Source organism: Gossypium arboreum, chromosome 8 (genome assembly GCF_025698485.1).
Source record: "Gossypium arboreum isolate Shixiya-1 chromosome 8, ASM2569848v2, whole genome shotgun sequence".
Lineage (NCBI taxonomy): Eukaryota > Viridiplantae > Streptophyta > Magnoliopsida > Malvales > Malvaceae > Gossypium > Gossypium arboreum.
This window is the reverse complement of record NC_069077.1, coordinates 71,900,826-71,972,914: the sequence shown is the minus strand read 5'-3', so window position 1 is coordinate 71,972,914 and position 72,089 is coordinate 71,900,826. Positions and strand designations below refer to the sequence as shown.

Sequence of the window (72,089 nt, the reverse complement as noted above, 5' to 3'; positions counted from 1 at the left end):
TTTATAGACTATAGCATAGGACATTGATTTTGGATACTATTGCATGATTTGGTTTAAAAATAATTATAAACAAATGGTTTATCAAATCAATACGAAAAACTGGATTTTTCAACATAATTACAATTTCAACCCAATGATTTTATTTCAAACTCAATAATACATTTTTACGAAACTTAAATCTATTTATTCACTTATCTAATAATTTATGAAATGTAACAAACTACGATTTTTAATTAACAAATAAGAATTAATAAATTTTCCACTACGACATTTTCAAAGTAAAATGTTCAAAGTAAGTTCAAAGTAAAATGTTTTCTTCAAATGTTCAAAACATGGAGTTTTCAAAGTTATTTAGTTTCTGATAATTTCATTCCAAAGAAATTCAAAGACATTACTTTGGTTTTATCAAGCAAATCAACACGCTGATTTTAAATGAAAGATATAACGATTTTTGAAAAAAAATAGCTAAACGTTTTCTGGGCCATCATCATGGCTAATGTGATCTTCGAACGTTTAGGTCGAGTTTAAGGGTTGCATTTAGTGGTTTAGTGGTATGAAAGCCCGGTTCAAAACTTGGACTGTGGTTTATTTTCAAAGTTTGCATGTATAGAGGGGTATTTTGGGAAAAATTCATGACATAGCTAGAAATCTACTTTTTACAAAAGTTATGTTTTTGTCAAAAATCCGAGACTCCAAAGTTGGCCTAAGATAAATAGTTCTTATATACTGAAAATTTAGATTGTGAAACTATAGACTATGAAACTATAGATAGTGAAACTATGACTAAACTATTAAACTGAAACATTCAGGATTAATAACAAAAACTCGTTTCTAAATTTTTAGTTAATTTCATAAAAATTATATATTCGATAGCGAAATGAATACTCGACTACGGACCCGATGTATGCGAGCTTGAGGAGAGCAAGGTCAAGGGACCCAAGTCGATTCGTTTACATTGCAAATGCACACTTCTAATCCAATGGCCAAACATGTTGAACACGCACCTACTGTTGATGAGAACCAACATGAGCCTGTTAATGATGTTGTATCATAGGCCATGCTTAGAGTGTTACAATGAGTAGCTGAAGCCCATTATGGAATGAGAAGTCGAGGAACTATAACTGAGAGGCTTCATTTAACAGAGCTAAATTATTTAGAGACGTTGCTGGGACAACCCCTACCATACTTGAATACTAATTGGAGGCTACGGAGAGAATCTTGGATGATTTGGAGTTTACCCCCTAGCAAAAATTAAGGGGTACTGTATCACTACTTAGAGATGAGGCTTAATATTGGTGGCAGGGCATTATGAGAGGCTTTTTATATGCTTTCCAAAATAAGTATGTAGGTACTAGATATGTCGAAGCTCGGAGGTTAGAATTCAGTGAGCTTAAGCAAGGAGATAGGTCTGTGGCTGAATATGAGGTCAAATTCTTCATGCTGAGTTGTTACACCCAGATTTGACAATGGATTGAGGTATGAACTGATAGTGATGGTAGCCCCTCATCAAGAAAGGGTTTTTGAAACTTTAGTGGAGAAAACATTGATAGTCAAGAAGGTTAAGCGTATAGAATGCGAAAGGAAAGAGAAAGCTAAAAACTCTATTAAGAGAGATGCTAGTCCTACTGCTCAGGCTCCGCGATCCAATAAGCGGGCCAAAGATGATAGACCTTGACAAAATAACATAGCTATTAGTGATTAAGGAGGAACTCTAAACTGTACTACTTGTGGTAAGAGGCATTTAGGAGAGTGTTTGAGAAATTTGGGTGCATGTCTGAAATGTAGGTCTTTGGATCATAAGATCAAGGATTATCCATTTCGTAATAAGCAGATGCAAGCCTCAAAGCAGAATAGAGCTCAAAACCAAAGAGCTAGACAATAATCTCAAAGAAGTTAAGGTCAAAATAGAGGTGGTTATACTGGACAGAGACATAGAACATCAGGTTAGGGTGCTAATCGAGTTGATGCAAGACAACTTGCACTTGTCTATACAACTAGACGTAAGGAGGACCATGATGCAGCCGACCTCATAACATGTACTTTTACAATTAATTCTATTTAGTATTTTGCTTTGATTGATATTAGTTCAACCTACTTGTATGCTTCCCGTATTTGATTTAAATTCCACATGATACCCAGATACTGTAATAAATACATAAGGACAATCTTAACAAGCATGAGAACTAGCCTTTGTTGCCTTTCCTCATCGCAAACATACAACATCATTTACTAGCTTTCTAATATGCAAATTAGATCTAGTAGGTATATGATTATGTAAAACTCTCCAAGTTGTAATTTTCATTTTATATGACATATTTGTTTGCCATAATTTCTTGTAAAATATATGTTTTTTTGGACCTATGTCATTGTATAAATCATTTTCAGTTCCTAGAAAGCCTCGTAACAAGAGTCGATACCCATTGCACACCGTATACTCTCCAGATTTCTCGTAACACCATCTCAACCTGTCCAATAGCCCGTAATGCATTCTTCTAAATTCTTGTTCATTAAAAGTGGAACTAATTACACTCTTCTTCTATTTCCCACTCTGTTCGTCAATTAGTTCAGCCAAAAAATTTACCTTATTAACTCGTGATGAACTAATTATGTAGGGCTTGTCTCTAAGAAACTAGGCTACATCCCAAACTGGTATTGATTTTCCATCGCCAACTTACCAACTAGTCCCTTTCAACAAAAGCCCTTTTGCTGGTCAAATGCTCCTCCATATAGCCGAAGGTTGACTCCCTAACTCAGCTTTTAAAAATTCTCTACTTCTATAGTATTTTGCTTTCAATACATGTTCTACTAATGAGGTAGAATTACAAACTAATTGCCACCCTTGCTAGGCCAAAAGTGCAACATTAAACTTCATTAGTTTTTGGAAAGCCAATCCCCCTACCCTCCTTCAGATTGCACAACCTCTCTTATGAACACCAATGAATCCCAATATTTGACTGTGAATTCTGTCACAAGTAATGACATAATACTACATTTATTTCCTCACAAAAAGAATTTGGCAATAAAAAACAGGATATAAAATATGTGGGAATTACTTGTAAAACTGATTTGATAAAAATAGGCTTACCTCCTTGCGATAACAATAGATTACACCAACCATTTATTTTACCTCGAATTCTATCCATTATATTTTGAAAAGCTAATTTTTCTATTTCAACCCATACCATCAGCAACTCTAAATACTTCTTAGGATCTATAGAACTTCACACTCCTAACTCTTCTTCTTTTAAATTTCAATTTCCTTCACTAACATTCAAGCTAAATAACAAGGGATTTATTAAAATTAATCAGTTGCCTAGAACAACCATCATATTCTTTCAAGGCATTTTTCACATTTACTACTCCAATTAAAGATGCATCCCTAAAAATCAAACTATTATATACAAAAAAATAAGTGTGATACTATAGGTCCTGAGCGACTCGCTTTCACTCCCTTCACCAAACCTTCTTGACAAGATAATTGTAATAAAGCTAATAATCCCTCACTTCAGAAAAGAAATAAGAAAGGACTCAACAGGTCACCTTGTTGAAGTCCTCTAGAAGGGGAGATTTGCCCTCTTAGTACACCATTCAAAACCACTAAGTACTTGATAGACTTTACACATTGCATTACCAAATTGATCCACGCCTCAAAAAAACCCATCTTAAGCATTACCTCTTCAACCAAATGCCACTCCACTCTATCATATGCGTTGCTTATATCCAGCTTGAATGCAAATTATCCTTTTCGTCCGCCTTTTTTCTTCTTGAAAGAATGTGATAATTCGGAAGCCATTAACACATTATCCGTAATCAACCTCCTTGATACAAATGTACTTTGCACCTCGTGAATACAATGTGACATAATCATTTATAATCTATGAACAATTGCTTCGGAAATTATTTAAAACAAAACATTACAAAGGCTAGTCGATCTAAAATGCGTCATATTAACAGAATTAGATTGCTTCGGAATAAGCACTATATTAGTATATTGATCTCTACCAAAGATCTGCCATTATTCAATATATCAAGGTAATACTTATTGACATTTGTACTAATTATATGCCAAAATTTTCGGTAAAAAAAAGTTGGCATGCCATCTTTCATCGGTGACTTCGTAGGGTGCATACTACTTATGGCCGCCACTATCTCCTCCTCAGTAAATCTCGATCTCAAGAAATTGTTCACACCTTTAGTAATATGAATCGGAATACTTAAAAGGAGCTTCCTACTATCTTCTCTACATTGTGAGGTGAATAACTCTGAAAAATACTAACATGCAATTTGTTTGATCCCTTCATCTCCCACCATCATCCGACTATCCCCATCCTCAAGTCGGTTGATAGTTTTCACTTTTTTTGTGTTGTGAATAAAACCCATAAAAAAATTGTATTTCGGTCACCATATTTATTGATTATTTCGTCTATTCACATGTGAATATTTTTATTTATTTTTCTTATCCTATTAATATAAAATTTTCAATATATGATTATATATATTTAAAAATAAATGTAGTATTATAAAATTTTACTAACAAGTATGTTTGTTTCATGTGTGACTTTTTTTTAGTGGAAACGGTTGGGTTTTTATTAAATAAAAAATAACTTACAAAGCATATAGTAAATGAGGGCTGTAAATTACATAGAAAAAGAAAAAGTTAACTCATTAAAAAATAAATCCAGCTAAAACCGGGATAAATAACTTTCTTAAAGCATATGAAAAGAACAAAAACCTAGCTTCGACAAATTGTCTTTTGCCTCTTGAAGATGAAACGATTTCAGGGACTATCTTCCAAATCCGGCAAGCGTCACAGCTTAATTTGGTGGATCCATCCACCACCAATTGTTTTCTACCACCGCAACCAAAAAGGGAGAAAAATGTTAAAAACAGGCTATTTCAATTCTATTTATTCACAAGAAATTACATAAATATTTATACACATAGTGAGCCTAACTTAGGAAACTTTATACTAGGAAACAGACTAATTCTAGGGATGCTTTCCCTAAAAACAGCCTTAAAGTTAGGGATAAATTATTTATAGAATCCTATCTGATACACTCAAATATTCCTTAATTAGAAAACTGTAATATGACACTCCCCCTCAAGCTGGGAAGTGGATATCATCCATTCTCAGCTTGGTTACTAGTTTCTGAAACGATTTCCCAGACAATCCTTTGGTAAGTATGTCTGCTAGTTGACAATCAGTGGATACAAATGGAGTGAAAATTAAGCCACTATCCAGTTTTTCCTTTATAAAATGTCTGTCAACCTCAACGTGCTTCGTACGATCATGTTGAACTGGATTATGTGCAATATTGATAACAGACTTATTATCACAATACAATTTCATTGGACCTTCCTACTTGATCTTCAAATCTTCCAAAATAATTTTTAGCCATAATAACTAACAAACTCCAAGAGCCATAGCCCTAAATTCAGCTTCTGCACTAGATCTAGCCACAACATTTTGTTTTTTACTCCTCCAAGTCACAAGGTTACCTTCTAATAAAGTGCAATAGCCAGAGGTTGATCTTCTATCAACCATAGACCCTGCATAATTTGCATCAGTATAGGCTTCAAGGGTTAAATTCTCCCCCTTTTTAAATAGGATTCCTTTGCCTGGCGTGCCTTTTAAGTATTGTAGAATCTGATATACAGCTCTAAGATGTGATTCTTTGGGGTTGTGCATAAACTGATTTACAACATCGACTGTATAAGCAATATCTGGTCTGGTATGAGACAAGTAAATGAGCTTCCCCACAAGTCTTTAATATGAACTTTTATCAACTGTTGCATCTTCTAGTGCATCTCCAAGTCTGTGGTTCACCTCTATGGGTGTCTCTGCTGGTTTACATCCCAACTTACCCATCTCTATCAACAAATCAACTATGTATTTTTGCAGAGATATGAATATTCCTTTCCGAGAGTGTGCCACTTCAATACCAAGGAAATATTTTAACTTACCGAGCTCTTTGACTTCAAATTCTTTTACTAGGCATTTCTTTAAATTCTCAATTCCTTCCAGATCATCACCAGTCACTATAATGTCATCCACATAGACTAATAAAGCAGTCACTCCCCCTGAAGATGAGTGTTTTAAAAACAAAGTGTGATCTCCTTGACTCTGTTTATACCCCAACTTGAGCATTACTTTGGTAAATCTTCCAAACCAAGCCCTCAGAGACTGTTTTAGTCCGTACAAAGCCTTTTTTAGTCTGCAAACTACCTATCTTGTATTTGGACCGAATCCTGGTGGAACATGCATATAGACTTCCTCCTCAAGATCACCATGTAAAAAGGTGTTTTGATGTCAAATTGCTGTAATTTCCAGCCTCGGTTTGCAGCTAGTGACAACATCACTCTCATAGTTTTCATCTTTGCAACAGGGGAAAATGTCTCAAGGTAGTCTATTCCATACATTTAAGTGTACCCTTTAGCAACCAATCTTGCTTTGTACCTCTCCAAAAAACCATCTGACTTATATTTCACTGTATACACCAGCGACATTGTAACGACCCAAATTTCAATGATATCGGAATAGTGATTTGAAATCACTAAATCCGACATGTGAGTTTAGATATTAGTAAGTAAATGTTAAGTGTGGTTTTAGAAATAATTTTGAATTTGTGAAATTATGAATTAAAAGAAATGTGTAGATTAAATAAGATAAAAACGAGGTATCGAGACCTCGAATTCATAAACCGAGCCATAAATATTTTTAAAAATATTTATGGAGTGTTAGTAAGTTAGTATTAAAGTTTTGTCACGAAATTTTAAGGTTTCGGTAGTCAATTGGGTAAAAAGGACTAAATTGAAATTAAGTACAAAATTGTGAAATGTGATTAAATAGCTCTATTAATAATTAAAAGAGGACTAAATAGGCAATTAAACACCTATTATTGAGCTGGATGGCATGTGTGTGCAGGAAAAATAAAAATCAAGTGTGAACAAGGGGCAAAATTGGAAATAGGGTAAAAATTTAATTGTAAAATATGATATATTAGGTAAATCTAGAGTTTTCTTCATTTTTATTCATCCTCTCTAGTAAAAACACCATTGAAGGGTTCTTTTAAGCTGGTCTCTCATATTTTTACTACATGTAAGCTCAATTCTTGATTATTTCTTGTAAATTTTGTGTTTTTGAGACTTTTACAACTAGGTCGACTTGTTTAATTCATTAGTTTTTGATTTCATGGGTAATTTTGAAAGTTTCCATGAATAAGTGCTGAAAGTTTATGATGATTTATCATGGAATTAAGGTTTTAATTTCATTATATGATGATTTTATGAAGAGATTTTTATAGAAATTGATTTTTAGGATCAAATTGTGGAAGTTGTTGTAATTAAGGTTTTATGTTGAATCTTGGAATTTCAAAGGCTTTGAAGTAGTATATAATGTCTTAATAAAGTGTTATTTGAGAGGAATTAGCTCAATTGATGAATAAATTGAGCAGGGACTGAATTGTAAAAACTAAAAAGTTTGGGGTAATAGTTTAATTTTGAAAATTTAAGGGCATAAATTGTGAGATAGAATAGAATTGAAAAAGATGCTAATGAAGAAATGATTTTATAATTATAGATCAAAAAAACGAAGTGAATCATGGAAAGGAGAAAATTCAAGAATAGTCCCTGAATTTCTACAACTTTTGCAAATTAGCCTAGGTAAGTTCATATGGCAAATTTAATGTTTTGTTATGAAAATATTATGGTTTTTAAGTATATTATTGTAGATGAATACTATTAAATTGTAAAAAGTATGAAATAGTATTTAAGTAAAAGTACATATTATTTGGAACAATGGATTTGAGTGCTTTTATTCTGTGACCATAATAAAATGACGGAAAAGATGTGATATGTGCTTCCATATAAGACCATAGCTGGGCTATGGCATAGATACAATGTGATTCGTGTTCCCGTATAAGACCATAGCTGGGCTATGGTATCGGTGTAATGTGATAATGTGATTCCGTATAAGACCATATATGGGATATGGCATCGGTATGTTATGTGATCCGTGTAAGACCATGGCAGGGCTATGGTTTCGGTGTGTGATGTGTGACAATTTGATTTGTGACAATGTGAAAGTCCATAGTTTACTATGGAAATGTGTTAACGAAGCACTCAATTCCTTTATTGTTCCTTAATTTGACAATGGAAGTAAATGAGAAATGGGCCCAAGGGAGTTAAATTTGTGAATAGCAACCTGGAAATCATCCAAATGAGTTTATTAATGAAATTGTGATTTGTAGGATAAATTAGATTAGCTAATAGATATATGATTGTGTACAATATTTGGTAAGATTTGTGTAATTATGCCTATGAGCTTACTAAGCTTCTATAAGCTTACTTGTGTATGTTATTTGTTTTGTAGATTGACTTACATACATACGAAGGATCGGATCTACATCAAGGGTCACACTATCCAAATTTACTCCTGTAGATTTTGTTAAACAACTTTTTGATTTATATGGCATGTATAAGAGTTGATTTGATAATGTAATTGTGTGAATGATTAAATATGTAAAGTATATTGAATGTGATATTTTGTGTTTGAAAATGAAATATACATATTTTGGATTGAAATAATTGATTGGTTGGGTTCTATTAGTGTATAATTGTGATTAAGTACAGGAAATTGGATAAATGAATGTTATTTGATCAAGATTTATAAGCCAATGTTTTGAGCATGAACTAGGTGTGTTTGTTATGTGAAAATAGCTTTAAAATGGTGAAAAATGAGATTTTCACACGGCCAAGTCACATGGGCGTGTGCCCAGGCCGTGTGGCAAAGTCACTATCGCCCACAGGCTAGTTCCATGGTCGTGTGAGCAAGTCAGATCTGCCCACGGGCTGACCCCACGGCCATGGGAGCCCCACGGGCAGGCCACACGGGCATGTCCCAGGCCACACGGGCGTGTGCCCCTATTTTCAAGGAAAAGTTTCCAAAGTTCTTGGTTTAGCCCCAATTCACTTCCTAAGCATATTTTGGGCCTCGTAGGTCCATATTAGGGAATTAAATATGAAATTTGACAAGCTTTAAATTGAAATATAGATTTATGACTCGGTTTTGTTCGTTTATTATTGTTTAATTAGGGTAGCACCTTGAACCCTGTTCCGGCTTTGGATACGGGCGAGGGGTGTTACAGACATCCCACTAGTTTCTTTCCTCTCGGTAATTTCACCAAGTCCCATGTCTTATTTTTTTCAAGAGCTTCCATGTCAACCTTCATGGCATTTATCCAATTCTCATCTTCTAATGCCTCAGATACAGTTTTGGGAATAGAGATAGAATTTATGCTAGTAAGAAAGGATTTGTGGTTATGGGACAAATTTTTGTAAGACATGAATAAGTACAAGGGATGTTTTGTACATGCTCTAGTCCCTTTTCTAATAGCAATGGGAAAATCATCTAAATTCTCAGTAGTTTCAGTATTAGTATTCGAAGTAGGTTCAGCAATTATCTCAGGTTGTATAGGAGAAAAAGATGATTGAACCTGCACCGGTGCCTTTTTCCTTTAGTAAACCAGTAAAGGACGAGTAGTGTCCTGAATTCCTCTTTGTGATTTGGTGTATTAGGCTCTGTTTCAGGTTGCATAGGGGCCATAGTTTCGAGTCGAGCAGGTTGGTTAACAGGCAAGGATGAGTGGGAGTGTTTGGTTGCTAGAGAGGAGCTGGAATGTGAGTGTTTGGTTGTTGGACAGAAGCTGGAATGTGAGTGTTTGGTTGCTGGATAGGAGATGGAATGTAAGTGCTTAGTTGTTGGACAAGAGCTAGAATTTCAAGAAGAAAGAATTATTTGTCCTTATCTTCTGTGAATAAGATCTCCCCTTGAAGATATGGATGAGTAAAGAAATTCTCTTGTTCTGCAAAAGTAACATCCGTTGATTCATAAAATTTTTTTGTGTTGGATGATAGCATTTGTACCCCTTTTGAGTGGAAGAATAACTGAGAAAGACACACTTGACAGCTCGTGCATCAAATTTTCCTCTATTTTGAGAATGTACATGTACAAAGGCAACATAGCCAAATATTTTGGAAGTAAGGTTACTTGAAGTATTGATATCAGGAAAGAATTTTTCTAGAACTTGCATAGGAATTTGTGATTCAAGGACTTTTGTAGGCAATCTATTTATCATATGAGTAGCAGTTAAAACAACCTTCCCCCAATATTGTTTAGGGACATTTTTTTGGAACAAGAAGGCTCTTGTAATAGCTAAAATGTGACCATTCTTTCTTTCGACAATACCATTTTGTTGGGGTGTGCTAACACAAGATGACTTATGTATAATGCATCTTTCTTGGAAATATGGTGAGAGAAATTGATTGAAATAGTCCTTGGCATTGTCTGGCCTAAACCTTTTTATTTCAGCTCCAAATTATGTTTTGATCATGTTGTAAAAGGTTGGAAAGACAGACCTTACATCAAATTTTTGTTGTAAAAGTGTAACATCCCAAATTAAGGCCTAGTCAGAAAAGTGGTTTCGAGATCACAAATTTGAGATGGTAATAATTATTTTATGATTATTATAAGGTCTATGATATGTCTCTATGCTTGTGTGAAAATTTCATGAGGAAATTTTATGTGAAAAGTGCTTAATTAGACTTTAAGGACTAAATCGAATAATTTGGCGTTCTAGAAGAAATTTTCATGAAATTGAATTAGATTATTAATAGAGGTCCTTAAAGAGTAATTTGACCAAGTTCTAAAAATTTGGACAAAAATGGGCTTGGAAGGGTAAAATTTGAAAGATTGTTAAAAAGGGCATTTTGGTCATTTAGGGGTAAAAGCCAAATATGTTCATCTTCCTCCCATGGCTGTGTGCATCAAGAGGGGAGCCATGGCTAGGGTTTCCAAGCTTCCAAGCTCAATAATAAGCGATCTCGAGCCCTATTTTTAACATTCTATGCATTTTTGAAATCTCGGTAACATGCTCTACTCATTTCTACCGTTATTTTGAGCTAGGGTTTATGTTTAAAATTTTACCTATGCATGACATGCTATTATTTTGATTTCTAATGGTAGAATATGAAAGATTAGAGTGTATTTAACATCTTTTACTAACTGATTTTTCATGAAAAAGCCTAAAAAGGACTAAATTGAAAAAAGTGTAAAATAGGTAACTAAAAATCTGTTTTAATGAGAAATGTGGGCTGCCATAAGCTTGAATATGGTTCAGCTAGGTTTGGGTAATCAAGAAATTGAACACATTTCATTTTACGAGCCTAGGGACTAAATTGCAAATATGTGAAAGTTTAGGAGAAAAATTGTAAATTTTCTAAAATATAATTTTTGGGTCAATTTGAATAATGTGAGTCCTAAATAGGCTATATTTGAAATGATAGATAAAGGAAATTGAGATTCGGGCTTAAATCGGGAAAATACAAGTTTTGGACTAAAATGGTAATTTTGTCATTTCCGTATTCAAGGTAAGTTCGTGTCATTTAATAAGCCTATTATTCATGTTATTTATTGCTATACATGAAATATATCTTGCTATGATTGTATTGAATTTGATGTTAATGAAAATTTGATGGAAATTGACATTTTAAATGAAATGAATAAGTTTGTATGAAAACTAGGTGATATGTTATTTTTATTGTATGGATTAATGCTCAAATAAAAATTAAAATGTGTATTCATGCATGAATTATAATGTTGATAGACATTGTGAAATAATACATGGGAAAGGTTGTACTAATGAAAAGTTGATAAAGTGTCCCGATTGAATAAAAAGGGATATTTGATGGATATATCATTTCTTACATAATATGAGATCCTGAAATGTGTTGCAGTAAAGGATTTAGCTTGAACGGGTGATCTGACGATCTCAAAATAGAAAGGATCTAGCCTAGACAGGTGTTCCTTTAATAATCGGGCTTCCCAAAGAATATGTGTGCATTATGGATTTAGCCTGGATGGGTAATCAGAATGAGGACTGAATTTAGCCTGGACTGGCAATTTAGATCCGAGCTTATGAGAGCAATTGTCGTTGAAAGGGATTTAGCCTAGACTGGTAATCCCGACATTGCTCTATGAATTTATTCTACGGGGGATTTAGCCTGGACTGGTAATCCCATCGTTAGATATAAGGTTTGCGGGAGTGCGTATTGAGATGATCACTTGTATGAATTGACGGTAAATGGGCTATCCATTGAGATCCCCGAGAAATTCAATGGGATTAACATGAGAAATAGAAATGGAAATACTTGAAATGATAAACTCATCTATGCTTAGATGATACTAGTATGATGTATATGATTGTCATGTTTGGATGAGTGGTTGTGCTAAGAGATAGCACAGGTACGTACTCGAAACCCATGAACATGTGTTTGACACATGAAATGAAATGGACTTATGGTAAAGTGCAAATAGATGAATCATACATATGAGAATAATATTTTTATGGCAATCTTATGATGAACATCATTTTGTTGTTCTAAAACTGTTTGGACAACAACAATAGTCCGACTTTGAAAATCTACCAAAAATTGTAGAAGTTGAATTAAATGCTGAATTAAATATGAAATGAAATCTTATTGAGACTAGTTTCACATAGAAGAAATGGTATAAGCAAAATAATTTAATATTATGAGATATTCGAATTCTTGTAAGATAGAGTCAGAATGAGTTTGGAATCCCCTGTTCTAACTTTGTAAAATCACTATAAATTTTAAAAAAATAACTATGGGTTAGAATTCATATGACTAAGTCTTTAATGAGTCTATTTCAATAGAAATATATGGGAACATTATCCAAATCCCGTACTAAGAGATAATTAAGTTTTAGTGAAGAGAGGTCGGAACTATCGAATAGCGAAATAGGGGAGACTTTAAAGAATAAATTGTACTTATTGGCTAGACCAAAAATTCTGAAAATTTTATGATACAAATATATGTGACTCTAATTTCTAGGAAAATTAACGGATCTTAATTTGGAGTTCAGTAGCTCAAGCTATAAATGATTTAGTGACTGTGGCTCAAGAAAATAGCTTGATTGGATTTTAATAAATAGAGAGAAATTGAAATAGCATATTAATTCCTTACTTATTATTTTCATACGAGCTTACTAAGCGTAAAGCTTACTCCATCCTTTCTATTTCTTTTAGTGTTTTCAGGTCAGTTTAGGGTTGGATAACGTCGGAGGCAACATCACACTACCAAGCTATCACCTTGGGATATTGATATATAGGTTGAGAAGTTTCAAGTGAGTGGCATGTATAGGAATTAGTTTTTATGATATGTGTTCTATGATTTGGCCAAATATATTGGCTTATTTTGATTTATTTGTATATGGCCATAGGGTATGGCTCATATTGAGTATGGTTTGTAAATCTATCTATCCATGCTATGTTGTAATGTTTGTGATGAAATGCTGTGAGCATGATGGTTGGCCATGCATGATTGGTGTTGTGACATGCATGTGTGATGAATGCTTCATGACCATTCGAAGTGGTCATGACCTTGGTTAATGTATAATAGGGCAAGTAAGATAATAATGCCTTGAGCGTGAATGCTGGATGGATAAGTTGATAATCATGGTATAAGAGAATAACTGGTAAAGTATTTGACTTGGTCGAATAAATGAGATTTGGTATGCCTAGAATCGGTATAATGTGAGGATATGTAAAACGTGTATGATGCCTTGAAAAAGTCATTTTGTGTCTTAATAAATAGTGTTTTAATAATTAAAATGTTACTATGAATTGTGATTATGACATGTATATAGATGTAAGAGATTGTGGGTTACATGAAGGCTTGGAAAATAACTTAAGTGTTGGCTACATGGGCTGAGACACATCCGTGTGTCTCATCCATGTGAGGGACATGATCTGGTGACACGGGCGTGTGGCCTGGTCGTGCGGTTCAAACTATGTGTTGACATCATAAATAGAGAGTTACACGGCCTGAGGACAATTGTGCCCTTGTGTCCACACGAGCGTGTGGCCCTGTTTTATGAGAAAAATTTCTAAGTTTTCCCAGAACTTTCCAAAGTTCTCAGTTTAGTCCCGGACCATTTTAAATGCATGTTATGGTCCTCGTAAACACATAATAGGGACACTATGAATATATTCGATTGGTTTAATTTGGAATAAAATTTTATGGCTCGGATTTCATGATCGTTTGCATTTAAATCCGATAATGCCTCGTATCCTGTCCCGGTGTTGGACATCGGTAGGGGGTGTTACAAAATGAATTATCCAAGACACATGAGTACAATCATCAATAAAGGATTCAAACCACCGAGCCCCAGAAATATTTGAAATAGTGGATGGTCCCTAAACATCACTATGAATAAGAGTAAAAGGAGTAGATATTCTTTTATTACTTACCGGAAAAGAGGGACGTTTATGTTTTGCAAGTTCACAGACATTACAATGGAATTTTTCAACAGTTAATCTTTTGAACAATGAAGGAAACAAAATTTTAATGACTCTAAACGATGGATGACGAAGGCGAAGGTGATGGAGCCAAATTTGGTCTTTATTGGTTTTAATAGATTTAAATATGAAAGATAATGGTGAGGAATTCAGAGCACTAACTTCTCCATTGGATTCTTCAAGATAGTATAGGCCATTTACTTCCTTAGCATGTCCAATCATCCTCCTCGTATTCTGTTCCTGAAAAAAACATCGATTGTGATAGAAAACCACACTATAGTTAGAGTCTTTGGTAATTCTTTGGATGGATAAAAGACTAGTAAATAGTTTTGGAACATGAAGGACATTTTTAAACGTAAGGGTTTTGTTTATAATAATATCACCTTGACCAGCCACTGCGATCACAGAACCATCGGCTACTATTACCTTTCTACTACTAGGGCAAGGTGTATATGAAACAATTTTTTGTGAGGAGTGGGTTATGTGGTCTGTAGCTCCTGAGTCAATGACCCAAGAACTTTTGGTGAGTATATCCGAGACTTTAGAATTTTGAGAAGAGGATATACCTGAAAAAAAACAAACTACAAGTACTTGTTGAAGAAGATTTTTCTAATGATCCTAGCAAATTTTTTAACTTCTCAATTTCTTATTTATTAAATTCAACAGGTGATTCTTGAGAATTATTTTTTCCATCCAGCTATCTTCCTGTATTTGCTTGCCCTTGTCCCTTTGGTTGTCCACCTTTTTTCTGAATTTTTTTTTATTGTCTGTGGCTTCCTATGGAGTTTCCAGCATCTTTCTTTAGTGTGACGGGGTTTTTTACAGTAGGTACACCATACGAAATTCCTGTTAATAGGCTTTGTACGTTCTGTCTATCTACTATCACCAAATCTCCTCTCATTTACAGCTTTTGTAACCAAGGTTGAACTATCCACTTGACTATTCTCAACCATAACTCCTCTTCTTCCTTTCTCAGCATGAACAATCACAATTGTCCCATTTAGTGATGGTAGTTCCTATTTTCCAAGTATTTGAACTCTTACTACATCAAACTTAACATTTAGTACAGCAAGAAAATCATAAATTTGATCATTTTCAACGAACCTTTTCAAGAGTGCTGCATCCTCACTGCACTTCATTTGAATACACTGGTAATGATCCATCTTTTGCCATAAACTTTGCAACAGATTGGAATACTTCGTGATTGATCAACTTTTTTGCTTGGTAGATGAAATCTTAGTTTTGATTTCATATATTTAAGCAGCCTTTTAAACTTTAGAATAAGTCTGCTTCACAGCTTCTCATATTTCTTTGGATGTGTTAAGAAACATGCATGTATCACTGATTTTTGGCATCATAGAGTTCCATAACCAAGACATTACCATAGAGTTTTGTTCATCCCAAGAATCAAACTTAGGATCTCCTTCTTTAGGTCCACTTCTGAGTAAGTGACTCAACTTTCTTCTTCCCTTCAAGAACATGCGAACCAGTTGAGACCACTTTAGGTAATTCTTCCCATTTAACCTGTAGGCTACTTGGATGTTTTGAAACTCACTTGTTGGGTTTGAGTTATTCACAAAGACTTCTGAGATATCCCTAATGTTACTGGTCTTGACAGTTTCAATCATGTTTCTTTCAAACAAATTCTACAGGTTTGAGGGTTGATTGGGAGTATAAAAAAATGGCAGACAAAGAAAAAAATCCTAGAAATCGGGCTAAAAAAGGCTTTGATACCATGTTAAAAACAGGCTATTTCAATTCTGTTTATTCACAAGAAATTACATAAGTATTTATACACATAGTGAGTCTAATTTAGGAAACTTTATACTAGGAAACAGACTAATTCTAGGGATGTTGTCCCTAAAACTGGCCTTAAAGTTAGGGATAAAATATTCACAGAATCCTATCTGATACACTCAAATATTCCTTAATTAGAAAACTGTAATCTGACAAAAAATCATTTAATAGAAAGTTGAATCGTCTCTTTTACTACCTTCTGTAACTAAAAAATACGCTACTCCGTTCTCCTTTCTGGATGCATGCCTAAAAAACAGAATTTATAACATGTGCAAAGTATTTTCGAATTTTTTATGCAGGCACTAATTTCAAATCTATCTTCTTTGTCTTTTTGTAGCTTTTTCACTACCGAGAGTGCATCTCTATCAATTTCCACCTCCTAAAAACCCAGATTTAGACCCTATCACACCCGATTTTCACTTATGCCCTAAATTTAAAGGAAAGTTAGGAGTTATTTGAATAGAATGATAAGATGCTGGGCTCTACTGAGAAATTTAAAAATTTTAGTGGCTGGTGAGTAATTAGTTAGGTTTAAATTCTAGTTTGGTTAGAATGGAACCAGTTGGTTCCATATGTAGGAGACATAATGATTACCAGTGATAGGCTGATAGAGGTTAAGAGACCCTGTAAGGGAGTTATATATATTTGAGAGAGAAGGGACATTCATGCAAAAAATGAATTCTTCACAATTTTGTTTACAATTTCCTCTTATCTGCATCATCTTGTTTGGTTTTTTCGAAGAAGGGGAAAAGTTAAAAGAGCTTTGGATGAAACAGAAATAATGAGAATTAAATTCCAGAAGCAGAGAAATTGAGAAACTAGTAAGTTTTCTTATCTTTTTAGGCTCTTGAATTAGAGAAAGGAGGGTGATGACTCCTAATAAGTTTCTGTAAATTGGGTTCTAGGCTTTAAGGTTTGAATACCTTTGATTTAATTGATAAATGGTTGTCAATTTTAGTTGTTAGGAAGGAGGAGGCTCTAGCGTTTGGAGAAGCTAAGTTGACGAGGATAAAGGAAGAAATGTGAGTTTTTGTACTCTACTTTTAGGTTATCAATGATGTTTTGTTGCTTGTTTGAGCCATGTTCGTGCGTACTTTGAGTTGCATCTAAAACCATGTTTGTGTATGAACATAGGGGTTGAGTAGGCTATGTGTGCATAATATTGTGAGTGTGTACTATTGCAAGTTTATTTGTTGACGGTTGTATGGTTGTGAATTAACAAATAGATAAATGACATACTGTATGTTATAGTAACTAGAACAATGTATTGTTTAAAATAAATATTCATATGGTATGTGAAGTACAGAGGAAATTGGGCGAGGAGATAAAGATAGGAATAATTTGCGAATTGGAGGAATGAGCAAATTGATAAGGGGATACAAGGGAGTTTGGCGGTATTATAGAATGGTATCAACTGGCTCGCTAGAGCGACACTGTGATGACAATCTATCGACTTTATAGAGCAACACTACGATAGCAATTATCGACTGGATTGCTAGAATGACACCGTGATGACAGTCAATCAACTCTATGGAGTGACACTGCGACGATGGTTATCAACTGGTCCTTTGAGGCGACACTATAGAAATAGTTTATAGGTATTTCAAGGGTGACACCTCGGAAGAGGTTTATTGATTCCTCAAAATCGGAAGTCTGCCAATACAGTGAACATAGAATCATATTGTGTAAGACCATAATTAGGTTATGATAACATATGAAGCTCGCCAGAATAGTAAACATGGTGTTGTCGTGTTGCATAAGACCATAGCTGGGCTATGCCACCTATGAAGTCTGCCAAGATGTTAAACCAGAAGTTGTCAAGACATAAAAAGAGTAAATCATGGATTGACTTGTGCGATGAGTAGCATAATAAAATAATCTTAGAGCGTCTGAGAATGCGGACAAATAGGATAGTAAGAGGATCCACCAAATTGCAAGAATAAGATAGTCTAGTAGAAACATTTAAAACGCAGGTATGTCAATAAGGGAATATGCTAGATTTCGATGATTGTGAGGAATTGGTATAAGTAGGTTTAACATAATAAATGTAATGGAATGGATATTCACTTGGAAGTATTTAAATGTTCGATTGGATAAGTTAGCTAGTATTTGGCGAGTAAACTGGTATTGGGTACAATACTGGGATGAATAAATAGATTCTAGTCCTAACAGTTTACGAGTAAAAGGTACGCTGAAAAGGGTAAGTTCACCACGAATTTTCTTTGATAAAGAATCCACCAGGATTTAGCTAAAGGTGAGGAGGCCTGTTTGGCCTATTCTAGCATGATGAGTCTATAATAGAATATTCGTTGTGGAAAATCTGTCAAAGAGAAATTTGAGAGAGAGATAGACATCTCGGGGATATCTTCTACTAGAAATGTCTTAGCAAAGCATTTTTAAAAGGAAAAATCTTATTATCCTACATAGTACAAGTCCATAAGGAAAGGGTGTTTACTGAGCAGCCAAATGTTATTTACGAGACTACATATGAAGATAGTGGAATTGGGTTCCCTTAAGAAAGGGTTTATGCTAGGGCTAAGTCAAAGGAAGATAGTTGTCAAGGTAATATGGTAATTATATAATGATTTTCGTGTGGAATGATTGGATCAGATCAAGGATCCACCATTGAGGCGATTACAAAGGTAAGCCTATTAGTAGAAGACGACAATCTAAATGATTACATGTGTGACTATCTTTAAGGAAACACACTAGGAAGGTTAATATGGATGTTAGTGAGGAAGCAATGCAGGGTCAAATCCCAAAAAAAGTTAATACTTGGAAAAGCGCATCTATGTCTAAACTAGAGACTAAGTCTGCCAAACAATTGGCTCAAAGATTCCAAGGCTTTGGTCACACCAACAAATTAGTGGGATGTCCTAGGATGCTCAAGGAGTTTCAAATTCTATGTTTTTATTTTGTTTCCGGAAATATGGTGCTTATAGTTCATAGAATATCACCAAGTTCATCTGAACTTATGATTGAACTACCTTGGTTGCAGGATTGAAATTATTGAAGTCAATGTGAGTGGACCAAGCCAGACATGGCTAACTTTGTGTGAAGGGCACAGTAGTTGTATCATGCATATAGAGAGGTCCCCTTTGAGGCCACACCTCAGAGATTGAGTTGGAAATATTTGTATATAAGTCTTCATTTAAAATTATAAATAACTGTTAGATTTAATATGGTATTAAATTTGTAATGATTTATTTCTAGTAAGTTATGAGTTAGAATTTAATATTGTCTAAGTACGTGAATGAACCAATTTTAGAAATTTTGTTAAGTTAATTGGGTTAATTGTGACATTCAATACCCAGATCCATTGATCAGATTAGGTATAGGGTGTTACAGACCTATTTGAATAACCTAAAAAATGCAAGTGCTTTTCCAGTGAACGTTGTAGGTATGTAGTCATTCAAGATAATTTTGGATCCCAAAACCATCTCGTTTAAGTCTCTTATTACAATCCCCGAACATGATCTTTTCCTTTATATATGAAAAGCATCATCAAAATTGATTTTCATATTTAGACTTTCTGGCAGCTTTCATTATTCAAACTCCACCCTTCATATAGGTAACTTTTTGTTCAACCCATTCAAATCTCGTAGATAATTTAGAATAAAACTTGTTGTAGCTAAAGCTATGAGTCGATCTCCTTCATGTGCTATTTTGTTTCTAGCAGTCCATATTACTCATATGGTACAAGCTACTATTTTGCACTGATAAACTGAGTTATTTTGAAAAATAAATGTCATCTAGTCTTTGTATTTTGAGTTTGATATTGTTGGGGCTAAGGAAAGTTTAACTGTTGCCAAATTTCCTTTGTAGTGAGGCAGTCTTGAAAAACATGTTCTATAGTTTCTGTTTCACCAGAACATCTGAGACATCTTGAGGATCCAATCAATCTTCTATAGTGTAGATTATTAAAAGTAGGAATAAATTTTTGAGAAATTCTCCAATTTGTAATTTTTAATTTGGGAGGCAGATCTATAAGCAAAAGCTTTTTGTAAAAAGATATGTAAACATCTTGAATATAGTTAGGAGTAAGTGTATGAATACCTTGTAAAAGTAATTTGTACTCACTATGCATCGAATATTCACCAGAAGCTTGGCCTTGCCTCGCCAGACAAGGTTGTCATCATGTGGGATACGTAAAAGGGGAATACAAAGGATTCTTTCTGCATCAACTGCAGTAAAGGTATTGTTAATAAACTCTTCTCTCCAAAACCTTGTAGTGAAATGAATTAAATCAGCTACCAAACTAACATTAAGGTTATTAACATGCTTTTGAAATTTGAAATTTACAGCTCCAGGCACCCAAGTTTCCTCATAAATTGAAATCTTTGTCCTTGTAACAACTTAAAGAAGTCCCTTAGCAGCCTACATGCTTTTCTAGGTATATGAAAGTATATTTCCTAAAATTGAATTAAGAAACCCAAATTTGAGAAATACTTAGCTTTTAGCGTGTGAGATAGCAAACAATTCGAATAACAAATTAAATGCCATCATTGCTTTGCAAGTAAAGCCAAATTAAACTTGGATAAACACTTTCATCTTATGCCAACATTTTCTTTAAGCTCACATAATTGACGCCATTCACACCAATGAATCCCACATTTCCTTTGAGGCTTTTGCCACAAAAAATTCCCAATAGTACACTCCATGCCCAAACAAAGAGAATTCAGGAGCAAAAAACATGACATCGAGTATGTTGGTATTGTCTACAAAACAACTTTTATAAAAACTTCCTTACCCATTTGAAAGGTGTATGATACTCCAGATACTTCTTTGGATCCGAAGAGCTTCAAACATTAAGAATCTGAGATACTAACATTCTATTGTGGTCTGAGACATTAGAGCTATAATAAATCAATGATTTATCAAAATTAACACATTGCTCAAAACATACTTCAAACTCACAAAGAATACTCTTAATGATATGAGCCCCTCTATTCGTAGCATCCTTAAACAAAATGCAATCATTTGCACACATTAAATGAGAAATAAGAAACCCTCGATTACATACCTTTGCACCTTCTAGTAAGCTCTCTCGTCTTGCCAATCTCATAAGGGATGTGAGACATTCACCACATAACAAAAATAAATAGGGACTCAAAGGATCCCCTTATCGTAAACCTCTACTAGGTCTAATCTTCTTTCCAAGTTCACCATTAATGATAATAGAATATGAAACGGTGCTAATGCAATGCATGACAAAATCCACTATTTCATGTGTGACTTATATTAGTGTAAAGTTGTGTGAATTTTAAGGGTTTTATTTTTCTGTTCATATCAAACAATTAATTGATTTAAGGCTACTTAAATTAGAACTATTAGAAGTTGTTCATTTCATTTAGGCATAAAGGCAAATTTAGCCCTTAACGTTTATATGTTTTGTCAATTTAATCATTACTTTTTTAGCTAAATTTGACCTCAACATTTAAAAAAAAAATGGGTTAAATTTGACCATCAACTTTTCAAAATGAGTTAAATTGTTATTTTTTAACGGAAAAACTGACTATAATGTTAAAATTTTAAACATAACAACTCAAATGACAATCTACATGTACTTCATGCCATTTTTTTATGAACTTTTCATAATTTTTTGAATTTTAAATATTTAAAATTTATTTATTGACATGACATTTAAGACAAATAATGTCATATCAGCATGAAAATACGCATGGATTGCAATGCAAGTTATCACACCAATATTGTTAAAAAAATTAATGTTTTAGTCAGCATTTTCGTTAAAAAATAATTTGACTTTTCTTGAAAAGTTGAAGGTCAAATTTAGTTAAAAAAAAGAATAAAGGTCAAATTGGCAAAAAATTAAAAACGTTGAGAGCTAAATTTGACAACTTGCCTTTCATTTATTATCAAATTAATTAATTTTAAAAATTGTTGTAATGAATTTAATCTTATTTTCTAAATTTTACTACATATAAAGTTTATCCCATTATTTTGTTATCATTTATATTTCCTTATACCTTTTATGTCCAACATTAAAAAAAAAAATAGTCTTCTTTTTTTTTGTCGTGTTTCAACTTGTATTGAAATTGATTAGTTTAATTGGCATGCGAAAAACTTGCCTCTTAAATGGTACATTATATAATAAGCCAGAGGGTTCGTATCAAGAAAAAGTTAAAAATTGAACGCAAAGATGTCCATTTGCTTTAAATTTTAGCCCAAAAATATTTTAATAATGGTTGGTGAAATGAAAGAATGGAATGCCGACAACAAATGAAACGATCCGACTCCATTGCCAACGAATGATTACGTATGTCATGCCTTTTTCACTTACAACTTGTCTACCACATTTTTTTTTTGTTTGCTTGGTTTCAGATCAAATATTTGTCTATTTTTAAAATATATGCAAATATCTTTGACTAACTACAATATACCATCAAACTAATATAAAATATAATGGACAAATAATTGAACAAAAATAATTTATTCATGGCTTACCCACATATTGAAATTGAATACTTACATATTATAATTATGCAATTTAAATACTTAAAAGATTTAATACCTTCACCGTAAAATCTTATCGACAAAAATATTTTAAATTTTATTTGTGATTTTTTATTATTTATGTTTTGATGCCTTCTTCTGCTTTAATTATTTTTCATATTATATATTGTATCATGTCTCAATTTAGTTTATAATTTGTATTGTTTACTATTATTATTATTATTATTATTATTATTATTATTATTATTATTATTACCGAGTCTCAATTTATAATATAATTTACGTAATTCAATTTAAAGGAAAATTTGAGAGTTAATTTTACAATTACGTAATTTACTTGTTAATTTTATGTATTTAGAGTATTTATAAACTAATAAAAAATTTTACACACTAAAATTGTTTTTGTTTTATGTTTTTTTTCATTTTTATTTCCTTTCTGTTTTATATTTTAATTGTTTTCTATGTATTTATGTATATCACAATTCACCATGTATTTTATATGGACATTATGTCAAATTTACTCATCGTTTATATCTTTTGTCAATTATAAAATTTAATGATTTTGGAGACAATTAAAATCATCCCCAATAGATTCAAAAATAACTTATTGTCCCCAACCGTTATCCTTTAAAATCATGCCTCCCAACAATTTTAGGGATGAATATGAAAAATCAGACAAATCCATCCTTAAACCTTTAGGAAAGAATATCGTCCCCGATCCATAAAAACATGCCAAAATAATTAGGAACAAATGTTGTCCTCAAAGCTTTAGTCTCTAAATGAATATTCTTTATAATACAATTCACCCCACTATATTAACTTTTATTTAGTAATTTATTATTATAGATTTAAATTTAATACTACACATTATTAAGAATAAAAGTAAAGTAAAATAAAATCTACAATATTAAATTCTATTGAAAATTTAAATATTACTACTAGTACTCATAAAAGTGTTTATAAATAGTTCAATTTATAATAAAACAACTTTCAAGATAATTAATGCCGCCTTCTTTATCATAAGTAGCATTTGATTCTTTTTCATGTTATGATTCTAATGAAATAATATTTCTTAAAATATAATTGTCGAAAAAATTACCTTACAGTGTTGATATATATTAGAAAGTATTGATTAAAATTCCAAGAAATATAAAATTTGCAAGAATATAGAGAGGTATATGGTATATGTGAGATGTAATTATATGGATACCATAAATTTGCAAGTAATATGAAAGATACGCGAGCTCACAATAGTAGTTCAAGAGTTCCACATAAAGGTGGTAGCATTAACTATCTACAGTAAAAATGCATAGCTATCCAGATACCAATAAACATAAGCAGAATGATATAGAGGTATAGTTAGATGTGTTGACTTCTCATTTATTGAATGTGGAGGCAGTGTGTAACGATATGTGGCATGTGATGCATGTATGACTGGTTATATGATTCTAATATTAATTATGTGTTACATAGTACAACATACAGCATGCGGTTAGAAAGGAAAAAATTCAAGAAATATATAAGTACTTACTATTTTATACATGGAATTTCCGGAGGTGATTAGCATTCCAAGTTTTGGGTACGGGAACGCCATCCAAATGTTCTATGCGCTAGGCCCAAATCCAACCACGCAAGATACCCGATGTGGACCTTCCCAATTAGTAGACAATTTTCCTTTTCGTCATGCTGGCTGGCATACTTCTGAATTCCTCATAACTAGATCTCCCATCGAACACTAATCGTTGTGGACTTGAGTCTTGTAATAATTGACCAATTGTTGAGCGCGAACCGCCAAACGGAGTGCAACTTGATCCCTGGTTTCTTCAAGGAAGTCCCAAGTTTTCCTTGAACCAAATTTCTTTGGTTTGGTCTTCATAGTGAAGAGCCTGATGAGTACTGCAGGTATCACAGCTTCGGAACCAAGCATCAGATTGAAAGATGTTTCAGCCTGCCAGAATGAGATGTCGTTTGGAGGGCCCATAGAATGCCCGATAGTTTGTCCAACCATCCGCCTTTGGCATCATACACTTTTTTTTTCAAGGCTTGAAGAATCTTTTTGTTGGTAGCTTTAGCTTGATGGTTCGCCTGGGAGATCTTAACAGAAGTGTGGTTCCCACAAAATTCTTTAAACAAATAAAATTTTGTTGTTTGAATTTAATCCATTTCATCTCATGCCAACTGCTAAATTATACCACACTTTGATTTATATCTCTGTATATATTAGGAAAAAAAGATGAGGAGGATACCTCCCTAATAACTTACACAATTGCTTATGTCGACCCTTTCACCTCTTTTTAAAAGATAAAAGGCCTTTAATTAGAATAGGAGAGAATAACTAATTATGGCTATATATTTCTTTAATTTGGAGTTAGAAGAGATATTTATTTTATTTCTATGCAAAATTTCCAATTTCATGCACCTATGCAATAACAGATACTTCTAGTTTCAAGTATTATTGACCCAAACTCTTTTTTCTTTTCTTCTGCAGTTTTCATTAATGTACAATTATTCTATTAGTTCGCTAAGTTGCATATTTAATCCTTATGATTATTTTTAGCCCTTATAACTTTTAGATTTTGAATTTTTTGTCCTCACTTAAACAAAATCCATTAAATCTATTAAGTTCAAATCTTATCTAGTAAAAAATATTACAAATGTGTAATGCTATATTAGTTTGTTATTTTCACATAATACACACAAAAAAGCTACATCATTTTAGTTAATGGATTTAATTGCTAAGATTTCAAAATTTAATCTAATGGGTTTAATTAATTGCTACTTTTTGAGTCATGATTGGAATTTTAAAATTTAAAAAATACATGAACTGTCACATCCTGAAAACCGAGTTAGAAGAAATTAGGTTAGTAAAATTTAGAATTGGTCACATTTTGATTTTTTTAGTTAAGATTGTGAAATTATGTTAAGTGAGCTAATTTGGTTCAGTGGGTAGGTGTTGGGGTTGGGGTTGTGTGTGCGAGGTTCTAGGTTTGAATCATATTCCATGAATTTTATTAATTTTTAGCTCAACTCATATACCTAGTCTTTTGGTTTAAATCTTATTTTTGCGCAAATTTTAATAGAATGAGCTTACTGGTTTAGTAGTAAGGTGTTAGCTTATTCTTTAGTCCTGTTTTTGAATCCTTACATGTGTAAACGAGAATTATTTTTGTTTTAAACTCTAGAGAGAATTCTAATAAGGGTAACTAAATAGAATTAGAGGGGGTGGAGTGGGAGAAAGTAGACAGTTTTAAAAAAAATAATGATAGGGATTTTTATTTTATTATTTTTTCCCCGAAATTCCCACATTTCCCTCACCCTCTGTTCACATCAGTTTTTTTCTCCCCCTTTCTTTGCTTTCTTTTCTTTTCTTTACTTTTTTATTTTTGGGAGGTTTCTTTTTTTCCTTTACTTAATTATTGTTAGTGATTCGTTGTAGGATTTACGTTTGACTCTTTATTTTTCGATCATAAGGCAATAAGGGTGTAAGTTTTGATGATTATTTTTCTGTTATGGTTAGCTTTAACTCGTTCATTTTTCAAGGTTAAGTGTTTTTGTGATTTTGTTTAAGTGAAGGTTGTGAAAATCAAATACCTCCGCGGAGTAAGTCTCCATTTTGGCGCTCATTTTTGAGTGGTAAGAACTTAAATTTCGATTTAGAGGCTGGAACTTTGGTAAAAGTATGTTATTTTAGATAGGTTTTTTAGGATTAATTAGTGTGGTTTGATGAACGATTGTAGGATTCGTGCGTTCCTGTAGTGCAGCTAATCAAATTTGCCATCAGCTGTGTGAAACTAGCTTGATTTATCACTTGAAACTCAAGAAAAGTATGAAATAGGGGTTGTTTTTGAAGTTGCCCAACGCCACATGGCCGTGTGGTAGACCGTGTGTGGTTTTGCAACCCCTGTGGGTAGGCCATGTGGGGCACACGGCTGTGTGTACCACACGGGCTAGGTTTTTGGGCTGTGTGGGCCTTTTAAGCCAATTTTGAGGTCCGATTAAGGGACTCAAAAATTGGATCTATGGGTATTATGTAGGCCGAGAAAAGCGTAAGATTCAATAAACAGTTATGGATTAGTGTAGTAGGTGTGTTAAATAAATTCCGGTAAGTATAATAACGCGTTATGATTTGCTATAAGTAGGTACGTGAATTAAGCATGACTATATTGTAAACCATGTGTGTTATATATAATATGTTATATGTTCTGATAAGCTTTCTGATCTGACTATGTAATATGAACATATGTTATTGTGATATGTAACGGAGCTTATCATATCATAACAACTTATTAAATATTAGAAAACTATTAAAAAAAATTGACTGAATCATAATTTGGTTTGCATCAACATTATTGGCAAAATAAGAAAACGATGTTTGAGCATGTTGAAGTATATTTGTCTTCCTATTTATGAATAGTTCTAAACATTATGAAAGTGTAAATATAGTAGTGAAGTAAACAGATATCCTTTTTTTTTTTTTTATCTATACGTGATTGCTATATCTTTCTCTTAAATAAATCTACCTATAATAAAATATCAATTTTGATTATTAGAATAAAAGAATGCGTTGCTAAAGTAAATTTTAATTTCAGTAAACCTTAAAAATATACTATTATTTGAAGAGAATTATTAGTATTTTAATATAATATTTATATGGAAGATGTTATGTATTTAAGAGCATTCAGATATTATTAGTTGTTATTACCAATGATAGAATACTTTTCTTATTTAAAAGACATAATGTGTTTATACATGAGATTAAAAATAATAATGTCACACATGCAGCACAGCATTATATTAAAACTGTAATCTTCATTCAGCTAGTGTTGATGTAATCTGTTTTTTTTTTTTTGTAACAAACTGCTGTTCTAGTTAAAAGGAAGAGTGGTAGTTACCCACACTAGCGAGCCCATTGAAGCTCAACCCCAATTTAATTTTAATTTTTGGGTAAACTGTACATAACATATTAATTATTTTATGTTTTGCTGAATTAACTTTAAAATTTTTTAAAACTTTTCATTTAAATTATTAAATTATTCTAAAGTTTTTACTTAAATTATTAAGTTGTGAATTTTAAAAAAATTCGGCTAACGAGTTTCAAGTGATGATTCGACGTTTGGTACAATAGATTAGTATTCATCAATGAGTAGAAAAACATACCTTAGGTCCAAGTTGATCTAACAATTAGTGTTAAAGATCAGAGAAAAAATTGTTTAGATTTTGATTCGCAGATTAATGACATTCAAAATTGTTTCAAAAAAAAGATCTAAATTATAGAAGAGAAGGGGAAAGAGAGCTTTTAATTGGTGCAAGCAATATGAATAGAGAAGGCCATATAGTAGCGATTTTAACTGTTCAATGACTTATATGAAAACTTTTTAATAGTTTGATGTTTTTTTTTTATAACTTTTTAAAGTTGAGTTATGAAAATATAAACCTACTTTTCATGAAAATGAAAAATGAAGAAATTAAGAGTCGAATGGACACTAGAGAAAGTGATGGAGTCGGTAGCCTGCACATATCTCTATCTTTTGTCATTAAATTGATAAAAGTATCATGAAGGTCTTTGTGTTACTAGTCAGATTACATTTTGCCATTTTACTAAAAATAAATAGACAAATTAGTCCCTATATGTTAAATCAAAGAGTAAATTGATAATTTCTCTTAAAAATTTCATCGATTTCTACTGTTAAAAATTGTCATGGCTAATAGAATAAGCAAAAAGTTATATGTGACATGCCACATGTCTCTTATTCGATATACAGGACCAATTTTAACAGTAAAATAAATTAAAATTTTAATAGAAAAATTAATTTATTCTTAACACAAACAAAATATTTTAATTCAGATTTACTTTTCTATGTAAAGTAAATTCCAACTAGTTACTAGTTATTTTATTATTTTTAATTTTTAATGTCACATGCATTACATGTAATTTTATGCATTTAATATTTAATTAGTTTTTATATTAAAAATATTTAATTAGCTTTTTAAAATATTTTATTTTTAATTACAATTATTAGAGTAAATAATATTTCTTATTTGAATTATTGAGTATATTTAAAAGAGAAAATATTTGGTAAGTGTTCTATAAATGTATAGTAAAATATTTAAAAATAAATATTTTTTAAAAATACACACGGCAATTTTTAAAACTGCTTGTGGAATAAAAATATATATTGCTAGTGTATCAAATATTATCCTAATTAAAATATATTAACTTATTAATTCAAATATTATGATAGAAAAGTTTTAAATAATAATTAAAATATTTTAACACATTCAACACACAATATAGTTTTACTTTATGTGATTAACACAAAGTAAAATTATTCAAAATAATAACTAATTAACTTTAATATTAATAAGTTATAATTAAGATACTTAGAATTATATTCAAGTAATAAATCTATTCACATCAATAAAATTAGCACAACGTTTGTTTATGTCAAAAAAATTTAAACAAATAATTGTAAATTATAATTATAATTATCACAATTTTTTTTATATTTTATGCTTAGAGTCCTAATCAAGTAATAACTCTATTTTAAAATTAGTACAATTCCTTTTAACTAATAATTATAATTTAAATTCTAATTATTTTTAAATGTGTAATTACTACAACTTCTATTTTATTTCAATTTTTAAAAGATAATATTTCTAAATTAAATATTATAATTGTTTTTAAATGTGAACTTAATAGATATATTATAGATAAAAAAATTTTATTAGTTCAGTTTTTTTTTAAACTCATACTTTTATATATATTATAGATAAAATCAAAATACATGTAATGTTAAACTATATGTATAAAAACAAGAATATGACAAAATTTTAGAATAAACAAGAATTACTTACTATGATTTATAAAAGAGCTAAATCTTAAATTAAACTACATACCTGAACAACTATAATATTGTAACGCCCAAATTTTTGGATTTTTGAATGCGTTGGTTTGTCAAATAATTTGCTTTGGTGTAGTAGTTAAGTGCTTTGTATGTTTGTTTTAGGTCCTAAGTTTGATTCTCTTGTTTTGAGTTTTTCTATTAAATTATGGCTTTATGTTAAGCATGATCCTTAGAGCTTAAATCATTTTCTTTGTTGAGTTATAACAAGAATGAGCCTACTAGTTCGGTGGTTAAGCTCTAGCGTACTCCTTGGTCTTGAGTTTAAATTCTGTTATACGCAAGGGTGGAATATTTTTGTTTGGGGTGTTGTTAGGTGTTAAGAGTTTTATTAAAATTCTATTAAATCTATTGTAAATCTAATTTAATTTAATTTGATCCCATTCCTTATTTTTCTCCATTCATTCCCATCACATTTTCACCCATTTTTTTGGCATGTTCCCTTTTATTTTCTTTTCACTTTTTTTTTTTTGCTCTCCTTTGGCGTTCTTGTTCATCTTTCTTTCCTTTGTTTTGGTTGTGCCGATTGCTCCTTCTCTGCTACCATTTTTGTTCTTTATCATTACATTTGTTTCTTTCTTTCCAATCTTTCAGGTTTCGCGTAAAGTGAGCTATAATTTCTTCCTAAGTGTAAGTATTGTCAAGTTAATTTTCTGCCAGTAGAATTCTTAGTCGTTTTTTGTTCAAGGTTGAGATTGTATAATGTTTGTTTTGTTTGAAGTTGTGACGATTATTCTTGTGTTTTGGTTATATGAAGGAATCAAACTCCTCCAACGAAGTAGTTTTCGTTTTAGGTGTTGTTTTGGAAAGGTAAGTACTCAAATTGGGTTTTGGAATTTAAAATTTTGATTTGAGGATTATGATTTTTATGAAGTTTCTTCTTCTTAATAAGTGCGATTCAATGAACAAATGGAGGTTTTATGAGTTTCAGAAGCGTGGTCGATCAATTACATCTTCAAGTGTGTGAAAACTATAACAGCCTGATTTTCAGTGGTGTCGGAAACAGTGGTTTCGAGACCATAATTTTGAAAAAATGCTTCGTAGATATTATTTAATTATTATATTTATGAGGTCTATGGAGTCATATTAAACTTTGATTGAATTTTTTTTGGATAGCTTAATAATTAAAAAGGACTGAATTGTAAAAATTACAAAGGTTGAGTAATTAAATTAAAGGAACTAAAAGGGTAATTTAACCATGAAAAATTAGTTAGTGGGATTTGATGAGATTATGCTTAGTAAAGTGGTTTAATTAGGATTAGTTAATGATTTATTAAAGCTTAATTAAGAAAGTTGAAATATTTACAAAAATGTCATAGTATATATATTAAACTAAACCTAAAATTAAAAGAAATTTTCACTATTCTCTCATCTTCCTCATGGAAAAGAAAGGAATAAAATGCTAGGGTTTCAAATTTGATTTTAAGCTTTGATTTGGTAAGTGTATTGATGCTCGTTTTTAATAATTTTTATGTTTTTGAGTTCGTATCAATTTGGTCTAGCTGAATTGAGGACCAGTTTGTGAAACTGTTAAATTTTATAAAAGTTTCCATTGATGAATGAGGTTGTTTCTTAAAGCTTTTGATGAAATATAGAACTTTGTTGATAGATTAGATTATTTTGAAAAGTGATTTTTGATGATTTTTATGTTTAGGGACTAAATTGATTAAATGATAAATTATTTGTATTTGAGGTGAACATTATTGCAAATAGGGGCTGATATGAAGTTATAGAATATTTGGGCATCATGGGTGTTTAGGAAAAATGAAGAAATTGCATGATTAGGGCCTAAGGACTGAATTGAATAAAATGAAAAGTTAAGGGGCAAATAGGTAATTTTCCAAATAGGACTTAGTTGCATGAGAGGATCAAATTGTGTTGTTATTCTAATTGATGGAATGAAATTATTAAGTTTAGATCAAGAACGTGCTGATAATTGTGGAAAAGGTAAAACTACGGAACAGTCTCTGTACTCTAAAATCTCTTGCAAATCAGTCTGGTAAGTTCTTCAGTTTATTTATACTCCTAAATGCTTACATTCTTGTTAATATGCTCTTAATGAATGTTGTATCATCAATTGAAAGTACGCTCTATCAAGTTAAATCATACCGTTATACCGAATAAAGCTCAATCGAGCAAATTATACCATTATACTGAATGGCTTAACTGAGCAAATCTTATTGTTATACTGCATGATTTTCAATTGAGTAAATTCTACTGTTATACTGAGTGAAGCTCAAACGAGTAGAAATCTACGGATATACTGATGAAAAGCTCAATCGAGCAATGCCCACTAAGTATACTATACTACTGAATTTGGTTGTAATTACTGTTATAACTGTGTATAATAGAAAATCTCTATGCTTAATGTTGATTAAATCTATGTTGATTGGAAAGGTTTATTGATTTCTAAACGAACTTACTAAGCTTCATTTAAGCTTACTTGTAATTTGTACATTTTGTAGATCACACGCTAGAAATCACACTATCTAGAAATCTTGGTAGACTAAATTTATCAGTTTTGGTATATGGCATGTATTAAGACCATATGTATTGTTATGTTGAATGCCTAGCTTTTGAGTAATATGTTGTGATATGTTGTGCACTTGAACAACTTGTGATCTCCTACTTGTTACCTAAATGTGTTTGATAGGTCATAGTATGACATGATATGCTATGAGATAATTTAAGCTTGTAATGAAATAGATGTTGTTTATTTAGATGAATGTGTTTGTGGTTACAAGTTGGGAATGAATAGTGATGAAACATATTGAAGTGTCAAGGTTGATAAATGTTTGATACATAGAATGATTGTATGATTCGGTTTGAGTGTGTTTGAAGTTGAATTGCATCTTCCAAATGTGTATTTGATAGTGTGTAGATACCTATGCAATAAGGGAGTGAAATTGAGCAAGAAATGGATCATTTTAGGTTCACACAGTTTGAGACACGGGCGTGTGACTCACCCATGTGAGGCACACGGCATTGTGACATGGTCGTGTGTCTTCTGAGGGTTTTTTGCATTCAAGTTAGTCAGTTACATGGCCTAACACAAGGCCTCGTACACGGGCATGTGGGGCAACTTAGACAGTTACACAGCCTAGCACACAAACGTGTGACATGGCCATGTGACCCTACTCAGAGAGTTACACGGGTGAAGACACGAGTTGGGACACGGCCGTGTGTCCTTTGTTCGAAAGTTACATGGCCTGAGAGGTTCCATACGATCATATGTCCCCTGTTTTCAAATTTTGCTTCTTTTTCTTAAATTTTTGATTTTGTTTCAAATTAGTCTCGAATTGCTCCCAAACTATTAAAGGCCTCGAGGGCTTGGTTTAAGGATGAAATATATATGAAAATGAATGGTTTATGATATTTTTTGAAATTATTGAATGTTATAATGTTTAAAGTTTTCAATTGATTGGTGATACTCCGTAACCCTAATCCAACGACGGATACGGGTTAGGGGTATTACAATAACGACCTTAAAATTCATTAGAAATTTGATAAATCATGAAATAAGGGGTTATTTTCGAAATTGCGCAGTGCTACACGACTATGTGACAGGCCGTGTGTGTTTATGCAGCCCATGTGGAGCACATAGTTGTGACACCCATAATTTGACCCTAGTTGGAAAGTGGTTTCGGGACCACAAAATCGAGTCACAAAAATAATTAATTGTTATATTCTATGCTTATTATTTGTGAATAAGTATATGTAAAAATTTCATGTTTTAATTTTGTCATTTGGATGTGAAATTAGCTAAAAAGGACATATTTGAAAAACTTTAAAAATATGATAGGCAAATGTCCAAGTGATTAAAATGTTAAATTACTAAAGTTGTGGACTTGTATGTCAAATGGCCCACTTTTAACATTAGTGGATGGTAATGATGTTATGATTTTGGCATTATGTGTATATTATATTTAGTAAATAATATTTAATAGTTTATAATTTGAAAACATGAATTAAATAAAAAAAGAGAAGAGTGAAAGATGGTTTTTGGGGGAGGGGGACTGTTCGGTCAATTGGTGGAAAAAGGGAAAGTTTCGTTTGGGAAATAGCATGCAAAATTAGAAACAGGAGGGATAGGAAGAAGATGAAACTGTAATGGGAGTTTAAGCTTTCAAGCGTTATTTGGGGTCGATTTCCTCAATAAACTTGTTAAGGGAGAAGGACAAGGTAGGAACAAGAAAGAAAATGAGCTCACGTAAGGTTAGGCTTGATGTGGAATTTGGCTGGTAAGTTTATTTCATCTTCATTCTTGTTAGTTTGTAGTTCTTTTGGCTAGTAAGTGAAATGAAAATGAATAATAAAATAAAAGGAGGAGACTTCTTATTTCTCCGAGGTGTTCGATAGGGAAAAATGGGGAAGTAGAATACCTTTGAGAGCTGCCATTATTGCATGCTAAGCATATCTATTTTGATAACAAATGTTAAGGATGGGAAGGATAGCACTATAGAAAAGGGAAGGAATAAATTTATTAGTTAGCTACCCAATTGAATGAATTTTTGGTGAGTTCTTGAATCCAAATCTTTAAAATTTTTGTGCATTCCATTACTTAAAAATTGTTGATTTTGGCTTGAAGTTTATTGGAACTATACCTTGGTTATTCAATTGATAAAGAGAATTTAATGATATAATTTAAGTGGAGCTATTGTTCGGTTTCTGTGTGTATTGCATTGTGGTGAAATAAGCACAATAAAAAGATGGTTGAATTTAACATGCATGCTGTTCGATTTGAGCTTGTTGAGGAGTTTAAATATGGAGATTTAAGACTGTTCATCATGATCATAATGCTGTAAAAAAAAATCAGTTTTTTTTTATGTTTCAACATTAATGTTGAAGCTAAAAAGAAAAAGAGGCTTTATATGTCGAAGGGAAGTAAGGAATTAAATTGTATGAAATTTAAATTGCTGCTAGCTAGAGAAATTCAAAAAAAAAAGAAAAGAAAAGAAAATGATGTTTGTGGCTATTAGATTTATGATTAAATATTGCGAGATTGAGTTAATTTATCAAGAATTAACTTGGTGCAAATGAATGAACTTTATGATGTGTGAAAACAGTCAGTTGAAATTATTAAAGTTTGCATATGCTATTGAATAAACGCTGAAATTTGATATGTTTGGAATCTAGAAATTTGGAGTGCTATATTCTATAAATTATGATGTCCGAATGGTAAATAAATGATGTTCAAATGCTGAAATTTATTAAGTTTGAAAGCTGGAAAGCTTGACAGACTTGATCAACAACTCGTTTGAAGCATGGTATTCTCCTAAATTCTTATACCTTTCCTTTCGTTTGAAATTAATGTATGTGCTATTCAGGGATAAAAGAAAAAGCAAGAGATTAAATGTGAGTTAATTATTGATGACCGTTCTTAAGAATGCGAAATTTTAAGTATGAAATTGCTAAACTAAATATACTTAAATCATAAGGAGATGGACTCTTGATTGAAATAATAGGGAATTATGAGAGGTTAAATGCCAACTTTGGCCTCTATACAAATGCTGGACTTTCAGCATTTAATTTCCCTGTTTAAAGATGTTTTAAACTTGCCAAATATGCAACAATTGCATATGTTATTTAATTAATTAAATAAATGATAGTGAGTTCTTTACCTTTTCTTTCTTGGTTGTTTTGTTGCATCTTTATGCTGGTATGAGTGATGGAATTAAGTGAAATTTTAGTGAAATTTTTAGCTGTCGAGGGAGCTGCTGAAGCATGCAGTTTGCATGCATGCTGTTTAATTTCTTACCAATTTAGGTAGTCTGATCAATGGTTGTTTATTGTTGTCCAAATAATAATTAAAGATCATCCAAGTGATCAGGAAATTAAAATGATCTGAACAATGTGAAACTAAATTGTTAAATGTTAACTAATGATGTCCAAATGGATATGAATTTATGATGTTAGTAAGCTAAAAATTTAGGTGTTAAATGCTGCAATTTATGGTGTCGAAAAGTTGTGATTTATGATATTTTAAACTTGCCAAATATGCAACAATTGCATATGTTATTTAATTAATTAAATAAATGATAGTGAGTTCTTTACCTTTTCTTTCTTGGTTGTTTTGTTGCATCTTTATGCTGGTATGAGTGATGGAATTAAGTGAAATTTTAGTGAAATTTTTAGCTGTCGAGGGAGCTGCTGAAGCATGCAGTTTGCATGCATGCTGTTTAATTTCTTACCAGTTTAGGTAGTCTGATCGATGGTTGTTTATTGTTGTCCAAATAATAATTAAAGATCATCCAAGTGATCAAGAAATTAAAATGATCTGAACAATGTGAAACTAAATTGTTAAATGTTAACTAATGATGTCCAAATGGATATGAATTTATGATGCTAGTAAGCTAAAAATTTAGGTGTTAAATGCTGCAATTTATGGTGTCGGAAAGTTGTGATTTATGATATTCGAATGATGTATTTTAAGTTGTTCGAATGTGTTAAAGAGTTGATTTAATATAATTCATAATGGTTTTTATTGTTGTCCAAAGCATGATGAAATAAACATGTTAGGTGTAGTTTAATATATTCCTTGCTGACCTGTACGGTTGTCCAAAACAAGACAAAAATTTAGTTGTCTTTAATATGTTCGAATGTGGCTGTTCGAATGGTTCTTCAAATTTTCCAAATGTGTCTTTAAGGTGCTCGAAAATGTCAGTCCTTAAGTTTATATATATATATATATATATATATATATATATTCATGTATATGCATGAAACGAGTACGTTTGAGCAAGTGATTATGATTATTGAAAGAGTATATGTTATGCTAAATGAGTAGTGACTCTATGAATCTATTCATGATAGATTATGATATTACTTATGTGCTTCTAAATATGGAAACTAAACGTGGTAAAAGTATTATGTTTTAGTTTGATTGATTGAATTAGAAGTAGATATGAGGTTTCTAGATGCGAAAGACCATGTGAATCAAATTTGGAAGAAATAGATAAACTATATATGCGTGCATGAGGTTTGAACTATTTGACGGAATGGTGAGATCTCTTGATATTGTTAAACGGGGTTTCTGCAAGGTTTAAGACGATGAGGCTTAGTAATGAAACGACAGTTAAAGATGTTCAGTACATTAAGTTGGCCAAGTATGTATCAGGTACTTGTATGTGATTTTCAATTCGGATTAGATAAAAAGTATACAAAGCGATGCATATGTGAATAAGTGTATGAATGCAAATGTGACCACAGTCCATGTGACTATGGTACATTTGGCCAATGTGTTATGCCATAAGAATGTATTCGATTAAACTATAATAGAGGCATTTAGATTGGAGTGTAATTATGAGCTAAGTGTGGCTTGTGAGCATATGAATATTTGACCATTTTGGTCATTACCATGAAATAATTTGTGGTAACTAAATGATGTGGTTATTGAAATTATAGTTCGTTATGGAGCTCTAGATTGACTTCATTGATTAGAAAAAAAAATCGAGTGATAAATGATAATTGAATTTGATTCTGCAAAATTATCATTTTACTTAAGACTTACTAAGCTTATGTAAGCTTACTCTGTTTGTCTTTTGTCTTTGTTTTATAGATTGTGGACTCTAATTACCAGCTCGGGGATCGTCAGCACTTCATCACACTATCTACTATTATGGAAACCTTGTGATTTGGATTTAGCTTATGGCATGTTATACTAGAATGATATCGTAACTATTGTTTATAAGCCATGCGAATATGGCATCTTTTGGAAGTCTACTTTTATAAGTTATAAGTTTGATCTTTGTTTGTGTTTAGAAATTTAATTAAATGAACAATCTTTATTCAAAAAAAAAAAATGTTCAAAATTTTACTGTTTTGATCTGCTTCCAAATTTTCTGGTAACGTTTCGTCCTATTCCGGCGACGGTTACGGGATAGGGGTGTTATATTTTATTGGTATCAGAGCTGCGGTTTAGTTGATTCTAGGACTAACATAGCACATGTGAGTCTAGTTGTACATACCATAGAGTGATAATATGATAGTGTGATGATTTTTGACAATTAAAAAAAAGTGTTTCTTATACTGTAATGAATTCCGATCCCGATCGAGCTGTAGCAGGTGGTTTTGAGAGGACTGAGACATGCTTATGATGTGTCAATATTGAGAAAGGTATAATAAGTAAGTTTTGAGTAATTGATTTTGGTATTTAATTTAAAATGCCATGATATACATGTATGATAGATGAATGATGTCCCGTTGTCCTTACCATGATAAGGTTGTTGAGAAAGAAACCTTATACATGTTTGTTATGTAGCCGAATGGCTATTAGAGAATTAAACAAAGAAAAAGATTGGGGATATATGCTTATGTGTGTTTGCCTAATGAGCCGAAAGTTTAGTAAAAGAAGTATATACGTACTAGAGTCGAATGATATTTACGACATAAAGTTAAGGTGCATGTTATATGTCTATATGCGAATGAGGCAAATGAATTACAAATGTGATGATTTATGTGAAATGTTGTACCATGTGATTAATTATACATGAAACTTGAGATTATGCCCGGTAAGACCACTGGCTTCTTGTGGAGATTTCATCCGAGCTAAAGGTCTCGCCGATGATCCGGGCTAAGTCCCGAAGAGCATTCGTGCTGGAGTTATATCCGGGCTAAGTCTCGAAGAGCATACGTGCTGGTGTTATATTCGGGCTAAGTCCCGAAGAGCATACGTCTTGGTGTTATATCCGGCTAAGTCCCAAGAGCATTCGTCTTGGTGTTATATCCGGGCTAAGTCCCGAAGAGCATATGTGCTGGTGTTATATCCGGGCTAAGTCCCGAAGAGCATTCGTGCTGGTGTTATATCCGGGCTAAGTCCCGAAGGGCATTCGTGCTGGTGTTATATCCGGGCTAAGTCTCGAATAGCATTCGTGCTGGAGTTATATCAAGGTTAAGTCCCGAAGAGCATTCGTGCTGGTGTTATATCCGGGCTAGGTCCCGAAGAGCATTCATGTTGGTGATGTGTATTCGGGCCTTCGTGCCTGGTAGGCTTCGTGCCGGTAATTTGAGCAAAGTTTAAGTGTTCATTACTATACGAATTCAAAGTTAAATGAAAGGATATGTTTAAAAGCGTACATACATGATGTTTATAGACTTGGTTAAGTCATTTCAATGTGTAACAACAAATGAATAGGGGCACTATGTGTGCAAATGATTAGAGGCACTGAGAGTGCGAGTTCTTCAACCGAGCACTATGTGTGCGAGATCGGTCAGTAGACATTAAGTGAGTAAAACAAGATTCATGTAAGACCTCGTATGGAACGAAGCCATTGATTTAAGATGGTAGATATGTTGTTAAGAAATGAATTCATGTTATAAATTTGTTACGGATTTAGTTTATGGGTTGCTTGGTATATGAAGTCATATGTGCTATTGCTAAATGACCCCTATTTTTGTTAATCATGTTCAAGAAATTATTTCGATTAAGTTTGAAATTTGAAAGTCTGTAAGAATTTTTGATGAATGCTGATAATTTTGGATATATGGGTTATGTGCTAAAATAAATCCCATGCCGGTATACTATATGAGGCTTTAAACCTAATCGATTGTATACGGGTATCGTTAATGGTGATTGAATGTGCTAAATGAATTCAATGTTCAGGTATGTGGAAGTTGATTTTCTGTTGGAAATAGGTTAAGTTGAATAGTGAGATATGATGGAGTTATAAAGGATATTTATTGGGATGTTTGAGTATGTGTGTACTTTCGGTCAGGTTACAGCTTACACATGAATGAAAATGTGGGTTACAAATATGTGGGTTGATGATGTGAATTATACATGTTAATATGTGCTTAATATGTGTTTGAAATGCATTTGTGAATTAAATTAAGTGATTATTGCTTATGAAATCAAGAAAATGAGATATATGTGCATACTTGTAGAAATGTTTATGTATTTGTTTTAAGATAAGAAAATAATTTTATAGATCGATGCGAAATCAGTAATGAATTACAATTGCTATCGATGAGCTAATGTTTATATGGATATAATTCAATAAGAGGACGTTATCCTAAACTATGCATCGGTAGAAATTTTCGGGGACGAAAATCCCTAAAGGGGGGGAGAGTTATGACACCCCTAATTTGACCCTAGTCGGAAAGTCGTTTCGGGACCACAAAATCTAGTCACAAAAATAATTAATTATTATATTCTATGCTTATTATTTGTGAAAAAGTATGTGTAAAAATTTCATGTTTTAATTTTGTCATTTGGATGTGAAATTAGCTAAAAAGGACACATTTGAGAAACTTTAAAAATATGATAGGCAAATGTCCAAGTGATTAAAATGTTAAATTACTAAAGTTGTGGACTTGCATGTCAAATGGCCCACTTTTAACATTAGTGGATGGTAATGATGTTATGATTTTGGCATTATGTGTATATTATATTTAGTAAATAATATTTAATAGTTTATAATTTGAAAACATGAATTAAATAAAAAAAGAGAAGAGTGAAAGATGGTTTTTTGGGGGGGGGACTGTTCGGTCAATTGGTGGAAAAAGGGAAAGTTTCGTTTGGGAAATAGCATGCAAAATTAGAAACAGGAGGGATAGGAAGAAGACGAAACTGTAATGGGAGTTTAAGCTTTCAAGCGTTATTTGGGGTCGATTTCCTCAATAAACTTGTTAAGGGAGAAGGACAAGGCAAGAACAAGAAAGGAAATGAGCTCACGTAAGGTTAGGCTTGATGTGGAATTTGGCTGGTAAGTTTATTTCATCTTCATTCTTGTTAGTTTGTAGTTCTTTTGGCTAGTAAGTGAAATGAAAATGAATAATAAAATAAAAGGAGGAGACTTCTTATTTCTCCGAGGTGTTTGATAGGGAAAAATGGGGAAGTAGAATACCTTTGAGAGCTGCCATTATTGCATGCTAAGCATATCTATTTTGATAACAAATGTTAAGGATGGGAAGGATAGCACTATAGAAAAGGGAAGGAATAAATTTATTAGTTAGCTACCCAATTGAATGAATTTTTGGTGAGTTCTGTAACGCCTCAATTTTCGGGAATCCTGTGAATGTTGGCATATGTTTAATTATGTTAGTGGGCCTCTAGAAGGCCCAAGCTTAAGATAGAACCCGGTAATTTTAGTTAATTTTTGTTCCATAAGAAAAAGGGAGTGAAATTATGAAATAGGGCCTATGTGAAAATGTTTGAAAATGCTATAGGCTAAATTGAAGTGGCCAAATAAATAGGAGTGCAAAATAGGATGATTTGCATGACAAACCTCCCATTTTACATGAAGTGGCCAGCCATCATGTTGTTGTAGACAAAATGTACACTTGATATCCATAATTTATGGTACAAATTGATACAAATTGATCAAAAGTTAGGTAAATGTTCCATGATAATAGGTTAGGTAAATGTTCCATGATAATGGGTTAGGTAAATGTTTCATGATAATGGGTTAGGTAAATGTTTCATGATAAGAAATTCATGTCTTTTGTATTAAAGAATTAAATGGATGAAATATGAAGTTTTATTAAAAGAAAAAGGGGTGAAAAGAACAAAGTTTTGTCCATCTTTGTTCATCATAGCTGAAAGTTAGAGAAGAGAAAGGAGAGGAGAAAGCTCTTGAGTATTCGGTCATTAGGAGGAGGAAAATTGAAGGTAAGTTCTTGGTACCTTGCTTCTATTTTGAGGTTCATGAGTTCTTCTTGATTCTACCTTAACTCTTGAAGTATATTTTGGTTTTTAGTTGTGTTGTGAGCATTTAGTCATCAATTAAAATGAAGGAAATGGTTGTTGTTTCATGTTCTTTTGATGAAAAAAATGGAAGATAGGTGAAGTTGAGCCAAACAAATAAGCATGCATGTGCCTTAGATGTTAAAGGGAAAAATCAGCTAACATGTTGTGCTTTAAAATGATGAAATGGAGATTATACTTAAGTAAAATCATAGATATGTGATGATTGATTGGTGATATACATGTTTAAATAACATGCATGCAAGTTATGTGTGAAAGAGTGAATTTGGTAATAAATTTGCTTGGGACAGCAGCAGTAACGTGACTTTGGAAAATCACCATAAATTGTGGGAGAAGAATTAGAAGCTGAATAAATTATGTAATTAAAGCTTATTGAGTCTAGTTTCAAATGAAATAAACAAGAACATATTTTGAATTCTGTACAGTGAGAAATTTGATTCGTAATGAAGAGTGGTCAAATTAGTCAAACAGTGAAACTTGGGAAATTTTAAGAAAAATATGGTATTGATTGGCTAAACCAAAAATTCTGAAAATTTTATGGATAGAATATATATGAGTCTATTTTCATGTAAAATTAACGGCACTTGATTTGGAGTTTTGTAGCTCCAGTTATAAATGATTTAGTGACTGTTGCTCAGGAAGACAACTTGCAGTGAAATTATGATTATGTGGTAAACATTGACAAAAATTTGTTAATGAGTTGCTTATTGATTTCTTATAAGCTTACTATGATCTGTAGGTGTGGTTGGCCAAATATGGTATGGGGTTAATATGTAGTTCGTGTTTGAATAGTTAGGTTAACGTGTTAGTAATCCAATTGTAGGCAGTTCGTGTGTGTGGATCTCGTCAGCATATCGTCGCAAACAGGTGTGTAACTAACACCCTCTTTCTTAGTCTGGATCAGGAAAAGCCGAAATGCCGAAATGCCGAAAACCGGTATTTTGTAGATTTACGAGTGTGCGAATGCTCGTGAGCTAAATCGATTAATGTTTTTGGTAAGCTGCAATGTTTGGACTGCAAAGTGCATGATTTCTGTGCCTTCGATATTTTTGGACTTAATGGGCCAAAATTGGAATGATGGGCCAATGGGCCCAATTTAGTAAGAACCTTCGGTAGTGATTTTGTTAGTACGTGAAAAGTAGAAATATTCATGAAAAACTCTAAAATAGATAAATTACTGAAATACCTTTAAAAGTGGAAAATTTACAGTTTTACCCCTAATAGATAAATTACCGAAATACCCCTAGGGTTAAATTGACCTAAATGCATGTTTGACTGTTGTTATTTACTGCATGTCATGTTGTTATTATCTGATGCATGGGATTGGGATATTGACGGAGGAAGTACTGAAAGTGGCTTGTCCACGTACTGGAGGCTTTGCCTCAATTTACTATTAACTGAGCAAAGCAAGGTCAGCAATCGTGGAGTGTTAAATGGGTGGGTTGAGCTATTCCCCACATGGAGTGTAGGGCTGGTACGGTTGGAGTGTAGTGGTTGATGGGTTGAGTAGTCTCCCCAAATGGGCTTGCATATGTTATTGATGTTGCATGTATTTTGAAATGGGCCTATGGGCCATACTGTTATCTGAATAAGGGGCTAAGGCTCAGTTTATTGTAATCTTAAAAGGGCTCTGGCCCAGTACCAATGTTACCTGAATGGGCTTAGGCCCAATACGCTTGAGCTGACTTGGGCTTTGAATGGGTTTTCCTTACACACTGAGTTTCCCCAAACTCACCCCTTTTATTTTCATCTACGCAGGAAATCCCCAACCATAGTGGGCTTGGAGCTGTGAGGGAATTCAGAGTGGCCACCCATTCTAAAAGTTTGATTTTCTTCTGGTGAACTGGACATCCTTTTAATTACGTTTGAGGTTTTGTGATTTTAAATGTAATAAGGTCGCTTATTTATTTTTGATGGTTTTTATATGTTTTATTAAGATAGGTAATATTTATATTTAACTGTTGAAATTGGATAGCTTTAGGGCGCGTTTTCAAAAACAGTAATTGATTTCAAAATAACACGAAAACAAGAAAAGCTTCCGCAATGAAAGTATTTTCCAAAATTAATCACTTTTCCTAAAAATGACTTAATCAAATTGGTTTCCTAGAAATATCCATGACGTTAAGGTGTGGCAATGGCGGTATGCATGTCTAGGATTGGATCCGAAGGGAGCTTGGTACTTAGCGATCGGATGGACTCACCACCTCTTTTCCGATTTCCTACCGGTGCATGACTTCCATTCACTTTAACCTATAATGAAATTATCTTTTAAAACACTAAGTAAGTTTTTCTAGATCAACAATATAAAATATTTTTGAACGCTTTGATGTGGCATGTCGGATCCAGTCATAACGTCTGGGCCGGGTTTGGGGTGCTACATTTAGTGGTATCAGAGCCTAGGTTGCAACAACTCGGCTGTGGAATGGGTTTACAAAAACAAAGATTTTCGAAAATAAAAATTTTATAAAGAATGCGAAAAACTCAATTTTCAAAATTTTGATCTTTAGAAGGTGGCATTCCGAATCTCCGGCTCAAGTCTGTAAGTATTACTCTGAACTCTTCTGAATATTTTTCCGACTTATCTGCATCTTCAAATCTGCTAGGGTACTCTAGATAGGATGATCTGAAACCATAGGAAAATCGATAAGAGATCGAAATCGTAGCTAGACTTGATTCTGCGAAACAAACTCGAACTCTTTCTCGATTCATAAAACATCGTAATAAACACCGGAATATTAATTGATGCATAAAAATTCGTAATCAAGATAATACGATATGAGTACAAAAGGCCGTGGACGAAGCCGAGGAAGTGCTCGAGCGAGATCTTCGTCTTCGGGACATATGCCGACGATGGATGCACCGGTACCACCGGTAACAGAGGTAGAGTCTCATGATCGCGGTGCCGGGGATGATGCCCTGTCACAGGCAATGCTTCGTGTTCTGGAAAGGGTTGCCGGGGCAAGTTCGGGCAACGAAATTCGAGGATCTATTTCTGAATGACTTCGGGACTAACGAAACGGAGATCTTTAGGGGCGTGTCTGGTATAGCCCCGAATGTGGCGGAATATTGGTTGGAGGCCATAGAACGGATTATGGACAACTTGGACTACTCTGAGGAGATTGTGAGTAGGGTATATGCACTAAGTCCTTTGGGTCACTCGGTTAGAGTAGACAAACTGTATAGGGATGTACCCTTAAAAACTCAAGGTAGGATTTTCCCTAGAGATCTGATGGAGTTACCGTTCGGAGAGTTTGATCTCATTTTGGGAATGGACTGGCTTGTTAAGCATAAAGCGACTCTGGATTGTGCTGCTAAATGAATGGTGTTAAGGACCACAAAGGATGAGGAGGTTATGGTGATAGGTGAGCTAAGGGATTATTTGTCCAATGTGGTGTCGGCATTAAGAGTCGAAAAGTGGATTCAGAAAAGGTTGTGAGGTCTATTTGGCATTTGTAAGTCAGTCAGAAGAGGAGGGACTGATAGTGGATAAGGTTAGGACCGTAAAGGAGTTCAAGATATTTTTCCGGAGGAGCTTCCAGGATTGCCTCCGAATCGAGAAGTTGAGTTTGGAATAGACTTGTTGCCTGGAATGGCGCCTGTGTCTATCGCACCGTATAGGATGGCACCGAAGGATTTAGTAGAGTTAAATGCTCAAATTCAAGAGTTGTTGGATAGGGGCTTTATTAGGCCAAGCGTGTCTCCATGGGGAGCACCAGTGCTATTCGTGAAAAAGAAGGATGGTACGATGCGGATGTGCATTGATTATCGCCAGTTGAACAAACTGACGATTAAGAATAAGTATCCACTGCCAAAGATTGACGATCTATTCAACTAGCTTAGAGGAGCTTCTGTATTTTCCAAGATCGACCTTTGATCTGGATATCATCAGTTAAGGGTCAAGGAGGCAGATATCCAAAAGGCGACATTCAGGACTCAGTATGGTCATTACCAGTTTCTGGTTATGCCATTTGGACTAACGAACACTCCTGCAGCGTTTATGGATCTGATGAATCGTGTGTTCCAACCATTTTTGGATCAATTCGTAGTCGTCTTTATTGACGATATCCTGGTATATTCTGAAACTGAAACGAAACATGATGAGCATCTCCGTATAGTGCTGTAAGTATTAAGGGAGAAGGAACTCTTTGCGAAGTTCAGCAAGTGTGAACTTTGGTTGAGGGAGGTAACCTTCTTAGGACATGTGGTCTATGTTGAGGGGATTAAGGTGGACTCTCGGAAAATTGAAGCGATTTTGGAGTGGAAGCCGCCTAGGTAAGTGTCGGAAATACGGAGTTTCCTAGGACTGACAAGATACTACAGAAGGTTTGTGGAAGGTTTTTCTGTGATGGCAGCACCTCTGACAAAACACATAAGGAAAGGAGTACCGTTTGTATGGACTAAGAAACAATAGGAAGCTTTTGAGAAGTTGAAGAAAGTTCTGACTGAAGCACTTGTGTTAATTTAGCCGGAGTCTGGGAATGATTTTACTGTGTACAGTGACGCATCACACGTGGGTTTGGGCTGCATGTTAATGCAAGAGGGTAAGGTGGTTGCATATGCATCACGATAGCTTAAGCCTCATGAGGGAAACTATTTGACTCATGATTTAGAGTTGGCAGCAGTGATATTTGCACTTAAGATTTGGAGACATTACTTGTACGAAGAAAGGTATATTATATACACTGACCATAAGAGTCTTAAGTATTTGTTGACTCAGAAGGAGCTGAACCTTAGGCAAAGGAGATGGATTGAGTTGCTTAAGGATTATGTCTGTTCGATCGAGTATCACCCAGGCAAGGCTAATGTAGTAGCCGATGCTTTAAGTCGTAAAACCGTATCTGATCTGAGAGTAATGTTTGCTCGTTTGAGTCTGTATGATGATGGCAGGTTGTTGGCTGAATTGCAAGTAAGGCCAACCTGGGTGGATCAGATTAAGGAAAAAAAGAGTTGAATGATGAGTCTTTGTTCGCTCGTTTTCAACAAGTTAAGAAAGGGGAAACTTATGAGTTTGGGAGCCAGAAGAGACGATGCAATAGCAATACCATAATCTGTTTGGATTAGGTAAATTTCGAGGATGAAATTTCTTTAAGGAGGGTAGAGTTGTAACGCCTCAATTTTCGGGAATCCTGTGAATGTTGGCATATGTTTAATTATGTTAGTGGGCCTCTAGAAGGCCCAAGCTTAAGATAGAACCCGGTAATTTTAGTTAATTTTTGTTCCATAAGAAAAAGAGAGTGAAATTATGAAATAGGACCTATGTGAAAATGTTTGAAAATGCTATAGGCTAAATTGAAGTGGCCAAATAAATAGGAGTGCAAAATAGGATGATTTGCATGACAAACCTCCCATTTTACATGAAGTGGCCAGCCATCATGTTGTTGTAGACAAAATGTACACTTGATATCCATAATTTATGGTACAAATTGATACAAATTGATAAAAGGTTAGGTAAATGTTCCATGATAATAGGTTAGGTAAATGTTCCATGATAATGGGTTAGGTAAATGTTTCATGATAATGGGTTAGGTAAATGTTTCATGATAAGAATTTCATGTCTTTTGTATTAAAGAATTAAATGGATGAAATATGAAGTTTTATTAAAAGAAAAAGGGGTGAAAAGAGCAAAGTTTTGTCCATCTTTGTTCATCATAGCTGAAAGTTAGAGAAGAGAAAGGAGAGGAGAAAACTCTTGAGTATTCGGTCATTAGGAGGAAGAAAATTGAAGGTAAGTTCTTGGTACCTTGCTTCTATTTTGAGGTTCATGAGTTCTTCTTGATTCTACCTTAACTCTTGAAGCATATTTTGGTTTTTAGTTGTGTTGTGAGCATTTAGTCATCAATTAAAATGAAGGAAATGGTTGTTATTTCATGTTCTTTTGATGAAAAAAATGGAAGATAGGTGAAGTTGAGCCAAACAAATGAGCATGCATGTGCCTTAGATGTTAAAGGGAAAAATCAGCTAACATGTTGTGCTTTAAAATGATGAAATGGAGATTATACTTAAGTAAAATCATAGATATGTGATGATTGATTGGTGATATACATGTTTAAATAACATGGATGTAAGTTATGTGTGAAAGAGTGAATTTGGTAATAAATCTGCTTGGGACAGCAGCAGTAATGTGACTTTGGAAAATCACCATAAATTGTGGGAGAAGAATTAGAAGCTGAATAAATTATGTAATTAAAGCTTATTGAGTCTAGTTTCAAATGAAATAAACAAGAACATATTTTGAATTCTGTAAAATGAGAAATTTGATTCGTAATGAAGAGTGGTCAAATTAGTCAAACAGTGAAACATGGGAAACTTTAAGAAAAATATGGTATTGATTGGCTAAACCAAAAATTCTGAAAATTTTACGGATAGAAGATATATGAGTCTATTTTCATGGAAAATTAACGGCACTTGATTTGGAGTTTCGTAGCTCCAGTTATAAATGATTTAGTGACTGTTGCTCAGGAAGACAGCTTGCAGTGAAATTATGATTATGTGGTAAACATTGACAAAAATTTGTTAATGAGTTGCTTATTGATTTCTTATAAGCTTACTATGATCTGTAGGTGTGGTTGGCCGAATATGGTATGGGGTTAATATGTAGTTCGTGTTTGAATAGTTAGATTAACGTGTTAGTAATCCAATTGTAGGCAGTCCGTATGTGTGGATCTCGTCAGCATATCGTCGCAAAGCAGTGTGTAACTAACACCCTCTTTCTTAGTCGGATCGGCAAAAGCGAAAAGCCAAATCTTTGGCGGTATTTTGTAGATTTGCTAGTGTGCGAATGCTCGTGAGCTAAATCGATTAATGTTTTTGGTAAGCTGCAATGTTTGACCGCAAAGTGCATGATTTACGTGCCTTCGATATTTTTGGGCTTAATGGGCCAAAATTGGAATGATGGGCCAACGGCCCAATTCAAGAAGAACCCTCGGTAGTGATTACGTTAGTACGTGAAAAGTAGGAATATGCATGAAAACCCTAAAATAGATAAATTACTGAAATACCTTTAAAAGTGGAAAATTTACGCTTTACCCTAGTAGATAAATTACCAAATACCCCTAGGGTTAAATTGACCTAAATGCATGTTTGATTTGTTATTTATTGCATGTCATGTTGTTATTATCGATGCATGGGATTGGGATATTGACGGAGGAAGTACTTGAAAGTGGCTTGTCCACGTCTTGGAGGCTTTGCCTCAATTTATCGATAACTGAGCAAAGAAGGTCAGCAATCGTGGAGTGTTAAATTTGGGTGGGTTGAGCTATTCCCCACATGGAGTGTAGGGTGGTACGGGTGGAGTGTAGTGGTTGGTGGGTTGAGTAGTCTCCCAAATGGGCTTGCATATGTTATTGATGTTGCATGTATTTTGAAATGGGCCTATGGGCCATACTTATTATCTGAATAAGGGCTAAGACCCAGTTTATTGTAATCTGAATAGGGCTCGCCCAGTACCACTGCTATTACTGAATGGGCTTAGGCCCAATAGGCTTGAGCCGACTTGGGCTTTGAATGGGTTTTCCTTACACACCGAGTTTCCCCAAACTCACCCTTTTATTTTCATCCACGCAGAAATCCCCAACCATAGTGGGCTTGGAGTCGTGAGGGAATTCGGAGTGGCCACCCGCTCGAAAGTTTGATTTTCTTCCGTGAACTGGACATCCTTTTAATTACGTTTGAGGTTTTGGGCTTTTAAATGTAATAAGGCCGCTTATTTATTTTTGATGGTTTTATATGTTTTATTAAGATAGGTAATATTTATATTTAACTGTTGAAATTGGATAGCTTTAGGGCGCGTTTTCAAAAACAGTAATTGATTTCAAAATAACACGAAAACAAGAAAAGCTTCCGCAATGAAAGTATTTTCCAAAATTAATCACTTTTCCTAAAAATGACTTAATCAAATCGGTTTCCTAGAAATATCCATGACATTAAGGTGTGGCAATGGCGGTATGCATGTCTAGGATTGGATCCGAAGGGAGCTTGGTACTTAAGCAATCAGATGGACTCACCACCTCTTTTCCGATTTCCTACCTGGTGCACAGCTTCCATTCACTTTAACCTATAATGAAATTATCTTTTAAAACACTAAGTAAGTTTTTCTAGATCAACAATATAAAATATTTTTGAACGCTTCGATGTGGCATGTCGGATCCAGTCATAATGTCTGGGCCGGGTTTGGGGTGCTACAAGTTCTTGAATCCAAATCTTTAAAATTTTTGTGTCTTCCATTACTTAAAAATTGTTGATTTTGGCTTGAAGTTTATTGGAACTATACCTTGGTTATTCAATTGATAAAGAGAATTTAATGATATTATTTAAGTGGAGCTATTGTTCGATTTGTGTGTATATTGCATTGTGGTGAAATAAGCACAATAAAAAGATGGTTGAATTTAACATGCATGCTGTTCGATTTGAGCTTGTTGAGGAGTTTAAATATGGAGATTTAAGACTGTTCATCATGATCATAATGCTGTCAAAAAAAATCAGTTTTTTTTTTATGTTTCAACATTAATGTTGAAGCTAAAAAGAAAAAGAGGCTATATATGTTGAAGGGAAGTAAGGAATTAAATTGTATGAAATTTAAATTGCTGCTAGCTAGAGAAATTCAAAAAAAAAAGAAAAGAAAAGAAAATGATGTTTGTGGCTATTAGATTTATGATTAAATATTGCAGTATTGAGTTAATTTATCAGTAATTAACTTGGTGCAAATGAATGAACTTTATGATGTGTGAAAACAGTCAGTTGAAATTATTAAAGTTTGCATATGCTATTGAATAAACGCTGAAATTTGATATGTTTGGAATCTAGAAATTTGGAGTGCTATATTCTATAAATTATGATGTCTGAATGGTAAATAAATGATGTTCAAATGCTGAAATTTATTAAGTTTGAAAGCTGGAAAGCTTGATAGACTTGATCAACAGCTCGTTTGAAGCATGGTATTCTCCTAAATTCTTATACCTTTCCTTTCGTTTGAAATTAATGTATGTGCTATTCAGGATAAAAGAAAAACTGAAGAGATTAAATGTTGAGTTAATTGTTGATGACCGTTCTTAAGAATGCTAAATTTTAAGTATGAAATTGCTAAACTAAATATACTTAAATCTGTTGAGGAGATGGACTGCTACTGATTGAAATAATAGGGAATTATGAGAGGTTAAATGCCAACTTTGGCCTCTATACAAATGCTGGACTTTCAGCATTTAATTTCCCTGTTTAAAGATGTTTTAAACTTGCCAAATATGCAACAATTGCATATGTTATTTAATTAATTAAATAAATGATAGTGAGTTCTTTACCTTTTCTTTCTTGATTGTTTTGTTGCATCTTTATGCTGGTATGAGTGATGGAATTAAGTGAAATTTTAGTGAAATTTTTAGCTGTCGAGGGAGCTGCTGAAGCATGCAGTTTGCATGCATGCTGTTTAATTTCTTACCAATTTAGGTAGTCTGATCGATGGTTGTTTATTGTTGTCCAAATAATAATTAAAGATCATCCAAGTGATCAAGAAATTAAAATGATCTGAACAATGTGAAACTAAATTGTTAAATGTTAACTAATGATGTCCAAATGGATATGAATTTATGATGTTAGTAAGCTAAAAATTTAGGTGTTAAATGCTGCAATTTATGGTGTCGGAAAGTTGTGATTTATGATATTCGAATGATGTATTTTAAGTTGTTCGAATGTGTTAAAGAGTTGATTTAATATAATTCATAATGGTTTTTATTGTTGTTCAAAGCATGATGAAATAAACATGTGAGGTGTAGTTTAATATATTCCTTGCTGACCTGTACGGTTGTCCAAAACAAGACAAAAATTTAGTTGTCTTTAATATGTTCGAATGTGGCTGTTCGAATGGTTCTTCAAATTTTCCAAATGTGTCTTTAAGGTGCTCGAAAATGTCAGTCCTTAAGTTTTTATATATATATATATATATATATATTCATGTATATGCATGAAACGAGTACGTTTGAGCAAGTGATTATGATTATTGAAAGAGTATATGTTATGCTAAATGAGTAGTGACTCTATGAATCTATTCATGATAGATTATGATATTACTTATGTGCTTCTAAATATGGAAACTAAACGTGGTAAAAGTATTATGTTTTAGTTTGATTGATTGAATTAGAAGTAGATATGAGGTTTCTAGATGCGAAAGACCATGTGAATCAAATTTGGAAGAAATAGATAAACTATATATGCGTGCATGAGGTTTGAACTATTTGACGGAATGGTGAGATCTCTTGATATTGTTAAACGGGGTTTCTGCAAGGTTTAAGACGATGAGGCTTAGTAATGAAACGACAGTTAAAGATGTTCAGTACATTAAGTTGGCCAAGTATGTATCAGGTACTTGTCTGTGATTTTCAATTCGGATTAGATCAAAAGTATACAAAGCGATGCATATGTGAATAAGTGTATGAATGCAAATGTGACCACAGTCCATGTGACTATGATACATATGGCCAATGTGTTATGCCATAAGAATGTATTCGATTAAACTATAATAGAGGCATTTAGATTGGAGTGTAATTATGAGCTAAGTGTGCCTTGTGAGCATATGAATATTTGACCATTTTGGTCATTACCATGAAATAATTTGTGGTAACTAAATGATGTGGTTATTGAAATTATAGTTCGTTATGGAGCTCTAGATTGACTTCATTGATTAGAAAAAAAAATCGAGTGATAAATGATAATTGAATTTGATTCTGCAAAATTATCGTTTTACTTAAGACTTACTAAGCTTATGTAAGCTTATTCTGTTTGTCTTTTTTCTTTGTTTTATAGATTGTGGACTCTGATTACTAGCTCGGGGATCGTCAGCACTTCATCACACTATCTACTATTATGGAAACCTTGTGATTTGGATTTAGCTTATGGCATGTATAGGATATATTATACTAGAATGATATCGTAACTATTGTTTATAAGCCATGCGAATATGGCATCTTTTGGAAGTCTACTTTTATAAGTTATAAGTTTGATCTTTGTTTGTGTTTAGAAATTTAATTAAATGAACAATCTTTATTCAAAAAAAAAATGTTCAAAATTTTACTGTTTTGATCTGCTTCCAAATTTTCTGGTAACGCTTCGTCCTATTCCGGCACGGTTACGGGATAGGGGTGTTACAATAGTCGTGTGAAATTTTGTAGACCGTGTGGACCACGCAGGCTACCTTTTGGGGCCTTGTGGGCCACACAACCGTGTGGGCCCTTTTGACTAGTTTTTAGGCTCGATTGAGGGTCATTTGGCAGACTCGAAATTTAGGTCCATAGATATCGTATAGTGTCGGAAAAGTTTAAGTTTAGTACGTTACATATGAATAAACTTAAAGGTATGTTAGGTAGGATAATTTATAAATAAACCAAAACTATATTATGATTTATATGAAAATATGTGTATATGCTAGCTATATGTTGTGTGATATAAGTATGTGTGATATTTGATTATGATATGCATGTGTTTTCAGGGCGGACTATGATATGATGAAGGAAGTTCTATATGACAGTTTATACTACAATTATGGAAGCTAGACTGTAAATCTATGTATGGCAGCTTAGCTGCAAATATATGAGTGGCACACTGCCACATATTGGTGTGATTGGATGGATGGACTCTTGTAGTCCTATATGGTGTAATTGGTTGGACGGAGATGGTGTTTAGCTGATGGGGGTAGGATATGATATGTTATACTATGATTTGATCCGATATGATATGTTATGCTATGGTTTGATCTGATATGCTATACAATTATTCAATATAACACGAAATGTTATGATATGATAAGATACAATCCGTATAAATTTTGATATGTTCTAAAATATTTGGAAAGATATGCTATGAAATGTTCTGTTATACATTTATAAATGTACTTAAAATATGGGTCATCTCGCACACTGGGCTTAAAGATCACGATTTGTATGCTTTGTTTTAGGTAATCCTCCGACCTAAAAATAGACGATGACTCTGGAGCTCGGGTTTCAGGGTTTAGATTACAAACTATGGGCTTTTCTTTTTATTTGTACATTATGGACATTTTGGACTGTTTTGGATTTTTGGTTTTTGTTGTGGATTTTCTTTTAATTTTTAGTTAGTTCTTTAGCATTATTTTCATATTTTTTACGCAAAGGTTTTAAAAGCTCTAGAGTGTTTAATTTATGAAAACTAAAAATGAACCGCAATTTTATATACAAAAAGTTTTAAGGTTTTCTGTTGCAAGGCTAATTGAGATTCTCCCAAAATATTTTTGTACACAAATGTTTTCAAGTAAATTGGTTTTGATTCTAAACAATCCAATTAAGTTGTGATTTTGGAAAATTACTGGGTTTTCAAAAAAGTTGTTCAATTAATTTTACACTCATTGAAGTTGGTTTCCTTCTAAGCTAAATGTTTGTATCTCTTACTTGTACGATATAATCTCATTGATCCAACCGTAACATCTAGGTTGGGTAGAGAGTGTTATAAATATATAAAATCAAATTATTATAACATAGATAGACAAAGAACTAGAGAAAAGTAGTTTAAACAATTACAATACAGATCGACTAAGAATTGGAACAACTGAAATTAGAACTAATTGAATTAAAACCCATACATGACAACATATGATGGAACTCGGAGACCCATACATATAATTACGCATGGTGAATCTCAAACTTAGGTACTCAAAACCCAAGACCTTTACCTTTTCCAATTAAAGCAAAGTTTCATTGGAAATTTTAAATTATACATTTTATTTATAATATATATAAAATCATGATTTTGGAAAATCCGTTTCCAGAACAGGGTTACAGAGCATTACTGGAGTTTTCAGATCATTTACAGATAATTCATGTCAAATACCATACATTTTTCGATATTATTCATAACATCCTTTAAATGGACCCTCGAAGCCTAATACGAGTATTAGAATCGAATCGAGACTAAATCGAGAACTTAGAAGTTTTTTTGTAAAATTTCAAAGTTTTTCCTAGGTACAGAAGTCACAAGGTTGTGTGGCCAAGGGACATGCCCATGTGGTCCCATGACATGCCTGTGCTTCAGGCCGTGTCTTACCCATTGTAACTCCCTGACTTGGGTCACACGGCCAATCCACACGCCTGTGTGCTAGGCTGTGTGGCAAATTTATTTTCCCAAAATTAGTTGCAGTTTTCACAGGCAAAGCCACACACCAGTGTGCTAGGCCACGTGCCTCACACGACTGAGACACACGCCCTTGTCTCAGACCGTATGCTCAGTTCTGAGCATTTTGTTTCTAAATTTTAAGATGCAGGGGACACACGGCCAGACTACACTCCATGTGTATGGCAGTGTGTCACACACAGCTAAGACACACACCCGTGTCTCTGTCCTTGTAGACAAAAATAAGCCATTTAAAGGTCATTTTTCTTACCCTTTTCACAATCAACTTGCATACAACACTCTTATAGACCGAAAAATCTCAATCAAGCAACCAATACAAGCCAAAAATCAAGTTTTAGATCTAATATGTCATTACACAACTCATTTAAATAAATTATTCGTTATTTCCTGCCAACCACTATTTCAGTTGATGAATTCACTTATTTCATCTCAAAATTAACATTATCACTGAATCTTCAACCTTTAATGTCGAATATCACTTACCGAATTATCAACCTTTTTCAGACTGATGAATGTCTTACGGATATGAGTACATCGTAAACAGAAGCCCGAGGGCTAAATAGAAGCACATAAGTGTTAACAGAAACCAATAGGGTTGAACAGAAGCTCATAAGAGTTAAACTAAAACCCAGAAGGGTTAAACTGAAACTCATACGAGTTGACTGAAGCTCATGAGAGCTAAACAGAAAGCAAACACGAAAGTACGCAACAAATACAGAACCTCGGTTTACTTGGACAATTTATCATTAATTCTTTTTTGCACTAAACGATTGTACTCAATCCTGCATTCCGTTCATTTCGAACACTTGATTCAATTTCGTAAATTTAATAATAGTTTAATTTTTAGCAAATGCTACAAATAAATACAAAATACCATTTATCAATTAACATATAACATTAAAATTTAACCATACGAACTTACTTGGACTAGTTTTGTAAAATTTGTTGTAGCTCAGGAACTATTTGGATAATTTCTCTTTTCCTCAATTTTCTTTGGACTCTTGATCTATAAAATAAATTTATTCTTTCATTAGCATATATATTTTAGCCTCATTCCACTTCACAATTTATACCCTTTAATTTTCAAAATTACACATTTACCTTAAATTTTATAGTTTTTACACTTTAGTCCCTAATAAATTGACCCATCAATTGAACTAATTTTTCTTAATTAAAACTTTATTACTTCATTCTAAACTAATACACAACCTTTGATATTTAGAATTTCAGCATCAAACCCTAATTCTTAACTTTTTCACAATTAGGTCCTAAAAATCAATTTCTATTGAAATCACTTAACAAAATCATCACATAACAAAATTAGAACTTCAAATCCATACTTATTCATCATAAAATTTCAGCACTCATTCATGGAAACTTGCAAAATCACTCTTAGAATCAAAACTAATGAGTTCAATAGTTGGACCTAATTGTAAAAGTCTTAAAAATACAAAAATTTCAAGAAAAGAACAAGAATTGAACTTACATGGTGCAAAAATATAAAAAACCAGCTTAAGAAACCCTCCTATGGTGTTTTTGGCTGAAGAAAAATGAAGAATTGTCTAGAGATTCAATTTAGTCCAATTTTAACTATTAAATTTTATCTTTTTTCCAGTTTTACCCTTGTTCACACTAGTTTAATTGTTTTCTTGTACACACATGTCGTCCAGCCCTATTGCCCATGTGTCTAATTTCCCATTTGGTACTTCCTAAATTACTTCTTAAGCTATTTAATTCCTATTTCTTTAATTAGCAAGTTTTGCACCTTTTTCACTTTAGTCTTTTTTAATTAATTGACTATCAAAACATTAAAATTTTCTAACGAAACTGTAATACTAATTCACTAACACTTTGTAAATATTTATAAAAATATTTATGACTCGGTTTATGAAATCAAGGTCTCGATACCTTATTTTCGACCTAATTTACCTAATAGAACTACCCATAACCCCTTTCCAACCCTTAAATAGGAGGATAGCACGCTTCAACACACTCGAACACACGTCCTCCTACATTGGCAACAATGTCTATGCCAGTCAAGCTAAGACTCAATTGACATTTAGAATTATTAGTTAAAAAAGTTGAAATGGAATAGAAGTTGTGATAATTATACATTTAAAAATAATTATAATTTAATAAAAGTTGTAATAATTACACATTTACAAATAATTAGAATTTAAATTACAATTATTATTTTAAAAAGTTTTGCTAATTTTAAAATAAATTTATTACTTGATATACCCCTCACCCGATCCGACACCACTAATTTTTGGGTCGTTACATTACTTGAATAGAACTCTAAGGCTTTATTTGTTTACTGAAAATGGCTTCCAAAAAATATTTTCTGCATTTTCCTGTGTTTGTTTCATGGAAAATAGTTTCGTTAACAGAAAATAATTTTTTTTTCTTGCAGAATGACTTACCCTTCTAAAAACGTAAATAATTTTCCGAAAAGAACTTCTTTATGAGTGATTTTATTTTTATATAAAATTAACTTAAGTCAAGCTTAATATTATTATATTAATAATAAATTTTATTTTTAAAATATTTAAAACTAATAAAATATTAATATAAACTATTATAATTTTTAATATTATTAAACGTAGATATTTAATTATCTATATATAATCATATAATAAATTATTAATATAATTTATTTTTTAATAAATTATTTGATATTTCATTTTATTTCAATAATAAATTTAATTAATATTTTCATATATTATTGAAAAATATTCAATATTAATATTTTAATAATAAATATTTATTACAATATTATAAATATAGAAATAATAAATTTTTGTAGTATAAAGGTTAAAATATGCCATAAGTCTATGTCTTGTTCACAAATTTGAAATTTAGTCCATTTACTTTTATTTTCAAGAATTTAGTCCCTTTACTTTTCAAATTTGAAAATCAAGTCCAATTGTTCACATTGTTAATTTTTTTGTCAATTTTGTTGATGTCATATTTCTAAAAAAAAAAAATACTCGGTATTCATATAACTAAAACATGATGTTATAATGAACATGAATTTAACAAAGTAATTTTAATAATACTAATAACTGAACTTGAGTTTTGATATCTAAAAGTAGGACTAATCCAAAAATAAAAGTATATAGACTAAATTTCAAATTTACTGAAGATTATAAAGACTTATGACATATTTTAACCTAGTATAAAAATATAAATATTTTAATTATATAAATATGAGTATTTGTTTAAATAATATTTAGCTTCATTTATTCTTTATAACTCTAATGTGTCAATATGTACTCTCATATATGTAATATATGCACTTTAAATTAAGTTTTAATTAAGAATTTCTTTTTGGTGAATAAGTTTTAATTAAGCATTATTTATTATTAAGTTTATATATGACATTAATTATTACAAAATATTTTCTTATTATAAAATAAATTCAATTGTTAAAAGGAAATTGCACCATAATATTTTATAACAAATATATTTATGGCATGTTTGTCTTACAAAGATCAATGTAAAATATAAATTTATAGATATAAAAAAATTCAATTAAACAATGAAAAGATAAGAAAATCTCAAATATATGTTTGGTTCATTGAAAACAATTTTTATGAAATATTTTAGGAAATTTACCAAACAACAGAAAATATTTTACACAGATAACACCAAAAAATTAAATTTTTCAGAAAAATTAGTCATTTTCCAAAAGCCATTTTAGTGAAACAAACGGATCCAAGTATAAAATATAGGAAAAAATTGTAATAATTATAATTTAAAATTACTAGTTTAAATTTTTTGAATTTAACAAAAGTAGTGCTAATTTTATTGATGCAAAATAGAGTTATTACTTGAAATGAAATGAATGTTAAGCATCTTAATTATTACTTAATTATATTAATTACATATAGTAAACTAGATCTGTATGTTGAATATATTAAAATATATTAATTATTATTTTAAAAAATCTATTATAATATTTGAATTGATAAGGTAATATATTTGAATAAGAAATATTAATTTATGCTAAATACTAAAATTGAAATATAATATTTAAAAACTTAAATATTAAACGTGTAATATTCATAAATAATTGTATAGTAAGATTAGAAATCCCAGTAAGATTAAAATTGTGAAATAAATAGGTTTCAAAGATTCAACAATTATAGTTATCATATAATATAGTGATATTTAATATTCAATTTTAGTTATAATCGAATAATATACAGTGCTAGAAAAATTCAAGGGTAAAAAACCTGAAAAAGCATCCAAGGTCCCATTTAATATTTTACCCATGATTAGTTTTAGATTAATTGGGTGGGTCGTCCAATAAGCATTGTTTACAGGTGTTTAATTTATTATTTTAATCCATTTTTGTATTGAACTTAATAATAATAATAATAAATAATGTTATTTTATATTTGTTAATGAAAGACCTACATGACCTAACTAGATATTAGGAATAAGGTTAAGTGTCGCGTACAAATCAACTTAGGTACCCCCCAAGGAACACAAAAAAATCTCTCATTCAATACCATCACCCTACAGCCTTACAAGTTCTCTCAGGAGGTAAGGATAAGGTTCCCTCTTCACATCCACGCCACAGTTATGTAGTAATCATGTTGAACTGGAATCTAGAGAGCTGCTGCGGAATGGTTGATATTACAGGTCCGTATCTCTGTTCAACATTTAACTTCTGTTTGTTAGAAAGAATACAAGCAGCAAAACAACCCGTTTTATCATTTCATCAACTTGCAGTAGAAATTCAGACAAAAGCAACGAGGAAATTTAAGTGACAGAGTTAACCAAGTTAGCAGTTAGAAGCAGACATAATTTTAGAGAAGAAAAAGATGAATAGTATGATCTACCACGGGCAATTTGCCACACAGCCATTCTTTATTTCCATTTACCCTTTACTATACTTTTGAAATCTTGTAATCAAGACGCATTTTCATTAATACAACATTAAAAACTTAAATCCGTTGAAGAATGGACTAAAATTAGGTTGCTGCCTACCTGAACATTGTCATAAAGCTCAAACAATGGTACAGCAAGAAGTTTCAAATTTTTTGGTACTGCAAAGTACTCTTTCTCAGACAAATGGACAAGGAAAAGCTTCTTGCATTCCTGCAATCATATCAATAACAGAGATTGAGAAAGGACAGGATAGGTCATAAATAGAAACATCAAGTAACTAAAAGATCAACAACATCTACACGATACCTTAGGTTTTGTGATGTGGGGAGGACAATATGGATACATTATGGTCTCAAAGTTGGGCCTCCACCAGATGGCCACGCACTCACCAATCTGAAACAAGATAACAAGGAAGAGAGAGAAATGTGAATTAAAGAAAATGTTTCCAAGCTACACCATTACAATGATCAACGGAAATTGTTAGGAAAACATGACTAGTCATCTTAGTAAGATAGTTACAAAAATCTGTACCTGCCAGTCTGGCACAAGAGCAGGTGAATTAGCTCCAAGCTTGCTGGTCAGCTTCCTTTTCAAACCCTCAATCTCTGAAGCCAAACAAACATAAGAGCATAGGTATTACAAAGGACACAGAATCTCCAAAATAGCACAGCAGAAACAATGTAAGGAGAACAACATAAAATGAAAATAGTTAAAAGATGATACCATTCTCTCCAGGCTTCAGTCGTCCACCAGGAAGTTTGCAGAATGTGTTCCCAATTTGCAGAAGAAGAATGTGAGGATGATTATGTTCTTGGACCTGCATGAGAAGGTAGTATAAGCAATCGAAGGGAAAAAAAAACATTAAAATGGTCATAATTAGAAGCCAACTTTTTGTAAACCACACAAAAATTATGGTAAGTAGTAAGTTCAGCAGAAGTACAAGATAAACTCATAATGCCAAAGAGAATGCTAATTCCTTTAGATATTATCATAGACAATGATAATTAAAATATACATATAAATTCCATAAAAAAGGGGCCTTTCATGTATTAGGATGTAATTCCTCTTTATACACATAAGACATAGTTGTAAATTTCTTCCAGGTTGACTATCATGGCCATATGTAAACACATGTACGGGCTAACTACTGTGTATAGAAAAGTAGGAGTGAAAACCATTACCACTCATATTTGCAAAAGAGAGAGAAGCATAAACATTATAAGGTTAAATCTTGTTGGTTATTATGATGTAATGGCTAAACAGAGGTACAGTTACATACCAATAAAATTGCTTCAACGCTAGTTCTCATGCCCTCTTTCATGTAACTGCAACTCCAATAAAAAAAATCGATTACTAACTTAAGCTCATAAAGGAAAGTTTCAACATGCCAATCTGTAAGTAATCTAATGACATCCACGATAAATTCTTCAAGTAATTGGCACCTGTTTTCTTTTTTGAAAAAGGGTTTTCTTGCTTTTGCTTACCCAAAAACCAAGTCAATACTTTTACATCGTCTAAAATACGAGAAACAAAATCAAAATCTCAGTTCAAATGTTATAAGGTTTCTACCAGTAAATAGGTTTTGAACTACATATTGCCCCCAGATCCCAACATGATCTAAGAAACGAGAAGCAGCTAGGGTTTCGAAGACCACCGACTCAACTAATTCGAACAGTCCAACACAAAGCAATTCAAAATTAGCCCTTTTTTCCTCATTTTCTTTTCATATTTCTGAAACAGAATAGTACAAAGGAACCCTAAGCACATGAAAAGCCAACTTCAAGTCAGCATTCTCAGGAGCCAAAAGGAAAATTGGGGTTTATCTAGGGTTTTTAAAAATCCTGAAAAAATATGAAATTATACAAAGAATAAAATGAAGAAAGTGAAAAAATGAATTACTTGACTTTCATGCGAGCAAGGCGATCGGCGACGGACGTGTCCTTCTCCATCTTCGGCTCTTTGGTACCAAAGGTGTAGCTGGACAAAGGGTACGTGTTAACCACCGGTGACATTACCATCTCTCCCTCTCCGAGTCGAAACGTTTGTTTCCCCGGCGGCAAAATCGATTGTGGGTACGGAGAGAGAAGGGTGGGAAAGGTCAATGAATATTGTCTTATTAATGAGTTAAGCCCATTGATAATAATCAGGAAAGGGCCTAACCATTGTTGTAAAATGGGCATATGTTTATTAGGCTCATTGCATTTGTCGATATGTCACATTACTCATTATCTGCTATTTCCGCTCCTTCTTAATCCTTTCTAATACAACCATTACAAATAGGTCCATCGTATCAACATCATCAACTAAGCGCAGGAAATTAAAAGATTTGAGTTTAAAAATGGTTAATAATGGTGATCTCAAATTGAAGTTTTGCCCAAGGTACAATCTTCCTACACTTGCTCTCTAAGTCCAATTGTGATTGGTATATAAGAAAATACAACACAAAGCTACTAGAAATCTAATTAAACTAAGTATTTACAATAGAATCTAAAAAGAAAATTGATACAAAACCCTAAAAATATTAAAGAAATCTTTTTTGTCCACCCTTTCCTCCATTGACCTCTTAAGTAAACCGCAAATCGCGACAATATTGGTTCATCATTGTGACTTACTCCACTATTTTGCAACATTTGAGCATTAGAAGTCAATGGCAAATGTCGCGACGTCTTCTTCTAAAAGTTGAGACACTTGCTACTACCATTTCTCCAACATTGCTTCTAGCACTAAGGACTTTCATATAAAGTAATGAATTGAATTGATGAGATAATGCTAAAAATGAGATGATGAATTACGCGCAATTCAAAATATTAGAAAGTGTTTGAATAGTTGAATTGTCTGGTTCTTGTGTGCTTGATCCATGTCACCCCATTAGAAAGATGACAAGCAAAATGGTTTAGACTTGAGCTATTTCATACATTTTATAGCATTTTTTGGTTTCCACCGTATTTCTTTTATATATATACTTAGGATAAATCGATTTCAAAAGATACCATTCTCATTTTCCTAGACGAGTACTCATATTTTTAACTCCACATTTTCTTTTCTCAACATTTTTCTCTCCAATTTGAAAAAGGTCATAGATACACATACACGAAAACAAATATTAAGGAGGTGTTTGTTTAATGGGAAATGATTTACGGAAATATTTTATATATTTTTTATATTTGTTTCATAGAAAATAACTTGGTTAATAGTAAATGATTATAAGTAAACAAAAATAAGCCCTTTTTCTTGTAAATTGATTTATCTTTTGAAAAGTATAAGCCATTTTTCTAAAAAGAGCTCTTTTACATGTAATTTTAATTTTGTATAAAAATTAACTTGAATCATGCATGATATTCTTATAATAATTTTCTTTGAAATATATTATTTTATTTTACTTTGAAAATTGTTTAAAATATTAATATAAAATATTATAATGTTCAATATTATTAAACATGCATTCAATAATATAATAAATTAATAATCTAATTTATAATTTTAACAAATTATTTAATTTAATTTAATAAATTTTAACAATAATAATTTTAAAATTTAAATAATATTCTTAATATATTATTAAAAATACTTATATTAATAAATATATTACAATTTATAAATATTTAATATTAATTTTTTAAAGTATAAAATATGAATATTTAAATTATATAAATATTTGTATTTGTTTAAATTAGGATTAGCTTCATTTATTCCTTTCAACTCTAATGAATCACTATCCACTCTCATATATGTAATATATGTAGTTTAAATTAAGTTTTAATTAGGCATTGTTGATTATTAAGTTTATATATGATATTAATTATTATAAAATTATTCTTATTACAAAATAAATTTTGATTGTCATAAGAAAATGCTACTAGAATATTTTTAACACATATATTTATGTTTTGTTTGTTATACTAAGAACAACTTTTAGAAAATGATTTCAAGAAAATTTGTCAAACAACGAAAAATATTTTGCCTAGAATTGTCCAAACACCAGAAAATATCAAACTTTCTAGAAAATTGATCTATTTTCAGTGAAACAAATGCAACCTAAAGCAAATAACTAAAAAGAAATAAAAGTTCTAACTAATCTACTAGGAAAGACAATATAAAATGAAAGGTAAGAATGTTCAAAGACTAAGTGAAAAAGGTTACTCATCCTCCTCCTACTCTTCCTTAAATTCTCCTTCAACAACCTTTTTAAGCTTTCTTCTCTTAAGCTCATTAGTAGGAGGAGGTTCATCCACGAATAACTCTTGTAGCTATTGTATATGCTTGGAAAAATGGTGTATGTAACAGCCCGATTTTAGCTAAATCAGAATAGTGGTTTTGGAACCACAAATCTGAGGTCAGAAAATTATTTTAATATTATTTTATGTGTTTACAGCATGTGAATATATATGTGTGAAAATTTCGTGAGTTAATTTTATCGTTTAATAGCTCAATTTGAGAAAAAAAGACTAAATCGCGTAAAATGCAAAAAGTTGCATTTTATATGATAAAGGTGTCTAATTGATATGGTTTATTAAATGTGAGGTCCTTATGATTTAATTAGACCATGATTAGTGGAATTTGACATAAATGGCCAACCATTAAATGTTTTCTTAATGTTTTAATTAAGGTTAAAATGGTATTTATATAATTAAGTTAATTATAATAAAACATAACAAAATGGTTCATTATTTCTCATCTTTTTGAACTGAAAATAAAATAAAAGAATATGGTTTTAGTGCTTAAACCATTCGGAACTTGTGTGGCTTAATTAAGGTATGTATTTTGCTCGATTTTTGATGATTTCTATATTTTTGTGATCGTTGCTTTGAGTACTAGGTAGCCCATGCCCTAATTTTAGAAAGTGTTGATGATTTTGAAAGTTTATATTGATGAATTCATGTGTTTTTGGATGTTTGATGATGAATTATGAAAGCTTAGTGATAGATATCTAAGTTTTGTATAGTGATTTTTGATGAAAATGTCAATTAAGGATCAAATTGAGAAAATGTGAAATGTTGTGGTTAAAATTGTGAATAAATGAAAATATGGGCTGCTATGAAGCTATACAAAATTCGGCTAGCATGGGTTGTCCTTAAATTTCATGAACTTGTAATTTTATGAAATAGGGACTAAATTGTAAGAAATGTAAAGGTTTAGGGCCAAATTACAAATTGGCTCGATTAATCGACTAGTTTCGTTGTTTCTACGACTGAGGTAAGTTCATATGAAAATAAATGTCTTTAAATTGAATTATATGTGTTTATTTGTCATTGAATTGTTATAAATGTTGAACGAGCAATTACGAGCAAGAATTGACAGAGTTATGACATCCAAAAGTCCTGTAAGAACCTTAGGAATAGTATAGGATACGAATGTTATGACATTAGGTTATTGAGATGTGATTATATTTAAGACCATGTCTAGGACATTGGCATTGTATTGTGATTACGTGTAAGACCATGTCTGGGACATTAGCATCATATTATGATTTCGTGTAAGACCCTGTCTGGGACAGTGGCATCGATATATGATAACATGTAAGACCATATCTGGGATATGGCATTGTGCGAGCTTATGTGATTTTCGAGTATCCTTAACAATTTCGAATGGTTCATCGGGCAAAGTCAAGTTGAGAAAGAATGTGTGAATGAGATACGTGACTCAGGTATGTACAAGATTCATACGAGTATTGAAAATAGGAAGTATTTAATGAATGCGATTAAGATATTAAATATGTGTTCAATGAGAAAGGTTTGTGAACTTGTATGTGTTTAGCTATGCTTAACATATTTGAATTGATATGAAAATATTCATATGATAACTTTATTTGTATATGGCTTACTAAGCTTTTAAAGCTTACTGTGTTTATTTTTCACTATTTTATAGATATCGAAGCTAGCTTAGACTCGGGGATCGTAGGGAAATGTCATCACACCATCGGTCATCTCATTGGTACTTTTGGAGCTTTGTATATATGGTATATAGCATGTATAGGCTAGTGTTATCTTGATATGTTTTGAGTTATGATTTTGAGCCATGAGATTTGGCTTGTAAATGTTGGTATGTATTTGGCCATTTAAGTTGGCTTAAATTAGGTGTTTGATAAGTGATATATGTGATGTATATAATGCCTTATGTGTTGGCTTGTTTGGTATGGTTATATGGTTGCTCTTTTGGATAGTTGTAAGTTGGAGTATTAGTGCTTGGAAGTTGGTATATTGTGGTTTGATTTAGATGATGATATGTTATGTTTTGTGACATGAAATAGTTGATAAGTTGATAAGGAAATGCATTTGGTACTTATGTAAGCTTTGATGATTTTGGTTTAATGATTTAGTATGTTTTAAATATGAAATTTAGTAGTTGAAATGGTTGAGGATAGATGGCATGAAATGTGTATGAAATAGCATGCTTTGGTTGCTTATATATGTATAGAATGGTGCAAAATTTGATATGGTTTAGGTATGCTTGAGGGGGGTGAGAAATGTGGTTTTTACCAAGCCTATTTTCACTCCACACGGCTGAGCAAATGGACGTGTGACTCGATCGTGTGTGACATATGGCCTTGGTACACAGCCGTGTGTCTCCTGGGGTACCCTTTCAAATTAAGTCAGTATACCCTACAGGTTTGACATGGCCTAGATGTAAGCCTTGAACCCGAGACCATCACCAGAGTCGAGCACGAGGTGTTAACGAACTTAATTCATTAATTAAACAGCTCAAACAATTTATTTTAGAACTTCCAGACAAGCTGGCTAGCTGCATCACAGTCGCTTAAAAATTCATATCTCGAGTTACGAAACTCGAAATCCAATTCCATAAATTTTCCCTGAAACTAGACTCATATATCTATCAACTAAATGTTTTCTAGAATTTTTGGTCAAGTCAACTAGTACAGTTTATTAGTTAAAGTCTCCCCTTTTTCAGGGTTCGACTACTCTGACCCTTGTGTATTACGAATTAAATATCTCCCTGTACAGAATTTCAATTATTATTCTGTTTGTTTCTCATAAAACTAGACTCAATAAGGAATCTGTACATTGTGACTTCTAATTATCTTTTTACAATTTTTGGTGAATTTCCAAAGTCAGAACAGGGGATCCAGAAATAGCTCTGGCCCTACTTCACAAAAAATTAAATATCTCATAAAATATAATTCATATACCTGTTTTGTTCCATCCATATGAAAATAGACTCATCAAGCTTTAATTATATATCTCATTAACTATCTAAATCCATTTCTACTATTTTTAGTGATTTTCCAAATTCACGTCATTATTGCTGTCCGATACTGTTTTAAAGCTAATTTTTCCTTTTTCATGATTTCCATGGAATAACTAGCATTTAGGCATACATAACACCAAACATGTCCTTGATTAGCCATTCCAATAGCTAATCATTATCAAGCATTTACATACCATTCATCAGCCATATCATAAGATCATACACACAAAATGGCTACGATGCTATACATGCCATACTCAAAATGAAACGTCTAGCTATACCAAAATAATCCTCGTGATAGTGTGCCCGGACCTCCACGCGTACTTTACAATCCCGAGTTAGCTTGACAAAACTATAAAAGAAGGAAAATAAAGGGGGTAAGCATTAAGCTTAGTAAGTTTGCATGCAAATAAATAACAACATTCATAAGAATTATCTTACTACTTGGCATGATACTACTTAATGCAACTTCATTAATTGTCATAGACATATTTTAAACTTCTTCACTTACTCACTTACTTAAATACTTACTTACTTAATCAAATTTATTAATACATTTTACTTACCTTTTTCCTTATCAAGCATACATGAACATTATGTACTTACCTTTGCTCTTCTAGTATGAACTTGTCTTACCTTTTTAGTATAACTCGTCTTACCTTACCTTACCTTGATATTCTCTTTAAATTTTCCCGTTGAACCACTTAGAATAGTAAGGATACGCGGGTACCTTACCATTGCCATGACTTGTCATGGTCTTACGTGGTATCCTTTTGAAACTTACCATTGCCATGTCTTGACATGGTCTTACATGGTATCCTTGCCTTATGAACTCGCCAATGCCATGCCTTGGCATGGTCTTACATGGGACCTTTGCCTTATAGTAACTTATCAATACCATGTCTTGAGATGGTCTTACATGATCTCCTTGCCTTAGAAACCTTACCAATTTCCATGCCTTGGCATGGTCTTACATGGTATCCTTAAACCCTAATGTCATGACATTTGTAACCTACACATTCCTAAGGTTCAATCGGGACTTTCTGAAATTACTTCTCCGTCAATTCATGCTTGAGTCTTCTTTGAATAATTTCATAAAATAAATATACACATGCTGAAAATTAACAAAATTAACATAAAATAATAGAATATTGCATTTATTTACCGCAAACTTACATCGAAACAAAATACGATCAACTATATCAATTTAGTCCACTATCTTTTTCTTTCCCCGGTCTAACTCTGGATTTTGTTCTTCTTGATCTATAATAAAAAAAAAATTTAGCTTGTTTAATACTCACATTTATTAAAACAGTCCTTGACCCAAACTTTGGCAAAATTATATTTTTGCCCCTAAACTTTTACATATTTACACTTTTTCTCCAAGGCTCGGAATTTAAACTTCATCCTATTTTCTTATGTTTTATGACATGCTGATCATTTTTCCCTTCTATGACAACATCAAATTCTCACTCTAACATGTACTTATGACTATTAGGTATTTTTACCGATTAAGCCCTTTTACTCGTTTTCACTTAAAACCGAGTAGCACAAGTTGTCTAACATAATTTAAACCTCATATTCTATCATAAAACACCAAAATACACAAATTTCACCTATGGGTATTTTTCCAAATATGAACCCTAGGTTGAATTATTGCTAGAATAAGCTTAGTCAAGTTACCGGGACTCCAAAAACGTAAAGAACATTAAAAACGGGGCTTGGAATCACTTACTATGGAGCTTGGAAGCTTGGAACAAACCCTAGCTATGGAGAAACCTTCAAATTTAGGTGTAATGAAGAAGATGGACAAAAATTGACTTTTAATTTTGTTTTTAATTCATTTTAATAACTAAATAACCAAAATGCCCTTAATTAAAAACTATGGTGTTTTATTTTCCTTTAGGTATTTTTGTCCAAACTAGTATAATGGTCTAATTACTATCCAAGGACCTCCACTTTAAAAACCCATTACTCACAAGTACTTAATACCTTTATGAACTAGAACACACATTTTACAACTTTTGCAGTATAGTCCTAAATATCAAATTGGACCCTCTATCGATAAAATTTCTAAACGAAATTTTTACACAATCATGCAATCATGCCATAGACCTTAAAATGATAATAAAATAAATTTTTATACCTCAAATTTGTGGTTTCGCAACCACTGCTATGTTTAGGCCCTATTTCGGGATGTTACACTAGACACATGGGCGTGTCTACTGGCCATGTGTGGCACACATGCTGGCACATGGGCGTGTGGTCGGCCGTGTGACCTAAGTCAGTAACCCCTCCAGATTTTCCACGGCCAAGCACACGGACGTGTCTCCGGTTGTGTGGTGCAAGTCAGTATGTATGCCCTGTTTTTACACAGCCTGTGACACGGGCGTGTCTGGTGGCCGTGTGAGGCACACGGCTTGTTCACATGGGCGTGTGACCCTTAAATGTATGAAAATTTTCTAAGTTTCTCAAAGTTTGAAAATGTTATTGATTTAATCCTGAACCACTTTTAAGCATGTTTTAATGTCTCGTAGGACCTTATAAGGGACAATGTGGATGAGTTAAATGGATATTTATTATGAATGCATAAATGTATATGAATGATTTGTATTATCTGGTAATGCCTCGTAACCCTATTCTGGCGACAGATACGGGTTAGGGGTGTTACAGTGTAACTAGGAAGGTTGTTCCTGAGGCATTGATGTCTCCCCTCCTAGTATCGAAGATGATGATCCCACATAAGCTTGAGGTAGTGAAAGTGGTGTATTGTCACTCATATCCAATTAAGTAGGAATACAAAGAAATAACCAGAGAAGGTGGTCATGAAGGTAAGTTAAGGCTAGGCGTAGCAATTGTAATGGTTCACTACCTGGCCAAAGATAGTCATGTGTTGACCATAATGGCCAATTATGCTATCAATGTTCTCTTCTTGAGTATATCTCTACTAAGTTGCTCGTGGTGGTGGCTTAGTGATATGTCATAATTTGATATGATAAATTAGGCCATTTTCATGTTTAAGGAGATTGTTTTCAAGTGGCATTTAGAGTCATTTTATTAGTTTTTGCATTAATGTTAGGATTTGGTTTTAAATTTGTTTTGAAGTAAGTTTTTGTTATATTTTGAATAAATGCATTAATCGCTTCACACATGAACTTAATATTGTGAAAAAATAGGATCATATGAGGAGATGAATTTTTCCCGAAAAGATTAAGGATATCTTATTAGGGTAACACGCATATGACAAGGTCCTTGGACAAACATTGATTAAGTTGTTTTTGTAATGGTATGCAATTAAGGAGAGCTTAGTCATGATACTATAGTGGAATGACTTCGTGACTGAATAAGTTTATAGTTAATAGGCAAAAGGCTGGAACTTAATCATAAACTATCAGAGCCCTAACTACATATGTCCAATCGGTCCCTCCACTAAGTCATTGAAACCATAAATGAATTGCATGTAGAACCAAATTGTAACAGCCCTCACTCGAACCCGACACCGAGATAGGGTTCGAGGCATTACCAGGACTTTACATTTTGAAACGTACCAAATTAGGTCACCTAGTTTTCCTCAAATTTTTAAGCTTTTCATCCATGAAAAACTCGTCCCTTATATAGGCCTTCGAGGCCTATAACATACCTAGAGGCAGTGAGGGACAAATTCGGGTAGTTCGGTAAACCTTTGGCTCTTTAGGAAATTTTTCCTTATCGTAAAGTGTCACACACCTCTGTCGGTAGGCCGTGTGCACTCATACGCCTGTATGACTTGGGGCACGCCCATGCTATAACACCCCGAACCCGAGACCATCGCCGGAGTCGAACACGAGGTGTTAACAGATTTCAAACCACTTATTGAGAATTTCCCAGACAAGCTGCCAATCTGTGTACTAGTCGCTTCAAAAATCATAACTTGAGTTTTACAACTCAAAAATCAGTTTCTTAATTTTTCCCTGAAACTAGACTCATATGTACATCTAAATATTTTTTTCTAGAATTTTTGGTCGAGCCAATTAGTACAGTTTATTAGTTAAAGTCTCCCATGTTACAGGGGTCGACTACACTGACCTTCGTGCATTACAACTCGAATAACTCCCTGTGCACGGCTTCAATACTGATGCCGTTTATTTCTATAGAAACTAGACTCAAAGAGGAATTTATACATTTATGGTATGACTCCTAATTATCTCTGGTTAATTTATAATGAATTTTCAAAGTCGGAACAGGGAATCCAGAAACCGTTCTGGCCCTGTTTCACGAAAACCCAAATATCTTTTAACATACAACTCATATGACCGTTTCGTTTCTTCCATATGAAAATGGATTCATCAAGGTTAATTTACATAATTTATTCACTATTTAATTCCATTCCTACTATTTTTAGTGATTTTTCACATCCACATCACTGTTGCTGCCAGCATCTATTTCTAGGGTAGACTTTCTCTAACACATAGTTTCTATGATTCAACCACCCCTTTTACATATATAGTCCAAAATATAATCATGATGACCCATTCTAATGGCTGGTCGTTGCCAAACATTTCCGTGCTTCTTAATGAGCATATACATACCAAATGATTATAACATTATGCTCAAAACATTTATAAGCCATTTTCGCATGGCTATTCAAAATTTTACATACCAAGTTCAAATAAAACATAATAGCCTATACATGCCGAAATGTACTCCAAGACCAACTACGAAGAAAATACCAAAAGTTGTTAGCCGGTATGATGACTTCGATGACGGTCCCGAATACGCAAAAAGTCGAGTCCAAGAAACCTAAAATAGGTGACAAGCAAACACCGAATGAGTATATAACTCAGTAAGTCATAAGCAATGCACTAACAACCATTAATAACATTATCGCAAGAGGAAACAAAATGGAACGAGGCTAATTACTCCATTCAAACCGAACTATACCATAGTTCCTTAGACCTTTCGATTCAATCATACATTTACATGACCTTTCACTCATTCCGCGATAATTCTTATGTACGTGACTTCAATTTACATTGTCACATAGGTTCAAACTTACCAAGCTCGACCCCAAATATAAACATAGCGCCTATTAGCCATGAACTCAAGGTACTTACCCGATCCGCTGTCCGTGATCAACTCAATAGTGTCGCACACTCGGTGTCAATAGTGATTCAAAAGCATATAGTGAGTCCGCACACTTAGTGCTATATAATCAACTCGCACACTTAGTGCTACATGATCAAACTCGCACACTTAGTGCTGTACAAGTTTTAAACCCGCACACTTAGTGCCATTCTCATGATCACAAATGTTTATACTGCACACTTAGTGCCAAATCAACAACTCAATACATCTCACCTCTTTTCGTTCCATTCAATACTTCCATCACCACATACACACATGTATATAAATTCATCATTCCTTTCGGCATAATTACATAGACATTATGTCTATTCAAATCAATACAAAATATATGCTTAGTGACTTACCTTGTGTTGGGTAAAACAGTCCAAGTCGGCTACTCGATGACCTTCGTCTTCCCTTGCTTGATTCTCCTTCTTTAACTCCTTGAGCTTAATCAATAAATCAACTACTTTAACCATCTTG

At 32.7% G+C, this 72,089-nt stretch overlaps 2 protein-coding genes and 1 long non-coding RNA gene across 4 annotated transcripts; 1 reads left to right on the top strand and 2 right to left on the bottom strand.

Annotated features, from left to right (window-relative positions):
- Positions 1-5,101: 5,101 nt before the first annotated feature.
- On the bottom strand, positions 5,102-6,148 carry LOC128296616 (uncharacterized). Its single transcript, XM_053032049.1, has 4 exons — positions 5,965-6,148; positions 5,779-5,871; positions 5,410-5,550; positions 5,102-5,298 (listed from the first exon to the last, which is right to left on the bottom strand). The coding sequence occupies exons 1-4, from the start codon at positions 6,146-6,148 to the stop codon at positions 5,102-5,104; spliced, it is 615 nt and encodes a 204-aa protein (XP_052888009.1).
- Positions 6,149-40,972: 34,824 nt separating this feature from the next.
- Positions 40,973-43,317, top strand: LOC128296280 (uncharacterized). 2 transcript variants are annotated; one of them, XR_008286835.1, is made up of 3 exons: positions 40,973-41,159; positions 42,079-42,122; positions 43,014-43,317. It is a non-coding gene; the product is annotated as an uncharacterized LOC128296280 (long non-coding RNA). The 2 variants fall into 2 exon arrangements; XR_008286836.1 differs by having other exon boundaries at positions 40,973-41,163; positions 42,083-42,122.
- A 15,415-nt stretch (positions 43,318-58,732) lies between these two features.
- On the bottom strand, positions 58,733-61,479 carry LOC108468872 (pre-mRNA cleavage factor Im 25 kDa subunit 2). The gene is made up of 7 exons (XM_017769731.2): positions 61,200-61,479; positions 60,580-60,625; positions 60,024-60,117; positions 59,832-59,905; positions 59,607-59,693; positions 59,400-59,510; positions 58,733-59,061 (listed from the first exon to the last, which is right to left on the bottom strand). Exons 1-7 carry the CDS (start codon positions 61,316-61,318, stop codon positions 58,990-58,992), a joined length of 603 nt encoding a protein of 200 aa, XP_017625220.1. The 5' UTR covers positions 61,319-61,479; the 3' UTR covers positions 58,733-58,989.
- Positions 61,480-72,089: the final 10,610 nt, after the last annotated feature.

What these genes read in the sequence shown, in the direction of transcription:
- LOC108468872 (XM_017769731.2), bottom strand. Translation starts at nt 61,318, where the DNA reads ATGGTAATGTCACCGGTGGTTAACACGTACCCTTTGTCCAGCTACACC. An exon ending in GCGTTGAAGCAATTTTATTG is followed by an intron (nt 60,118 to 60,579) that starts GTATGTAACTGT and finishes CTTCTCATGCAG; the next exon opens with GTCCAAGAACATAATCATCC. An exon ending in CTCTTGTGCCAGACTGGCAG is followed by an intron (nt 59,694 to 59,831) that starts GTACAGATTTTT and finishes ATCTTGTTTCAG; the next exon opens with ATTGGTGAGTGCGTGGCCAT.
- LOC128296616 (XM_053032049.1), bottom strand. Translation starts at nt 6,148, where the DNA reads ATGCTCAAGTTGGGGTATAAACAGAGTCAAGGAGATCACACTTTGTTT. An exon ending in ATTTGAAGTCAAAGAGCTCG is followed by an intron (nt 5,872 to 5,964) that starts GTAAGTTAAAAT and finishes ATTTGTTGATAG; the next exon opens with AGATGGGTAAGTTGGGATGT. An exon ending in AGATGCAACAGTTGATAAAA is followed by an intron (nt 5,551 to 5,778) that starts GTTCATATTAAA and finishes CAAATTATGCAG; the next exon opens with GGTCTATGGTTGATAGAAGA.